We start from the raw sequence: 69515 nt of genomic DNA, 5'->3' as shown, positions 1-69515 counted from the left end.
ATAAATGATGAGGCAATTCAATTACTATCATTAAAAATTCATATGGGGTGACTCGCTTTCTGTTAGTGTTTCGAAAAAACATAACCATGCAGATTATTATCAAACATGATTTTTTTGTTTAAATAAAATAACGCTTAGTGGATTTGTGGTCGATGCCTACTTATAAGCTGAGAAACGAACACAAAATAGACCTCATATATTACCTTTAGTTCTTTCAACTTTGCGCTAAATCATTTCAAGTTAAACAAACGTAAGGCTACTTGGTTTAATTACCACAATTACTTACAGTGTAAGCGTTTATTCATCACTTTTAATATGATTCAAGCCTTCGATTCTCGCATTTCGAATCATTCCGCGAGATCTTGCGGGAGCCAGTTTGCCCCTTTGATCTTGGACAGGCACCGGTGATTGGAACCAGCTAAAGCAACCAACAGGTACCCGATTTCCACGCTACGCGAAATAAACATCAACAGAGTAGTAGAGGTCTGGGTACTCGACGGCTTGATACCGTGACGCGATATTCAAAATGGCCACCAGCCATGCTTTATTTTGTCAACACCGTGAATATACTTACGATGATTCGATGTGATTTAATGTCTCTATGGGTAAGCTTTATCGTGTAGTTTATTCAAGTTCATAATGTAGAATAGGATGAAGGCCTCGTGGAAGGCGTGTAACCACCTAGTTTGTCATAAAACGGGCAATTCTTGTCGCAATTTATTCCACCTTCATGCTCAACATAAACAACGGCAATCCGGAAGTAGCTGTAACGTTAGAGCATAGGTCATTGCAGTGTCATTGCCAATTTGCCGTCAATCAGATACTGGATGAAGAATTCCTCCATGATCTGATGAAACAATCGACTTTTCTGTGTAGTTCTTATAGATTATCTACTTCAATTCGTGTCGGCCACTCCTACGTGTTTCTATGTCAGTTTTTGTTTACATGTTATTGTTATGTAACACTGAGCTGTCGTAAACTGTTTACCAACCAAAATGACCGGTGCTCTGACATTCGGAGTCGTAGGCCTACCATCCAAAAGAATTGATACATCATGTTAAGCCTTTGAAGATTGCCTTTCTCATATCAAGTTGTAAATCTAAAACTGGTTTGCCACCTATACTGCCGAATGATAATGTAAATTTTTAAAGTCTGAACATGGTCTGAATAAAACTGGCGGGTTTGTTATTTTTATTTTTTTAATCGTCTGAAATTTCATCCAGATGTGTAATGAAGGACGAGGTGCACAGAAAAACCTTGGTCTGAGTCGTAGGCAACTTTTTGAGATATTGTCTAGTTTTCGATGCCCCCAAATCAAGATTAAAATTAATATTAATTTGAGGCCCTTCCAATTGTTCCAGCAATCTGTAATCCGTAGAGCGTCTTTTGCACATAAAGAACTTTCTTTGGTTAAATTTTGAGGCAAATCTGAGAGAAATTTGTTTTGAGGGTGAAAAAACGTCAAGTTATACCCCATGCCGTTTTCTCAAAAATCTGCCGAAAAAAATTGTGTTTTTCAAAATCGCCTGAAAACTTGGGTTTAGTCGTCTACCTTAGTAACTTTTTGATGTAATTGTTTTTATTGCCTGATTTTCGATATAACAATGTGTCAAATAATTATTGTATCAAACTCAATAAAACCAATTGTACCATCACGGCGAGTACCCACCAAGAACACTGGTGGAAATTCAAAGAAGTTATATTCCCGCCGTCATGTTGATCCCAGCTAGCCTACTAAAGACTCAGCCACCCAACCCCAGTGTACCCCGCTACCCTTTCCACAGCGACCGACAATCCCCAATTCCCATCGAAATGCCAGACCAACTTCCCCTGTGAACTAATTTTCTATACCTACATCGTGTGCCTTCGACTCAAATAATTATTTTGTAAGTCCCCTATTATGCCTTTGTTTCCTTGTAAACCAATGCGCCATACTTACAGCGTGTGCCTTCCATCCACTCACCAATTTTTTAAATCACAACCAAAGAGTCCCCTGTCTACCCGTCAGTAAAGCGTATGCCTTCCACTCTCAAATTATTTACCTGGTCCAAAGCAAGGATTTACCTATGCCATTGTACCATGCGTACCATTTCCCCATTAATTAAACTAATTGTCTATCTTTATGCCTACAGCGTGTGCCTTCAACTCGTCGAATACTTTTCAAGTCCGAACACAATAGTCCCCTATCTACTACCAATACCCGTCAGTAAAAGCGTATTATGCCTTCCACTCGCAAATTATTTACTAAGTCCAAAGCAAGGATTTCCCTATGCCATAGTACCATGCGTACCCCTTTTCCCATTTTAAACTATACAGTGTGTAGATTTTAACTCAAATATGTTTTAAGTCCGAACCAATGAGTTTCCCATGCCTATGTAAACCAGCCCACAACTTGTGCATTTCACTCGAAATTACTAAGTATAAAGCACTGATTTTACTATGCCATAGCATCATGTGGAAAGTGTTCCCCTCGCAAATTATATACCAAGTATAAAGTATAAAGTATAATACACTAAGTATAAAGCATTGACATTCCCATACCATAGTGTCCTATGAAAAGTATTCAACTCGCAAATTATACACTAAGTATAAAGCATTGATATTCCCATACCATAGTATCCTATGATGAGTATTCAATTATATACTAAGTATAAAGCACTGAAATCCCATGCCATAGCTCTCTGTGTAAAGTATGAACCGAAGGTTTATCAGGTCTAAAATGCGAATTATCCTGGGGGGGACCCAAGTGGGTGTCGTGGGTAGGTGTCGGCCTCCCAAGCAAAGGGTCCCCGGTTCGAACCCCGGTGGTGGCAGCGCGGTTGCCGTCCGAGAAGTCTCGACTCACCAGACAGTGGCACTCACCGCTAGCACTCGCTTAGAAAAGAAACTTAAAACTTAAAACTTAAAACGAACCTATGCTCTTTTTTATATAAGTTTAAAAAAATTTTAAAATAAAACATTTTTAAAACGTCTCCAACTTTTCTGAAGCTGGATTCGATCCCGGGACCCTCCGGTCCAGAGACCAGAGCCCTTCCACTGGGCCACTGCTCCTTCTTACTAATATGCGTTCGAGTTTTATTTTAAACCTTCGTATGACAAACTTTTAATTAAAACGTAGTAAAAGAACACCCGGGAATCGAACTCCGCACCATTGGGTGTAGAGTCCGGAGCCCTTCCATTGAGCCACGTCTCCTCTTACTTTTATGGCGTTCGAGTTTAATTTTAAACCTTGGTATGAACAACTTTAAATCAAAACGTAGTAAAAGAACACCCGGGAATCGAACTCCGTACCATTGGGTGTAGAGCCCGGAGCCCTTCCATTGGGCCACTACTACTCTTACTTCATTTGCGTTCGAGTTTAATGTTATACCCTAGAATGAACAACTTTAAATCAAAACGTAGTAAAAGAACACACGGGAATCGAACCCCGTACCATTGGGTGTAGAGCCCGGAGCCCTTCCATTGGGCCACTACTCATCTTACTACATTTGCGTTCGAGTTTAATGTTATACCTTAGAATGAACAACTTTAAATCAAAACGTATTGTAGCTTATGCCTTCCACTCGCAAACTATTTACAAGTGTAAAGCAAGGATTTCCCTATGCCATAGGATACCGCGCAAACCAATGTTCTCAAGCATACTAAAAGAACACAGATCGGGAATCGAACCCCGTACCATTGGGTGTAGAGCCCGGAGCCCTTCCATTGGGCCACTACTACTCTTTCTTCATTTGCGTTCGAGTTTAATGTTATACCCTAGAATGAACAATTTTAAATCAAAACGTATTATAGCTTATGCCTTCCACTCGCAAATTATTTATTAAGTGTAAAGCAAGGATTTCCCTATGCCGTAGGGAACCGCGCAAACCAATGTTCTCAAGCGTAGAAAAAGAACACAGATCGGGAATCGAACCCCGTACCATTGGGTGTAGAGCCCGGAGCCCTTCCATTGGGCCACTACTACTCTTTCTTCATTTGCGTTCGAGTTTAATGTTATACCCTAGAATGAACAATTTTAAATCAAAACGTATTATAGCTTATGCCTTCCACTCACAAATTATTTATTAAGTGTAAAGCAAGGATTTCCCTATGCCATAGGGTACCGCGCAAACCAATGTTCTCAAGCATACTAAAAGAACACAGATCGGGAATCGAACCCCGTACCATTGGGTGTAGAGCCCGGAGCCCTTCCATTGGGCCACTACTACTCTTTCTTCATTTGCGTTCGAGTTTAATGTTATACCCTAGAATGAACAATTTTAAATCAAAACGTATTATAGCTTATGCCTTCCACTCGCAAATTATTTATTAAGTGTAAAGCAAGGATTTCCCTATGCCGTAGGGAACCGCGCAAACCAATGTTCTCAAGCGTAGAAAAAGAACACAGATCGGGACTCGAACCCCGTACCATTGGGTGTAGAGCCCGGAGCCCTTCCATTGGGCCACTACTACTCTTTCTTCATTTGCGTTCGAGTTTAATGTTATACCCTAGAATGAACCATTTTAAATCAAAACGTATTATAGCTTATGCCTTCCACTCGCAAATTATGTATTAAGTGTAAAGCAAGGATTTCCCTATGCCATAGGGTACCGCGCAAACCAATGTTCTCAAGCATACTAAAAGAACACAGATCGGGAATCGAACCCCGTACTATTGGGTGTAGAGCCCGGAGCCCTTCCATTGGGCCACTACTACTCTTACTTCATTTGCGTTCGAGTTTAATGTTATACCCTAGAGTAAACAACTTTATATAAAAACATATTTAACTTATGCCTTCCACTCGCATTAATTATTGATTAGGGGTTAAGCAAGGTTTTCCCTATGCCGTAGGGTACCGCGTAAACCAATGTTCTTCAACTTAGAAAAAGAACACACACCGGGGTTCGAACCCAGCACCTTTGGCTTCAGAGTCCAGAGCCCTACCACTGTGCCACTGTCCTTCTTCATAACAAAAGGTTCGAGTTTAAATATAAACCTTAGAATGAATTCAACTTTAAATCAAAACGTAATAGCGGGTGCCTTCCACTCGCATGTTATTTATATAGGTATAAAGGAAGGAATTCCCTATGCCTTAGGGTTCCGCTTAAACCAATGTTCTTACGCATAGAAAAAGACACACGCCGTGGCTCGAACTCAGTACCTTTGCGCTCAGAATCCGGAGCTCTACCACTGGGCCACCGCTCTTCTTATAAACAATGGGTTCGAGTTTAATTATAAACCTTAGAGTGGACAACTTTAAATCAAAACGTATATAGCGAGTGCCTTCCACTCGCGTGTTTTACAAGGATTTCCCGATGCCATAGTACCCCAGGTAATGTAAAGATTGGGACTGGGTACAACAGAGTTGATGCATGCACAAATTCGACGGTGTTTGAGATAAATAAAATGCACGGGACTAAAACGGGTCTATCTAACTGAGAAAATATCAGCGATTGAAAAAGTCTCTAGAAGCCGGGCAAATCGGGCGAATGGGGGGGGGAGGCATATTCAAACAGGGGGCGTAACAATGTGACCAACAAAACCATTTATTATTATATGTAATAAATATTTGATAGTCTAAGGAAATTGAACTCTAAATAAGACACGGGACGGAGTATTCTTTATGTTTTAGTTCAATATTTGTTTAATGTTTGAGTTTCTACATTTCACATTATGACTGCTCTTTAAATCAATATAAACAGAATTCAGACAATAATTGACATACACATTCAAATTTATTTTAAGCAGCAATTTTTTATTTATTTTTATTTATTTAAATAATTAAAATCATTAAACTTAAAATTTAAACGTCAAGTGTTTGTGCATCGTAACAGAATTTTGTTTTTCTCCAAAGGCGATCAGAGAATACTGACCGAAACGTCAATTGAAACCAACGGTTATTTTCAGAACCACCCCATATTTAGAGATGATAGTCATTGCATGGTGTTACCGCAAACCTGTCCATATCGTATTTCCACCATGCAAAGTTTTAAATCCAGGGTACAACATCAAAGCATTGCCATAGATAGGCTGTACAATTGTATGCAGTGAATAATTAGATTGGAAAAATTTTACGACCTCACCATCAATTTCTGGCCGTTTTGTTTTAATCTCCGAATAATCAACGGGAAAACAGCAACCTACAGGCCTACTAACTATAACAGAGAATTATATTGAGCAATAACACACCATACCCATATCAGCTAACGTAGTGTAGACCTATAGCTAATAGAAACAAACAAATCCCAAACATTGCTTTTACCATGGGTTTGAACGACTTTATATTGAATCAGAATAAACGAGTACACATTAGTCTTGCCTGAACAGTTCCCTGAAGATTAAAACTACATCAAAAAGGCTCTAATTATCGTCCACGGAGACAGCCAGAGTCAACTGCATGGTTGGAGATCATTTTGAATACATGTGTACGCGGTAAATTACTGGGTACGAAGCATGGGTTATAAGACCAACTATAGGGTACCCGACTATTCGTGTTCTTGTCGCAATGTCGCTTACTTGTTGATATAGCAGTGCCTCCAAAAAGAGAGGTTAAAATGAATATTTGAGACCCATCCTATTGTTCCAGCAACCTGTAACTTGGAGACTGTCTTTTACACATGACGAACTTCCTTTGGTTAAATTTTGAGGCAATTCGGAGAGAAAATGTTTCTGAGGCTGAAAAAACGTCAAGCTTACCTACCCCCTTGTCGTTTTTTCAAAAATCGGCCGAAACTTTTGTCTTCCAAATCGTCTGAAATTTCATACCTAGGTGTAATTGGGGGCGAGGAGCAAGAAAATCTTGGTTTTAGTCGTCTACGATGGCTACTTTTTGAGATAATGCCTCATTTCGGATAGTACGACGGTTTAAAATCAAGGTTAAAATGAATATTTGAGACCCAATGTATTGTTCCAGCAACCTGTAACTTGGACACTGTCTTTTACACATGACGAACTTCCTTTGGTTAAATTTTGAGGCAATTCGGAGAGCAAATGTTTGCGAGGCTGAAAAAACGTCAAGCTTACCCCCTTGTCGTTTTTTCAAAAATCGGCCGAAACTTTTGTCTTCCAAATCGCCTGAAATTTCACACCTAGGTGTAATTGGGGGCGAGGAGCAAGAAAATCTTGGTTTAAGTCGTCGTCTACGATGGCTACTTTTTGAGATAATGCCTCATTTCGGATAGTACGACGGTTTAAAATCAAGGTTAAAATGAATATTTGAGACCCATCCTATTGTTCCAGCAACCTGTAACTTGGAGACTGTCTTTTACACATGACGAACTTCCTTTGGTTAAATTTTGAGGCAATTCGGAGAGAAAATGTTTCCGAGGCTGAAATACCCCCTTGTCGTTTTTTCAAAAATCGGCCGAAACTTTTGTCTTCCAAATCGCCTGAAATTTCATACCTAGGTGTAATTGGGGGCGAGGAGCAAGAAAATCTTGGTTTTAGTCGTCTACGATGGCTACTTTTTGAGATAATGCCTCATTTCGGATTATACGACTGTTTAAAATCCAGATTAAAATGAATATTTGAGACCCATCCTATTGTTCCAGCAACCTGTAACTTGGAGACTGTCTTTTACACATGACGAACTTCCTTTGGTTAAATTTTGAGGCAATTCGGAGAGAAAATATTTCCGAGGCTGAAAAAACGTCAAGCTTACCCCCTTGTCGTTTTTTCAAAAATCGGCCGAAACTTTTTGTCTTCCAAATCGGCCTGAAATTTCATACCTCGGTGTAATTGGGGGCGAGGAGCAAGAAAATCTTGGTTTTAGTCGTCGTCTACGATGGCTACTTTTTGAGATAATGCCTCATTTCGGATAGTACGACGGTTTAAAATCAAGGTTAAAATGAATATTTGAGACCCATCCTATTGTTCCAGCAACCTGTAACCTGGAGACTGTCTTTTACACATGACGAACTTCCTTTGGTTAAATTTCGAGGCAATTCCGAGAGAAAATGTTTCCGAGGCTGAAAAAACGTCAAGCTTACCCCCTTGTCGTTTTTTCAAAAATCGGCCGAAACTTTTTGTCTTCCAAATCGGCCTGAAATTTCATACCTCGGTGTAATTGGGGGCGAGGAGCAAGAAAATCTTGGTTTTAGTCGTCTACGATGGCTACTTTTTGAGATAATGCCTCATTTCGGATAGTACGACGGTTTAAAATCAAGGTTAAAATGAATATTTGAGACCCATCCTATTGTTCCAGCAACCTGTAACTTGGAGACTGTCTTTTACACATGACGAAAATCTTGGTTTTAACCGCCTGATAATATACACGTGGAGGAGTGCGCCCTTTATTTATTCTGAATTAATTATTTCGACCAGCGGAATAAGATCCATACCCCATCGCCATTAAAAAAAGATATAATGGGCACATGTTTGTTTCCCATTTTTAAATATTCTGTTACCGTTAAATAATCTTTATCAATGAACAAATACCTGTAAGACAGAATAAAAAACAATTGAACAGAGGGATCTTTTACATTATAACTGTTGACGATTTTATTTACACATTATTTTAAATTACATGAATCTTTTTAAATAACTTTAGTTATCACTATTAAAGGAATTTTTTTTTACTGTAGTGATAAGTTTTTACCAGAAAATCATTGACATGCGAGCTGTTTGTATATATCAAATTAATCGTCTGTTTTGAATGATAGACACTTTTATACCATGGGATTGTGTATGAATAATTGTAAATAAATGTAAAAATCATGTTTTAAACATGATCATTTCACTGGTCTTTGACAATGACCAAACGTCTCCAGTGCCTGAAAGTTAACCCTTTGCTGCACAGATAAAATTCTAAAAAAGCAAAGAAATATTACTTTCAACTGTGTTTTTGGAAATTGTTACCCCCGTTTTTTCAGCCTCGGAAACATTTTCTCTCCGAATTGCCTCAAAATTTAACCAAAGGAAGTTCGTCATGTGTAAAAGACAGTCTCCAAGTTACAGGTTGCTGGAACAATAGGATGGGTCTCAAATATTCATTTTAATCTGGATTTTAAACCGTCGTACTATCCGAAATGAGGCATTATCTCAAAAAGTAGCCATCGTAGACGACTAAAACCAAGATTTTCTTGCTCCTCGCCCCCAATTACACCGTGGTATGAAATTTCAGGCCGATTTGGAAGACAAAAAGTTTCGGCCGATTTTTGAAAAAACGACAAGGGGGTAAGCTTGACGTTTTTTCAGCCTCGGAAACATTTTCTCTCCGAATTGCCTCAAAATTTAACCAAAGGAAGTTCGTCATGTGTAAAAGACAGTCTCCAAGTTACAGGTTGCTGGAACAATAGGATGGGTCTCAAATATTCATTTTAACCTTGATTTTAAACCGTCGTACTATCCGAAATGAGGCATTATCTCAAAAAGTAGCCATCGTAGACGACTAAAACCAAGATTTTCTTGCTCCTCGCCCCCAATTACACCTAGGTATGAAATTTCAGGCGATTTGGAAGACAAAAGTTTCGGCCGATTTTTGAAAAAACGACAAGGGGGTAAGCTTGACGTTTTTTCAGCCTCGGAAACATTTTCTCTCCGAATTGCCTCGAAATTTAACCAAAGGAAGTTCGTCATGTGTAAAAGACAGTCTCCAAGTTACAGGTTGCTGGAACAATAGGATGGGTCTCAAATATTCATTTTAATCTGGATTTTAAACCGTCGTATTATCCGAAATGAGGCATTATCTCAAAAAGTAGCCATCGTAGACGACTAAAACCAAGATTTTCTTGCTCCTCGCCCCCAATTACACCTAGGTATGAAATTTCAGGCGATTTGGAAGACAAATGTTTCGGCCGATTTTTGAAAAAACGACAAGGGGGTAGTAAGCTTGACGTTTTTTCAGCCTCGGAAATATTTTCTCTCCGAATTGCCTCAAAATTTAACCAAAGGAAGTTCGTCATGTGTAAAAGACAGTCTCCAAGTTACAGGTTGCTGGAACAATAGGATGGGTCTCAAATATTCATTTTAATCTGGATTTTAAACCGTCGTACTATCCGAAATGAGGCATTATCTCAAAAAGTAGCCATCGTAGACGACTAAAACCAAGATTTTCTTGCTCCTCGCCCCCAATTACACCTAGGTATGAAATTTCAGACGATTTGGAAGACAAAAGTTTCGGCCGATTTTTGAAAAAACGACAAGGGGGTAGGTAAGCTTGACGTTTTTTCAGCCTCAGAAACATTTTCTCTCCGAATTGCCTCAAAATTTAACCAAAGGAAGTTCGTCATGTGTAAAAGACAGTCTCCAAGTTACAGGTTGCTGGAACAATAGGATGGGTCTCAAATATTCATTTTAACCTCCCTTTTTGGAGGCACTGCTATATCAACAAGTAAGCGACATTGCGACAAGAACACGAATAGTCGGGTACCCTATAGTTGGTCTTATAACCCATGCTTCGTACCCAGTAATTTACCGCGTACACATGTATTCAAAATGATCTCCAACCATGCAGTTGACTCTGGCTGTCTCCGTGGACGATAATTAGAGCCTTTTTGATGTAGTTTTAATCTTCAGGGAACTGTTCAGGCAAGACTAATGTGTACTCGTTTATTCTGATTCAATATAAAGTCGTTCAAACCCATGGTAAAAGCAATGTTTGTGATTTGTTTGTTTCTATTAGCTATAGGTCTACACTACGTTAGCTGATATGGGTATGGTGTGTTATTGCTCAATATAATTCTCTGTTATAGTTAGTAGGCCTGTAGGTTGCTGTTTTCCCGTTGATTATTCGGAGATTAAAACAAAACGGCCAGAAATTGATGGTGAGGTCGTAAAATTGTTCCAATCTAATTATTCACTGCATACAATTGTACAGCCTATCTATGGCAATGCTTTGATGTTGTACCCTGGATTTAAAACTTTGCATGGTGGAAATACGATATGGACAGGTTTGCGGTAACACCATGCAATGACTATCATCTCTAAATATGGGGTGGTTCTGAAAATAACCGTTGGTTTCAATTGACGTTTCGGTCAGTATTCTCTGATCGCCTTTGGAGAAAAACAAAATTCTGTTACGATGCACAAACACTTGACGTTTAAATTTTAAGTTTAATGATTTTAATTATTTAAATAAATAAAAATAAATAAAAAATTGCTGCTTAAAATAAATTTGAATGTGTATGTCAATTATTGTCTGAATTCTGTTTATATTGATTTAAAGAGCAGTCATAATGTGAAATGTAGAAACTCAAACATTAAACAAATATTGAATTAAAACATAAAGAATACTCCGTCCCGTGTCTTATTTAGAGTTCAATTTCCTTAGACTATCAAATATTTATTACATATAATAATAAATGGTTTTGTTGGTCACATTGTTACGCCCCCTGTTTGAATATGCCTCCCCCCTCCCCATTCGCCCGATTTGCCCGGCTTCTAGAGACTTTTTCAATCGCTGATATTTTCTCAGTTAGATAGACCCGTTTTAGTCCCGTGCATTTTATTTATCTCAAACACCGTCGAATTTGTGCATGCATCAACTCTGTTGTACCCAGTCCCAATCTTTACATTACCTGGGGTACTATGGCATCGGGAAATCCTTGTAAAACACACGAGTGGAAGGCACTCGCTATATACGTTTTGATTTAAAGTTGTCCACTCTAAGGTTTATAATTAAACTCGAACCCATTGTTCATAAGAAGAGCGGTGGCCCAGTGGTAGAGCTCCGGATTCTGAGCGCAAAGGTACTGAGTTCGAGCCACGGCGTGTGTCTTTTTCTACGCGTAAGAACATTGGTTTAAGCGGAACCCTAAGGCATAGGGAATTCCTTCCTTTATACCTATATAAATAACATGCGAGTGGAAGGCACCCGCTATTACGTTTTGATTTAAAGTTGGATTCATTCTAAGGTTTATATTTAAACTCGAACCTTTTGTTATGAAGAAGGACAGTGGCACAGTGGTAGGGCTCTGGACTCTGAAGCCAAAGGTGCTGGGTTCGAACCCCGGTGTGTGTTCTTTTTCTAAGTTGAAGAACATTGGTTTACGCGGTACCCTACGGCATACGGAAAACCTTGCTTAACCCCTAATCAATAATTAATGCGAGTGGAAGGCATAAGTTACAATATGTTTTGATATAAAGTTGTTCACTCTAGGGTATAACATTAAACTCGAACGCAAATGTAGTAAGAGTAGTAGTGGCCCAATGGAAGGGCTCCGGGCTCTACACCCAATGGTACGGGGTTCGATTCCCGATCTGTGTTCTTTTAGTATGCTTGAGAACATTGGTTTGCGCGGTACCCTATGGCATAGGGAAATCCTTGCTTTACACTTAATAAATAATTTGCGAGTGGAAGGCATAAGCTATAATACGTTTTGATTTAAAATTGTTCATTCTAGGGTATAACATTAAACTCGAACGCAAATGAAGAAAGAGTAGTAGTGGCCCAATAGAAGGGCTCCGGGCTCTACACCCAATGGTACGGGGTTCGATTCCCGATCTGTGTTCTTTTTCTACGCTTGAGAACATTGGTTTGCGCGGTTCCCTATGGCATAGGGAAATCCTTGCTTTACACTTAATAAATAATTTGCGAGTGGAAGGCATAAGCTATAATACGTTTTGATTTAAAATTGTTCATTCTAGGGTATAACATTAAACTCGAACGCAAATGAAGAAAGAGTAGTAGTGGCCCAATGGAAGGGCTCCGGGCTCTACACCCAATGGTACGGGGTTCGATTCCCGTGTGTTCTTTTACTACGTTTTGATTTAAAGTTGTTCATTCTAGGGTATAACATTAAACTCGAACGCAAATGAAGTAAGAGTAGTAGTGGCCCAATGGAAGGGCTCCGGGCTCTACACCCAATGGTACGGAGTTCGATTCCCGGGTGTTCTTTTACTACGTTTTGATTTAAAGTTGTTCATACCAAGGTTTAAAATTAAACTCGAACGCCATAAAAGTAAGAGGAGACGTGGCTCAATGGAAGGGCTCCGGACTCTACACCCAATGGTGCGGAGTTCGATTCCCGGGTGTTCTTTTACTACGTTTTAATTAAAAGTTTGTCATACGAAGGTTTAAAATAAAACTCGAACGCATATTAGTAAGAAGGAGCAGTGGCCCAGTGGAAGGGCTCTGGTCTCTGGACCGGAGGGTCCCGGGATCGAATCCAGCTTCAGAAAAGTTGGAGACGTTTTAAAAATGTTTTATTTAAAAAAAAAATTTAAACTTATATAAAAAAGAGCATAGGTTCGTTTTAAGTTTTAAGTTTTAAGTTTCTTTTCTAAGCGAGTGCTAGCGGTGAGTGCCACTGTCTGGTGAGTCGAGACTTCTCGGACGGCAACCGCGCTGCCACCACCGGGGTTCGAACCGGGGACCCTTTGCTTGGGAGGCCGACACCTACCCACGACACCCACTTGGGTCCCCCCCAGGATAATTCGCATTTTAGACCTGATAAACCTTCGGTTCATACTTTACACAGAGAGCTATGGCATGGGATTTCAGTGCTTTATACTTAGTATATAATTGAATACTCATCATAGGATACTATGGTATGGGAATATCAATGCTTTATACTTGGTGTATAATTTGCGAGTTGAATACTTTTCATAGGATACTATGGTATGGGAATGTCAATGCTTTATACTTAGTATATTATACTTTATACTTTATACTTGGTATATAATTTGCGAGGGGAACACCTTCCACATGATGCTATGGCATAGTAAAATCAGTGCTTTATACTTAGTAATTTCGAGTGAAATGCACAAGTTGTGGGCTGGTTACATAGGCATGGGAAACTCATTGGTTCGGACTTAAAACATATTTGAGTTAAAATCTACACACTGTATAGTTTAAAATGGGAAAATGGGTACGCATGGTACTATGGCATAGGGAAATCCTTGCTTTGGACTTAGTAAATAATTTGCGAGTGGAAGGCATAATACGCTTTTACTGACGGGTATTGGTAGTAGATAGGGAACTCTTGTGTTCGGACTTAAAAAGTATTCGACGAGTTGAAGGCACACGCTGTAGGCATAAAGATAGACAATTAGTTTAATTAATGGGGAAATGGTACGCATGGTACAATGGCATAGGGAAATCCTTGCTTTGGACCAGGTAAATAATTTGAGAGTGGAAGGCATACGCTTTACTGACGGGTAGACAGGGGACTCTTTGGTTGTGATTTAAAAAATTGGTGAGTGGATGGAAGGCACACGCTGTAAGTATGGCGCATTGGTTTACAAGGAAACAAAGGCATAATAGGGGACTTACATAATAATTATTTGAGTCGAAGGCACACGATGTAGGTATAGAAAATTAGTTCACAGGGGAAGTTGGTCTGACATTTCGATGGGAATTGGGGATTGTCGGTCGCTGTGGAAAGGGTAGCGGGGTACACTGGGGTTGGGTGGCTGAGTCTTTAGTAGGCTAGCTGGGATCAACATGACGGCGGGAATACAACTTCTATGAATTTCCACCAGTGTTCTTGGTGGGTACTCGCCGTGATGGTACAATTGGTTTTATTGAGTTTGATACAATAATTATTTGACACATTGTTATATCGAAAATCAGGCAATAAAAACAATTACATCAAAAAGTTACTAAGGTAGACGACTAAACCCAAGTTTTTAGGCGATTTTGAAAAACACAATTTTTTTCGGCAGATTTTTGAGAAAACGGCATGGGGTATAACTTGACGTTTTTTCACCCTCAAAAAAAATTTATCTCAGATTTGCCTCAAAATTTAACCAAAGAAAGTTCTTTATGTGCAAAAGACGCTCTACGGATTACAGATTGCTGGAACAATTGGAAGGACCTCAAATTAATATTAATTTTAATCTTGATTTGGGGGCATCGAAAACTAGACAATATCTCAAAAAGTTGCCTACGACTCAGACCAAGGTTTTTCTGTGCACCTCGTCCTTCATTACACATCTGGATGAAATTTCAGACGATTAAAAAAATAAAAATAAAAAACCCGCCAGTTTTATTCAGACCATGTTCAGACTTTAAAAATTTACATTATCATTTGGCAGTATGTGGCAAACCAGTTTTAGATTTACAACTTGATATGAGAAAGGCAATCTGCAAAGGCTTAAACATGATGTATCAATTCTTTTGGATGGTAGGCCTACGACTCCGAATGTCAGAGCACCGGTCATTTTGGTTGGTAAACAGTTTACGACAGCTCAGTGTTACATAACAATAACATGTAAACAAAAACTGACATAGAAACACGTAGGAGTGGCCGACACGAATTGAAGTAGATAATCTATAAGAACTACACAGATAAGTCGATTGTTTCATCAGATCATGGAGGAATTCTTCATCCAGTATCTGATTGACGGCAAATTGGCAATGACAATGCAATGACCTATGCTCTAACGTTACAGCTACTTCCGGATTGCCGTTGTTTATGTTGAGCATGAAGGTGGAATAAAATTGCGACAAGAATTGCCCGTTTTATGACAAACTAGGTGGTTACACGCCTTCCACGAGGCCTTCATCCTATTCTACATTATGAACTTGAATAAACTACACGATAAAGCTTACCCATAGAGACATTAAATCACATCGAATCATCGTAAGTATATTCACGGTGTTGACAAAATAAAGCATGGCTGGTGGCCATTTTGAATATCGCGTCACGGTATCAAGCCGTCGAGTACCCAGACCTCTACTACTCTGTTGATGTTTATTTCGCGTAGCGTGGAAATCGGGTACCTGTCGGTTGCTTTAGCTGGTTCCAATCACCGGTACCTGTCCAAGATCAAAGGGGCAAACTGGCTCCCGCAAGATCTCGCGGAATGATTCGAAATGCGAGAATTAATGTAGGTAGATTATTAAAAAGTGACCTTATTTCGTTGTTGAAAATATCTCACTCAAATTTGCGCCACCAAATAATCTAACTTTTAGAGCCTTCGGTACACTTCAACCACCCCCCCCCCCAAAAAAAAAATATATATTAATAACAAAATATGGCTATCTTATGCATGTTGTTGTGTTAGAAAATTGCAAGGATTTTACTAAAACGCAAGGCTTACCATTTGAATTTTTGTAACAAAAAATGCAAGGCTTTGAACATGCATTTTTTGTAGGGTAAACCGTTTTTGTTTACTGAAAAAGTTTAAAGAGATGAGCCTTGTGCCTCAAAATAAATACATCAATAAAAAAAAATTAAACAAATTCAAACAAAACAAGGGGTAGATGTCCTACAGTTTATCAAATTTTGGGCCATAAATTTAAGAAAACACAAAGAGTTGTTTTTATTCTCTAAAATAATGCGATAGGTACCTCTGACTCTGATGTGTTTTTAACTTGAGGAATAACTTTTATAAATAATATTTTCAACTTGAGGAATGGTTTTAGATATAGATTGGTCAACATCAAATCTCAATCTTAGAAAAAAATGAAAGGTACATGCCATCACTGAAGAAACCAGCTTCATTTTAATGCATACAAATCGAACTTCAAAAATGTGGTCAAATAATACAAATAAATAAAATCACAAGGCATAAGTCAAGCATTTTTTATCAATGTTTTGTAATTTTGTTTATTGGAATAGTACAATATAACACATTTGGCTTGATCAGAAATGTATAAGGTTAAATCACAATAGTTAAAGGCAGTGGACACTATTGGTAATTACTCAAAATAATTATTAGCATAAAACCTTTCTTGCTTCTTTCTCGAAAACTTTGCACTTCAGAGGGAGCAGTTACTCATGTTTTATACTATCAACCTCTCCCCATTACTCGTTACCAAGTGAGGTTTTATGCTAATAATTATTTTGAGTAATTACCAATAGTGTCCACTGCTTTTAAAGTCTGCATTTCTTCAAATCAAATTTTATGTGTATGGTGAAAACAAAATACTGTGAATATTGTTTACCGTCAAAATAAGTGGTGTCCGTTCTGTCATCTGGGGCTGGGATGAAAGGGGCTTCTGTCTCCCTGATTCGCTTCCAGTCGGTTGCGTGGAATAGTGGATGGGACTTCAGGTCTGAAGAAAGCAAGATAATATATTTGAGAAAATTATGGGAAAGCGTCATTAAAGAAAATGGCTAATGTGAACATCCCTCAATGGCAGTTTCCTGAATATATTATGAAAATATTTGTTTAAAAAACTCTTGATGGTAAATTTATACTTCCACTTTTAAGATGACTCACAAAGTGAAACACTTCTCTTATCGATAGGGGCGACCCTCATGCCTAAGATTTTTGCAAATCCACTTTGGTCTTCTTTCCACTAAAGACTAAAACTGAACAGTAATTGTCTTAAATTAATCAACAACTGGACACAAGGAGCATTCTGTGCATTTTCTTTGCAGATATAATAACATTTAATTGCGCTTCTCTTACATGTTTCAATTTTAGTATTATTTCCCTTAGTTCATTAATTTGTATACAAAAATAATTCAGGTCATTTTAAATGATCAAATACAAAAACGTAGTCTGAGTGACTGGGTTACACTCTATGGTTACACAAAGTAAATAAGTTTAATCAAATTAGATAAAGTACATGATTAAGTACAAAACAAAATTAATTGTTAAAATTTCCCAATTTATTCACAAGAATGGCAGGGCTGAAACATCTCTGCCTATGTATCTGTAGTATAATAGGTCATTTAAAACCATTAATTACCCTGCATTAAAATAGAACATCATTGTCAAAGTCATAAATTTCATAATAGACCATTCTCATAAAATACCTACATTGAACATTGCCAAATAAATGCCCTGGTGCCCTGTGCTTTGTAATGGTGCCCTGTGCAAGGTCCTGTACAGTTTTCAATTTGCTCATAGAAGTGCCCCTTACCAGAGGAAAATTGCCACATTCAAGACCTGGCAAGTGCACACCAACACTAGTGGTGGGCACCAGGCATGTAGGTCACACTGAACGAACAATGTGGGCTTTTGCAATGGACTGATAGTGGTGTGAGGCACATGCACATTTTGTCATTCTGTCTAGTTTACAACTATATAGCATTTGCCAACCAATAACGTCTGTATGGATGCGTGAATGTAATAATAATAATACTTCGTAGCATGTCATATTCATATTTTGTAGCACAGGAATGTTACGCCACTTCACATGGTTTTCTTATCGAAATTATATCAACAATACTTCTTACACATAGGACTTGAACTCTTAAAATGCTGAGTGAGGTAGTTACTTGCGCTTTAAGGCAATTTTTTTGCACGCTGCCATTTTAGAGGGCGTGCACAGCGAAAAACAGACAACAGGGAAATTCCACTCAGCATTCTCAGTGTTCGAATTCTATGACATTACACAAAGTGCAATTACATTGAAACAGTTTGTGTTCATAACAACATCATTACCACCACACATGTCATGTTTTACATAACATACAAAAATTTAAGCTCTTAGTGTTTTTTTTTGTGTTTTTTTAAGGTACCATGTTTTCAAACTTTCCCTTTACACTTGGTGCATCTATGACCTTTGACCTGTTCTCTAAAATACTATTATAGTAATACAAAATATTAGGTTTTAGCTCACATTTCCTAGTAGTTGGATTAAGGGGCTTCAAAACATCCCTGTTCATCTGTCAGACTTTTAAACCATTCCTCAAACTCTCAACTTCCTGGGGAGCATTCACCCCCAAGCTGCTTGACTTAGCGCTGAGGGGGTAATCCACTACTGCTTCTCATTATACTCCTGGGTGCAGAGAAGCAATTATGGGTAAGTATCTTACTGAAGGACATAGTGTCATGATAACCCAGTGATCGCTATCAAACTAGACTGGTTCATCTTTCCTTTCGAATATTATCTTGACATTTTGTCTGTTGCAGCAGGGAGTATGAGAGAACTTCTCCGATGAACAAGTTCTCAGATATTACAGACAATGTTTGGCCAGCAGACCGTTCCTCTTGGATAAAATTGGGTTAGAATGTGATGCACCAACGATCACGGAAAAAGCTTGAGTTTAAAGCCACCTTCACTTGAATAAATACAAAAAAATCAGTACACCATCAGCTCAAGACAATAAGGTCATTAGTTCAATTTGAACGGGTTTCATGAAATGGATTTTTTATATTTTGGAGCTCCTGGTGAATAGAACTCATTGATCGAGAGTGCTCTCTAAAGGTTTTGTTTGCAAACATAAAACTGTAGGGAAAATATTCAATCTTCATTTTGTGATAAATTTTTGATTCAAATTTATCTGCATTTGTCACTTTACACCCTTCTGTTTTTGACAGAAGTTAAATTGCAAATGTTGACGACATTATATAGCACTGAGCCGATGGATGGCAATATACTGGTACAGATTACAAATTACAAAAGTTGATTATATTTGCGGCAAAATTACATGCACTAAGCTGCTGTTAATAATGCTAAGAAAGAATGAAACATTTGTTTAATCTATAAGACGATTTTAATAATTTACATTCTGAGGTTGTATTTTATATTTTGTGCATTTACATTTAGTGCAGGTGCACCTTCAAAGAAACCATGAGCCCAAAAGTTTTCTTTTCTTATTTAGCGTTGACATCTTGAGAATTGACAAGAAATTGAAATCTCACAATGGGTAGACAAACCACTTCAAAGCCAAAGATCGGTCATGAATCTTGTTCCAACGTTCTTCCTCATCTTCACAGCGGACGATACATTTCGGTGATCTGATCTTTAAAATAGTCAGCGATAGTCGCTCTCTTGTTCTTGAATGTAGGAGTCAGGAGACCGTTCTCAGCACTGAACAGTTCATCGTGGATGTGGATGTCTTTTGTCTGGTCAACAAGAAAGAACACAAAATCAATTAATTCCACCAAATAAACTGATTTCCTTTTGACAACTGACATGCAGGGCCCGATTTCGTAGAGCTGCTTAAGCAATTAAAGTTGCTAGGCACAACAAAATTTTGCCTACACGAATAAGGTTACCAGCCAAACCATATGGACCGAGTAGAATTTGAGACTGGTATCCTGATAGTTTCCGCTTAGAAAGAATTTGCATCATCATAAGAAGAATGCTTTGAAGGTGAATACCATTTTATCTTCTGGGTGCACAGAGAATTCTAGGCTTTGAGAGGGCAAGGCCATTTTCATTTTGGAAATCTTAGAGTCTACTGGGAACTATTAAAGGGGCACCAAGGCCAAGACCAAGGCAACTTAGGCCTGGCAGCTTGCCAATCATTTAAAACCACAGCAGATGATATTAAAGAGACCATTAGTAGGAAGGTACATTACTACTCACCAATTCAAAGCCTTTCAGTCCTGCTTCCTTCCCGTGGGTCACAATTTGATTCAAAATGGCCGCCTTTACTTCCTGTAAAACCAAAGAAAGAAGAAGACCATTATTTCTCCATCATCAACAGACTCCTTATACACTTTGCTTCCTAAAGAAATCCTTTTCATGTTACCCGTGCAGGATTATTTTCAGTCAGAAACTTTTTCCTACCGCCTGCCCACCAACACACAGGAACTCAAATGGGATACCAGTTTTATAAACCCACCGCTTTGTGTTACATAAGAGTTCTGCTAGTCTATGTATCCTCCGAAACTAACTAAGACAGACATACAGTATCTATAATTTAGAAATCAACCACCCTAAAAGGAGGCTTGGTGGAAGAAACAGTCTGGCACCATTCTACATGGTTAAAATAATCACTGATAGGGAGACAGGGTGACAGACCCAAGTGGATTGTTACCTTGAGCTGGCAGAGTTCTTTGAAGGATCCACTCAGATTATTTTTGCCGGCGTATTTCTTGAGTTCCTCCTCATCTGGAACGATGATAGCCACAAGACAAGACTAAAAAACAAAACAGAAAAACAAACATCATCCACAGGGTACTGAATTCCATGTTCAAAATCTCCCTTTTTCCTGCAGTTATTGTGAAATCTCAATTCCAGACCTTTGTCCTTTTGTTGTACAAATGAGACCGAGATTCGATCCTACATTGGGAGGACTCAGCCAGCCCAACTTAAATTCAGTGCGCTAGGCCGGTCGACCCTGACACCCTGCACCATACCTTTAAGCTATCTCCGAAGATGAATGCCTGTGCCACTAGAGGGAGCTGTGTATAAACGCTCTCCAGTCTCTCAGGTGCAACGTACTCTCCTTGGGACAACTTGAAGATGTGTTTCTTACGGTCGATAATTTTCAGCGTTCCATTCTACGGAAAAAAATGGAATAATGCAACACATTTTATTCCACATTTATAGAATGAAAGGGGATTGGATTCGGTCAGTGGTTTCTTTCCCTACTCTTCACCTCTGTGGACCCAGGTTCGAATCCCACCTCAGACCGGAGACTTGCATGTAGATTGGATTGTCAGCCCCTACCTGAATGCGTGGGGATTTTCATCCCCTCTGAACATTTTTCCTTGTTTCCTTTCCATCCTGTTACGGCAGTAATTAGACCGTTTGATGTGTTATAAAATAAAATTAAAATAAATTAAACACACAAAGAATTTGAACCTTTGAAGTTACAAATCTTTCTAAAGGCATCCTAATAACATTAGCAATCCACACTGTAGTCTTATATCACCATGGTCAAGTAGTTAGACTGTTGGTCTTAAGGTTCAGGGTTCAAATCTGGCCAATCGAATTCCTCCAGTATCAATTTCTCAAGAGTCATCAGGTTTCTTACCGGTAGCCACTCTCCAACATCCCCAGAGTGCAGCCATCCATCTTCATCAATCGCTTCCTTGGTCTTCTCTGGTTGTTTCAGATAACCCTTAAATAAGATTGGACCTTTGAAGCAAACCTGAGAAACAAAAATAAATCAAATTAGAAAAGCTCTAGGGACCTTACCTCCCAGATACAATACTGCTACTGTCTTGTCATGTTTATTGTATCCCTTAACAGTAATGAATGCCAACAGTCATTGCACCCCAAAGGAAACAGACTGTCTCTTGATGGATGATATGGATTGCCAACATACGGATCCTTCAAGCACTACTTAAGCAGCATCACCACTGGCATTCAAGCTTTCCTCTGAAGACGAGCAGAGTATTCTGTTCAAAACAACAAGATCAAATTGGCTCTTTTCAGAGCCAACACTCCCTAAAAAATAGATAAATTACATGTCTGTACGCGCAAGTTTACTAGATTATTTATAATTTATTCTTAGACTTAGGCCGAATCCGAATTGGCTGCTACGGCTAGGGCTGTTGCTACGGCTGTTGCTAAGTGTGTTGCTAAGGACGTCCTATACGTCAACGCATGATGAAGCTGAAATCTAGCTGTAGCCGTAGCTTTAGCCGCCAACTCGGATACGGCCTGTCTCTCATTGCAGCCTCCATGATCTACATGTTACGACTCACCTCTCCCTTATTGTTTTCTGCAAAGTAGTTCATGTCAGGTACGTCAGCCAGTTTGATCATGCAGGATGGGATGGGCGCACCAACGTGCCCGGCCGATGGGTCTCCCGGTGCAGTGAGAGTCGCACAAGCCGTACATTCTGTCTGTCCGTAACCCTCAGATACCTTCAAAAAATTAATCAAACAATAACGGACAATGTCTTCAATGGATGTTTAAAACTGGCAGGGTCTTGTCATTAACTAAAGGAACAAGCTTTAAAAAGCTTGTACTTTGTAAGGCAATGAACCAACAAGAACAACACCATTTGTTTAATTCTTTGAGATATTCTAGTCCGATAACTTGGCCAACTTACAAAGCATCCGAAAGCAACTCGAAGGAACATAATGACGTCCGTTGACAGTGGGGCACTTCCTGTAATGATCCATCTCACGTTGCCACCGAGCAAAGCCTGGGAGAAAAACCAGTTCACCAAATAATGTCATGAATGTCAATCTCTCTCAAACATCTAAATCTCAAACACATGATGCCCAAAGACGTCTACAAAAAAGAGCCTGGTTCTTACTTCCTGTGAATGCGATATGAATTTTGACGTCACAAATTTGCAACAAAAAGTTTGTAACAGTTGAACTGTAATCAACTCCTGCGAAATACAACAGCCTTGTGATGTCAAAATGCGCTTCACATTCGCAGAAAGTATGAACAGGGCTTTTTTCCACAGAATTTATGGGATTTAGCTGGGCTTTTATATCACAGGTTATTCTAGTTGGTAAGCGAGTAGTTTACAACAACCATTTAATTTACCTGGATTTTGTTGAATATCAGCTTATCCCACATCGAGTCATTTCTGATGATACCACTAAAAAGAAGAAAACAAATCCATACTTAAATACATGAACGAGTCGAGGTACCAAACTCAATTCTCCTATAGCCATGATAGAGCGAAGGACGCAGCTACATGTTCAAGCCGATTAAATAATTATAACAAGAAAATCTTAAAATCTACTTCAATGATTAAACTATGAATACCTTTTAACCTCCGCTTTCTTTTTGTTGAATGCAAAATTGAAAAGAGCTCTCTTTATCCAGCTGCCACTGTTGACGGACGTCAAAACCTAAGACAAAGAAAGAAAAAGCACAGAATTATTTGTAATTTTTTTCTCCAGGTCTCTCAGTAACATTCTGCCACAAGTAACTTTGAAATGTAATCCTTATGTAATTCAGAAGGCTTTTTCAAACGTAATATCAACCTCTACCCTCGCATACCCCTGGTTGAAGAGAAGCAATTATTGCGAAGCATCTTGCTCAACCACGCAAGAGTCACGACAGGATTCGGACCCACACTCAATTCCATGCTCTTAACCACTCGGTCATGACACACAACCAGTATTAACTATGCGATTTTGCAATTTTTGTAGCACCTTCACTCAAAACGTTTTTTTTAGGGCCAGTGTATCTGACCTCGATGTCCAACTTAAGACTAAACACTGGAGTATTAACTGACCTTGTCGTATATTCTATTGAGAAGGCGGGGTACCGATGGGAAGACGGTGGGCTTCAAGGCCTGAACGTCATCCAAGAGTTTCTTAATATCTCCTTGGAAGAATCCAATGCGAGCTCCTTGCTGCATCAGACAGTACTGTCAAAGAATAAAACAAAACAAAAAACAAGGGATTAGGGATTTTACTCTATGAAGTATCGCCCCTTCTCACATGGCTGGAAAGCCACTTCAAAGTCAGGGCTACACATAACTGATTCGGGGTGTAGACCCAAATCAACTGTCATCAGGGACACGTTGCCACCTACTCCGGGGCTGAAACAGGGTTACCCCAATCACAGTCCAAAAGGATGTAGGCATGGGTATCATCCACAAGGAGCCTGCTATTTAGAACTGAACGCACTACCTTCCCAACATGTTGTGTTAAGTGTCTTGTTCAAGTGCCCTAGTGTCCTGACTGGGGTTTGAACCCACACTCTGCTGCTGATAGCACCAGAGCTTAGGTTTGGTGAACAAGACCGCTCGGACACGCACGCCAGAAAATGTATATGGTATATATAATTCAAACTTCTAGGTGGCAATCATTTGTGAATTTCACATACCACCACCTTCAGTCAGGCTAGATAAACTTCAGACAGTTGAATTGTAAATCGAAATTTTCATTAATCGTTTTTTTGAAATGGTGGGAACTCCTCACAGTCATTGGGAAGCCAAAAATGACACTTGCAGTTAGATGTCAAACGAGGGTGGGCTATACGAACTCACCAAAACAAGTCGCTCATACTGATGCGCTAGGGGAAGATACGACAGATGAGTGTCTTGTTCACGCATCCAACAATTCCCCTGAAACACAAAAATAAATGGGTTACGAACAGTTTGTGCATCGATAAATTCATCACAATTTCAACAAAGCAGTTTATGGGGTAAAAATCACAGTGTGCTTGCCTATATTCCACAAAGAGCGCCCTCACATGACCCTGCTGAGAATAAATACTGACCTCTGAGAACATCTCGAGTCCCTTAATGTCCGTCATGAAGTTGTTGTGTGTCATGATCGCTCCCTTCGGAATACCTGGAGAAAAAACATCAACATGTCAAGTGCCTTCATCTTGCTACGAGAATATTTCAGTTCATTTGACTTCATTTCATTTATTACGGATGTTAATACAGGGACTCTCAGAAAAGCAAACTTAAACACTGTACAAGGCAAGAACCCAATGGAGAGAAGACGAGGAATGAAGTTCCAGTTTTAGATGTGGGAGGAAAACCCCAGAGAATTATTCAATGGAAAACCTACCCACTCATAGTGCCCCCGGTGAGATTTGAACAAGGGTCCCGGAGTTGGTAGGCGAGAAGAAATACCACAACTATGAATCTTTACTCAAATCTACTAAAAACTGAGCTTTTTAAAGTATCAAATTTTGTGGGTGGATTGGCAAAAAATCAGACTGAGCAGCTTGAAACGCTAAAGGACAAATTTTACCTGTGGTGCCACTTGTGAAACAGATAGAGCAGGTGTCATCTTTAGAAGGTGGCTGAAGAAAATAAAGAATTCAAATGACTCAAATAAATGAAGTAATAATTAATGATTGATGAACACTTATCACTCACGGACAGACACACAAACAAACAGACACACAAACAAACAGACACACTAACAAAAGGACAGACAAACATTAGACATAACAGCTATACTGACACAAGATACATAATATAGACTACTGATGACTACTACATGTATCGAGCAAGTTCGAGTGTGCACATTAAGTTGAACACTGACCAGCAAAGTACATGCGTCATAACGCACACAATCAAAAGACTTGTTGGAAGCCTAGTCAACCATCGGTACCCCGCTCAATAGCCTTCCGTGTTTTTGCTATAGTGTCACTGGTTCCCCTCTGCGCTTTACACATGTAAGTATGGGACAGGCTATCGGCTACCCTGGATGAAACCGTGGGCTCGAGGCTGGTTCCGAATGGTCGACCACAGTCAACCAATGGTAGACCAGTCTTGGTTCAAGTCAAAATAGTCAACCTTTAGTTAACCATGGTGCACACTCGCGCTTTTTATACGAGTGTACTGTCATCCCAGTGATGCTACAAAACACTGGCAAAACACAAAATTACCTCAAACGAATTAGTCTATACCTTAGGCTCATGTGGATTATTGTTCCCAATCTCCATCAGATCTTGATAAAGGATTATCTCAATCTCTTGCTTCTCAAAGTCCATCTTCATCTCGTCAGGGATGGGTCCGTCCATGAGGACAATCAGTTTCACCGTCGAGGATTCATTGAGGATTCCTAGAAGGGTCTTCAACTTTGCAGCCTTGTCGATGAAGATGATCGACATTTGAGCTGAGATGGAAAACAAAATACACAGGACATGAAAAATAATGTGACTGTAGTTTCTGTTGGAGCTCATTGCCAGCTTTCTCCTTAAGACGAGCAGAGTATACTATTGAAAACATCGAGACCAAACCAACTCTTTTCAGAGACAAAACTCCTCGTTAGTTTTATTACATGGTTGGACCAGCAAGTTTACCATTTTTTATAGTATTTTCTTCTCACTGCCAGAGTTTCATAAAGCCTGGAATATCTAATTTGAGAGGGCGGGCCATTTCAATTTTAAGAAACATTTTTTTCGGGAAAATGTGGAACAATTTTGAAGGAGAGCCAAGGCTAAGAGAACTGCATGCCTTTGAGCCAGTAAATACAGCTTGACAAAAATCCAAATTAATTTAACATCAGAGACTAGATGTACTGGTTTAATTTTAACAAGACCCCATGACTCTTTGGTGTTGAACTTTCAAAATCACAAGGTGGTTTATTCATGGTTTTTTTTTGTGCTATCGTTGCACTGCTATTATTACGTATCTATTTCTGATTTGTGTTTTATGTATTTTTTTATCAATAAATGATTGTAAAATCTGCAAAAAAAATTCTGAATATGGCCTCTGGCTTTGATGATATTTTATCAATATACCATTTCAATTAAATTCAAATTATTACTTATGGTTCCACTAAACATGTCTCAATATGTCATTCATTTCCTTCTACTCCCCACAACCCACCTGCTATAAATAGAACTATTTCCAGGTAAATCCCGATCCCTAACACACAATTTGAAAATGAAAGTGAAATTGGGAAATCAAATCTTGTTTCCTACTCACTGATGCCAATGATATGTTCACAAGCTTCGTTGCCTAGGGTATCGTATAAAGCCACAGCGACCATAGAGAACGCAATGCAGGCTCGGTCCATTATCACCCACTGTCAGGAAAAAAATCGTTATCAAAACCCCAGTTATCAAAACCCCAGTCATAAAGAATGAGGAAGTCTAGGGTTTAGTGTCACTCCATGTCATTACCAGACACTTCTTCGTAACATTAAAAACTAGGTTTTATTTGCTCTTTAAAATTAATAAGCCTTTTTGAGATATGGCGAACACAATACTACAACACTATTGGGTTGGGGTAAATTTGTCTGTATACACCCAAACCAAACAGTGCAATACTACAGTGTCCACTATACATCACAAAAAGACTAATGGTAATAAGAGCCTTAAAATAATACTAAAGTGCGTAAGTATTTTTAACGTGCTCAAAGTTTAAGACATGTGATCCCTATATGGAAAAAATATGAAGGAAAACAAGCATTATGCGCCACAAATGTTGGAATTTTGTTTTACAGGAGGAGGGGGGGGGGTTGGGAGTGTTCTTTTTCTTAAGAAAGAACAAGGTTTAGTCAATAAAAATATATTATTTGCATCAAGAGTTTTGTTTGGGGTGCCACACCTTGTAACTATACGTACCTCTGGTCTGTTCTGCGAGAAGATACCAATATTTGTGGAGTTGCTAGGAGTGCATCCCCTCTCGATCAGAGCTGACCCAAGGGACAGTGAGTGGGCTTGAACCTGTCAACCAAAGACGATGAGTTTAAGAGTTTGGGTACACAAACATACACAGATGATGATGATAATGATGATAGAAAGCTTCCCTTAAAATATTACTTGCTAAGGTGCTGTAGTTTTTGTGAAAAATTGGTTCTTTTAATGTGCATTTCACAACACACAGCACCAACAACTTTTAAGTTACTTCCCGTCCGAAGGACACAGCAATAATGAGCTAGGTCTGAGAGGGCACATCTTTTTTTGATGACAGTTGTTTTACTTCCCTGGACGGCCTGTAATTGTTTTGTCCGAAGAATTAAAATATAAATATAAATATAATATGGCTATTGTCTTGCTTATAGAACAAGTTTCACGACCGGGGCTGGGACCCACACTCTGCTGATCAATTACACCAGATCTTGAGTCCCGAGTCCACTCGGCCAACACACAAAATATATTGAAATCTTTTACCCGAGCGAGGGCAGTATTTAAATTCTTGTACCTGACTGTATGACATCCATTGAAAGGGAGCCTCAGAGGAAGTTCTCCAACCCAAACACGGACCATCCCCTAAAAACAAAAGAAATCAACAAATCAAGCCGATGATAAGAAAGTTTATACCATTCCATTTTCATTTCATTTATTCTGGTTGTGAAGCCAACGACTCCCAGAAGCGAACTCAATCACTGCACTAGCCAAGAACCCCGTGGAGAGAAGACAAAGAAGAGTTTCAACTGCCTCTAGCTATCTGGCAAGCTCACTGGTCTTAGTCTAGTCGTATGAAAATATGAAGAAAAACAAATATGGCAAATGTCTTAGATACAAACCCTACACAAGTAATATACCAGGGCTCAAATTGTACACTGGACTGATTGGAGGCCTATAGGCCTAGTGGAATTCTTTTCACAGGACTCAAAATGCTCCCAAAGAGATCTGAGACCACAAAGAGATCTGAGACCACAAAGAGATCTGAGACCACAAAGAGATCTGAGACCACAAAGAGATCTGAGACCAAAAAGACTAAAACTTAAAAGAAGCGTTCAGAGTGATCTTACCTGATACTTTCATTCCGTGGAGGAGTGTCTCGTAGCAAGTCGGTACTTCAGCATAACACGGTTCATCAACGACATGTTGTCCATTCTTATAATCGCATAGGGGGCTAACATGTATATGCTCTGGTCCCTTACAAGTAGGCAAAAAAAAACAATGTTCTTCAGAATTGGCAGTTTTTAAAGAAATTCTTATCGATGAATAACACCTTAAAACCATTGGACCCTTTCGGTAAACAGTGTTGTCCAAGGCCCACACTTCGTGTATCACAACTTCTATATCAAAAACAAACCTGTGAAAATTTAGGCTCAATCGGTCATCGGAGTCGGGAGAAAACAACGGAAAATCCCACTCTTGTTTCCGCGCGTTTCGCCGTGTCATGACATGTGTTTAAAATAAATCCGTAATTCTCGTTAACGAGAATTTATATTGTTTTGCTGTTTTCTCAAAAAGTAAAGCATTTCATGGAATATTTCAAGAGAAGTCTTTCACCATTGCCTTCTGTAAACCCTGTAAGTTATTTGTAAATCTGTGAACTTTTTTTTTTTTTTCTGAACCGAAAGGGTCCAATGGCTTTAACCACTTTCAGACCTTGAACTTCGCTCTTAAAGGGGCACAGCTATTTCCCTCTAGTAAGGGGCATCTCTATAGATCTATATGCACATGATGTCATAGCAGAAGGGCACCCTCACCTGGAGGTCAAATAAGCGTTTGTATATTGGCCAAGCCTGTGCACCACCCATACAAATTCAAGCCATGTGGTCTTGTGGATCCCCCCCCCCCCAAATTCAAGTCCTGACATACATTTTACATGTACGTTGTACAAAAGAATGGTGAAGTCATTCTGAATGTTGATTGATGACTATAAACATTGTAGACCATGTGACAAAGTAGATTTGCAGAGGGTGTTACCGCAAACCGAATATGTACATTGATTGATGCCTCACCAAGCAACGATTCAAAACCTACTATGTATACAGTGACATTACAAGGCAACCTTGTGCATAATAAGAACTGAGAATTTCACAGCAGGAATTGTACTTGATTTTTCTCTTCATTAAAACCAAGATGTAAAATCAAGGATCGTAAAAATAACAGCTTAACAAATTTCAAGTTGTGCTCCGTCAAAAGTGGATACAAATTTTGCGCAATTTTATTTCTGTAGCCTCAATTTTTTGATACAATGTTTTCTTCCATTGAGCTGTGTGCAAATCATGCCTACATGAAAACAAGGCTCTGTAGCTCTGTAGTCAACATAAATTATGATCAATGGCAAAAATCATCTCTTTACAATGCATAATGCATACATGCAGTTACAATAAATGTATGCAGTACATGCTTTAGGAAAACAATAGTATGGTCATAATGATATGCGCGTACATGTACTAGAGGTAGTTCTTGAATGGTTTCAGTTTGCAGCTCGTGTAGAAAGCGCTGGTAAATTGCTATTTTACTCAACTGGCAAGTTGCCAACCTAGCAGATATTATAATAAATCCCAGCCCAATACATTATTTTCCATCTTGTTATTCTTATGGCCAGACAATATTTCCTGCATGAGCAATTGCAATGTACTGTGATATTTTAAGGGGCAATGAGGCAATCCCCAAATAATAAACATTTCACTTCTGTATACTAAATGTTCAAGACTAAATCACATCTAAAAGCTGCTTCTGTTTTGGGTTTTTGTTTTTTTTAGTAATGAATACAACATTTTCTAAAATTCTACTGGACTAGGCTATAGGGCTTGAATTTTTGGGAAAAGCTCAGAGCTCAAGTAGTTCAATAAGAGAAAAAAAAGACGATCTTTAATAATCTGTTTGAATTTGAAAAGGTACTAAGAGAAGATATCTCATTTGTATTTAAATGATACATGTAAGTATGATTTATACAACAATCAACACAATTATAATGATCAAACTGAAAGTTAACATTTGAACACAAACAACACAAGACCATCGGGCTTGTCCGGTCACGAGTCTGCTGGCCCAATGTTAAAATTACTGGCCCTGGACTGGTTTCATATGAATTTGACTTACGGGTAATTCCACGGATTGCTGGCTCAAGGAGAAGGGTGGCTTGACGGGTTGTTGACCCCCAAACATCATGGCCGTTGTTCCTAACGCTGCCGCAGTCGCTGCTACTGCTACCACTGGATGTTCAGCGAGATATTCAATAACTTGAGCCATGATGATCCTTTAGAAACACAAATAAAATCAAACGGAAGGAAAACATTTAAAGACAGTTGACAATCAAATCCAGATTTGGGTCAAGAGCAAGGCCTTAAAGGGAAGGTAGACGTTTGGTTAAAACTCTAAAAGTTAATGTCAATCAAAACTCACTTAGTAAGAAGTATAGCAGCTTTCGATAATATCAAGCATTTTGAGAAACATTTCACATCAAAGTAACATAGTTATGTAAAGTGTATCAGTTTTTATCCCCAAAAACTGATACAGAGAAGCACTACTGTCGGCCATGTTTCTCAGAGTGTGTCCTTGAGGACTTTGTGTTTGTCGTTAGGGATTTTGTTTTGAAAATTTGTCTCTTTAAGCACCATGGAACATTTCTCATTTCTTTTTGATGGATTTGGCGCTATACCAATTTTAACTATTGTTATAAATATTATTACTATTATTCCAATTATGAAATATACTAGAGAAATCACAGAGACTTTATTATGATGGTTGCTGCATCTTTAATTTGTTTGTGGCCAACAATTCAACGAAGGAGAAAGGCCAAGGTCAAACCCTGGGTGTCATTTCCTACAGTAGATACAGAAATCCGAATCCGGTACAATTAAAAATGACCCTTTGTGAAAGTTCGGCCATCGTTGCAAAAGACGTCATTCTTCATCAACTGGTCTTTGACATTGATCGTCATGCTTCATCAACCGGTCTTTGACATTGATCGTCATGCTTTATCAACCGGTCTTACATGTCTTAGCAAGATATAAGGCTTACAAAAACTTTAAATGTCTCCAGTACAAAAAAGTTCTGCACTTTTCTGGTAATGAAACCAATGATGCCTCATAAGTTAAATTTAAAGTCTCTGTACATGTAGCTCGCGAGCCTGAGGAAACCTGTAAACAAGGGTGCTGGTTACATGGGAGCACGACGGACAGATGAGACCATGACACCAGGACTCAAACCCACCCTCTGCTGATCAGAAACTCCTGGTCCAGTCCAGTTCAGGTTTCAGGTTTTCAGTTAATAAATACCAGGGGTACAAATTTTCACAGAACAAGGTTTTTTTTCTTTGGAATTGCGCTATATAATGTAGGAGCTAAGGCCATCTACCCTATTTAATGTATAGTAAGATAATTAACCATCATCATAATATTATAATGATGGTTGTAATCTGCAATTTTACTTCCTCGTATTATAAAAGTATTTGAGTTCCTGCTACCACACTTTAGGCAATGAAGAAGATTGAATATGAAGAACAAGAAATAGTAGAAGAAAAGTGGTTGACACAATCATTAATCTTACCATTGTGATGATGAAAGATTGAGTGCATGGAGAAAAGCAGGAACAATACAACAAGTCTACGTATACGTGTACACATACAGCAACGTTACCTAAGCACTACAACCAACTGCTAACAATGTACAGCATGCCCAAAATAGAAGTCCTAGTTTCTGTTTTTTTATTTTTTTTTATTTTTACACACATGTATGCAGTGATGTGGTTTTGCAGCGTACAACACAATCCCAGCGATCAGTCACAACTCACAATGGAAATGCATGGTTGCACAATCCACAACAAATTTTCTGCTACCAACCAAATTACCATTGGTTGTGTATTGCTTGTTACTGGTAATCCTGTTTTTATCAAGGCAACAATTTCATGCTAAGCAAATTTTTGTGCTTAGCAGCTTCATGAAATTGGGCCCTGGACGCAAACAAACTGCACTACCTTGAGCAGGATTACTTGAATCAATACAATTGAGACATATTTGTCATTCAGCAGAGTCTGAAAGGGCCAAGAACACCAAGGCGTTTTCTCTATGAAAGTTTGAATGGGCACCAAGGTAACGGAGACAATAATTCTTACCTCTGTGAAGAATCCTGCTTTCCTAAACCAGTATCTTATTGTCTGACTTATATGTAAAGAAGTGTACCTTTGGTACAATTACCCCAAAAATAAACAACAATAAAAACTTAGTTGGTTTAAAGGGAAGGTACAAGTTTGGTAATTACTCAAAACAAATAGCTTAAAAACTGACTTGGTAACAAGCATTTGAAGTAGTTTTTGAGAAAGGGGTAATTTCTCACTAAAGGATTAAAAGACTTCTAGCCATAAGTATTTTATTCCTATCTGAAAGCACATCAATTCGTCCAACAAGGGTGTTTTTCTTTCATCATTTTCTCGCAGCTTTGATGACCAATTGAGCCCAAATTTTCACAGGCTTGTTATTTTATGCTTATGTTGAGATACACCAAGTGAGAACATTGGTCTTTGTTCAATGCCTTTAAGAAGCACTGCAGCTGTTGATAATGTATTTTAACATTTTGTGAAACAATTTCATCCGAATGAATTTCGTTTTAGAGAAAGGGATTCAAAACAATCGGATTGTCCTTTGCCTTTAAAGACACTAGAAGGGAAATTAAAATGTGAATTGGTTTTCGTAGAGACTGCATGGAACTGGTTGCCTGTAAATTATCCTGGTATGAAAATCATTTGAAATTTTCACAGCTAAGTTTTTATAATAGGATTAAAACAATCAAACGGTCCAAAAACCAAAGGATATTTTGCCTTTCAAAAAGATAATTAAATGGAAATAGAAAAGTGAATTGTTTATGGGGACTGCCTTGAAGCGGTTGGCTGGAAAATTATCCTGGTATACCATGGAGCAACAATTTTTTGATTTTTAACTATGGATTCTGTTTTGTGGGTGCTTTGTGACACTGAGCGATGCTTTAAAGTTGAATTCAATTCAGCCCCTGTGGTGGAAATTCAAACAATAACCAACTGTATAGTAAGTTTTTCGGTCCACAGGTGCCGAGGCGAGGTGAAGCGAAGGCCTTTGGTGTGTGGAATGTTGGTAGACTCCAGTCAAGCCTGTAGTGGAATTGTTTCTCCAATCTCTGCTGTAAACTCACTGCACAGTATTGTTCTTCTTATCACGAGGAATTAAACTTTTTTTTCTTGAACAATCAAACAAACAAGTCTTTTAGCAACATTTTTATTTTTACTTCCTTACTTTTCTTTATTATTTGGTCTAACAAACTGTTACAGATTTATTACAAATAATCAACAAAAAAGACTGTCAAACATACTCACTAAGCTTTCGCACTTTACTCCCCCAAAAAATCAAGCAATATAAGTTTATATGTATGATTGCCTCAATCCACCAGAATCAACCAACAAAAAGGAATCTGAGGGTATACTGTAGGGTCAAAACATTTATTGGAAATATTTGCAAAATAAAACAACTCTTGCAAGATTTCTTTAGGATGGCACATGTCGTTACTTTGCAGTCAGTTATGAAACATCAAACATTTATCTTTATCTTGTTTACTTTTAAATCGGACGATGTTTTTGGCAAAATAAAGTGACTGCTCTGGCATACATTGTCTGGTTATCTAATGAATCAGTTCAATGTTTTATCTACATGAAGTTTGTACTATGGTTTACCTTGTATATCTAGTGGAGATAAACCCTTGGTCCTTGGGCATAAATAAAAGACTTTGATAAAAATGTAAGCATTGGTTAGGGCTGTAAAGTGTACACTAAACAAACTAAAAGTGTGATTGTCTTTTTACTGTGTGTATGGAATGGTTGGTGTTACCAAAAAACCTGTTTTGCTTGAGCACATAGTGTAGAGTCTTACTAGACATACGGATTAAACCAATACTATAGACGAATTCAATCTTATGTGCATCAACATGTGTCTTTATTCCGTTCCTCGGTTTTCCACCCCTTTTCATGTACCCTTACACGAGGCCAACTCATTTGCATAAATGTATAACATTACATGTATTACAGTGTGATCACGTGAACACTACATTCTCTCCTTTCTTAAAATAACAAACCCTTAGTTAAACTGGAAAGTAAACGCACAGTATCAAACTTTAACTTTTAACAACATCATCAAGTTTAAACAATGTTAACCATTTTAACAAAACAATTGTGTTTCTTTTAAAATACAGTAGTCCATACTATGACTTATCATATTAGACTTAGACCGGGATATTGCAAATTTTATGTTGGTGAGATATTTAAAACTATCCCAGAAAACATTTGTTACTTATCTTGTATCTCCTCTGGTAAACAATATTTACCCTTACATCCTGTGCTTACTGCTTATAACACATACTTTAAGTTTTATCTAAACATCCATTACAAAATCATCAAAACGCTTAGGGAGACAGTTTCTCGTTGTACGAACTGCCCTTGGTGAACCTAGCATTGGACTTGAGATGGAGACTTGTGGGTCTACAATGTCTCCACTAATATCCTCATTCTGTATTGGATCTTCGATACTCTCCTGACTAGTGTCAGACTCTGTTTGCTGGTATTTCTTTACATGAGTGCTATTTCTTTTGTATTTCACTCCCTCTGGAGATTCAACAGTGCAACTGTTACCCTGTTTCTCCACTAATGTGTATGGCACTGCATGAAATGGTGTACTCATTTTGTTTTGTTGACTTTGCTTCACCAGTACAGCATCTCCCTTTTTCAGACCACTTTCTTCTGCTCTTCTTTTGTTATCTACATACAACTTATTTTTGTGTTTCATCAGAGCATCTCTGTCTTGAACTTCCTCATCATTTCTGTACTCTAACTCCTCTATTTGTGGCAATTTTGTTCTGAGTTTTCGCCCAAACATTAACTCAGCTGGGGACACACCTGTAGTGCTATGAGGAGTTGTTCTGTACGCAAACATGTATGACCGGATTTCCCTTTTCCAGTCCTGTGACTGAGCATGAGCTATTCTAATGCGCTTCATCAGCGATCTGTTTTGTCGTTCAACTTCACCATTTGCTGCAGGGTGCAGAGGTGTCACTAATCTATGGTTAATACCATTTTCATTTAAGTATTCCTTGAACACTTCTGACCTGAACTGTGGGCCGTTGTCCGAGGTAATTGACCTTGGTAGCCCATAACGAGAGAACATATTCTCCAGTGCATTCACAATCTTAGCTGTTGTAGTATCTTTCATAATTTCTACTTCATAAAATCTACTGTAATAGTCTACCACAACAAACACATAGTGTTTTGATGGGAGAGGTCCCAGTAGGTCAATGGCCAAGTCCTGCCAAGGACCCGTAGGCATTTGCGTTGGATGCAATGGTTCTGGGTTGGGCATCGCACTTACTAGTTGACATCCATGACATGATCGAACTAATCTCAAAACATCTTTATCCATGTTTGGCCACCACACTTTACTTCTCAACCTTTGTTTTGTGCCTACTATGCCCAAATGACCACGATGTGCTAATTCTACACATTTTGTACGTAACGTCTTAGGTATGACTAATCTTGTTCCTCTCAACACCAGGTAACCGATTGAACTCAACTCATTCCTGATTGGAAAATAATTAACACTGGATTTATCAAAATCACCTTTCGCTAGACACTTTCTAACTTTGATCAATTCTGCATCGTCCTTTGATGCTTCTTCCACTTCACGTGTAGTTAAAGCTTTGGGTGTTGCCTGTTCTGCAACAAACTTAACATACTCCTCAGCTTTATTTGCTAGTGTGTTTGGTTTATCAGCTACATTGCTTTTTACCAACCTTGACAACACATCTGCAATGTTTTGTGGCCCAGGTGCATATCGAATTGTATATGTGAATGGCATTAATCTTAACACCCATCTCTCAATTCTGGCATTTGGTTTTGACTTTGGCCCATACAACACTTCTAGTGGTTTATGATCTGTGATCAATTCGAAATTCAATCCATATAGATATATCTGAAATTTCTCACATGCCCACACAACGGCAAGTGCTTCTTTCTCAGTAGTAGAGTACCTTGTCTCCACATCACTTAATGTCCTACTGGCATAACTAATGACTCTAGTTTCCCCTTCATATTCTTGAAGTAACACAGCCCCTAAACCAACATTACTTGCATCCGTAACAAGTTGTGTACGTGTAGCATCAAGACGGTAATACCCTAATGTCTCAGTCTTAGTTAGGCAATCCTTCAACACATCAAAACTGTTTTGTTGTTCTTTGCCCCATGTGAACTTCTCATTTTTTCTAGTCAGCCTACGCAATGGTTCAGCCACAGTGGCCAAATTTGGAATGTATCGTGCTGAGAAATTCACAAGTCCCAGAAAACTCTTGATTTCGGCTGCATTGTTGGGGGGTCTTGCCTCTTTCATGGCTTTGATTCTCCCCTCTGTGGGCTCAACTCCGTTTTTGGATAACACATGACCCATGAACGTAATCTTTGTCAAACCAAACTGACACTTTTCCTTATTTAAGGTCAAGTTCTTTTCCTTCAGTCTCTGCATGACTTTCACTAGTCTTTCATCGTGCTCTGCTTGGTTTTTTCCATGAACAACAATATCATCTGATATGTTTTGAACTCCTTCACAATCATGTAGTACCTGAGCTATTACTTGCTGGTACTTCTCTGGTGCTGCACTTATGCCAAACATCAATCGTGTATACCTATACAGGCCTTTATGGGTTACAAACGTTGTGATTTCTCGTGAATCTTCTTCCAATTCTATCTGGTGATACCCATACTTCATATCTAACTTACTGAAAACTTCACTACCATTCATATTGTACAAAATCTCATCAACAGTAGGAATAGGATGCCTTTCTCTGATTATGGCCTTATTGGCTTGTCGCATATCAACACACAGTCGAATATCGCCATTTGGTTTGGGTACAACAATCACTGGGCTTACCCACGAAGTTGGGTGATTAACTTTCTCTATTATACTTAGTGACTCTAATTCATCTAGTTTGTCACTGACCTTCTCTCTTAAGGTGTATGGTACCCGGTACATGTGTTGTGCCACTGGTCTAACCTCTTTGTCAATGTGCAACTTCAGCTTATGGTCCTTCAACTTTCCTACCCCTTGAAAACATTCTGGATAACTATCTATCACTTCTCCAGCCACAAGGTTTACACCAATCTTAAGCACACCCAGTGCAACACTTGTATCTTTACCTAGAAGTGCAGGCCCTTTACTTTCTGTGACATAAAAATCTGCTTCTACTTCAGTGTCTTCATGACTCATACCATCAACTTTAATGTTGGTTACAAATTTACCAAGAACCTTTAATGGATTTGTTGATCCATATGCATACAACTTCTTATTACTTCTTTCAGATTTACACTGAATTCTTTTACCTTTCAATTCCTCCCACAGACTTTTGTCAATGATATTTACTGAAGCTCCACTGTCAATGATAACATCTACTGGTATGCCCTGCCCCAAACTTACTTTGATCTTTTCCTCTTTATTACTTCCCACCATGCCTACATGGAATGCAAATTCAGTGTCACTACCAGTTTCAGTGTCTTCTTGCACTGTGTGAACTTTTCCTCTTGGTTTATTTCCTCCGGTTCCATTCCATTTTTGTCCTTTGTTATTTCTCCATTTGGCATCCTTTTGCTCGTAATTGTCTTTTCTGTTTTTGCTCGTCTGGGTCTTGCAAGCAACTCCATAATGTCCGCGATTTCCGCATTTGTTGCACACCGCATTTCGGGCTGGACACTCCTGATCACGGGCATAATGTCCTCTGTGTCCACAACGGAAACACTGATCACCGTTGGCATGTTGTCTTGTCCCAGCGCCGCCTCTATAACCCTTGCTGGCGTCTCCATGTTCACCATTCTTTCTCCTTTGCTCGTAGTCAGAGGCCTTGTGTCGCCTTACAGCATTTACATGTGGACCATAGTCTGGTTTCTTTGCCTCCATATCCTTGGACTGTTTCTCAGTCAATTCTACATTTGTTGCGATCATCCTCAAACGGTCAAGTGTTAATGATTGCCCCTTTTCTAACAGTTTGGTACGAATTTTATGTGACTTACATTGTGCAATCACCTGGTCCCTGATCTCCTCGTCTGACTTGTCAAACTCGCATAATAATGCCTTCTGTCGGAGCCGCACTATGTACTGATCAACTGTTTCCCCGGCCGCCTGTTCCATGTTGCGAAAACCATAGCGTTCGTACGGCACGTTGATTTTCACTTCGAAATGTTTGTTCAAGGTTTTCACGGCTTTATCATACTCGTCTGTTCCCTCCTCCTCCGTCAGGGAAAAGAAAATATCCTGAACGTCAGGACCGGTACAATGCAGTAGAAGGGCTTTCTTCTGTCCTTGATTTGTGACTCCCTTTCCAACAGCAAAATACTCAAACCCACGCAACCATCGCCGCCACATTTGTCTCAACTGTGCGGGGTCACCATGAGGGTCAAATTTATCAACTCCATTCAGCTGGATATTCTGCGCCATTTTCGTCGGTGTTTCGCACTTTTCCTCTGTTTCAAAACAACTTAAACTTTTCCAAAAGTTGCTATGATGTTTATCCTCGTCGCCAATTGTAGAGTCTTACTAGACATACGGATTAAACCAATACTATAGACGAATTCAATCTTATGTGCATCAACATGTGTCTTTATTCCGTTCCTCGGTTTTCCACCCCTTTTCATGTACCCTTACACGAGGCCAACTCATTTGCATAAATGTATAACATTACATGTATTACAGTGTGATCACGTGAACACTACACATAGTACTCCATAGCCCCCTATAGCCTAGCCTTGTTTTGTTTCTGTATGGCGCCACCACTTTGACTTTTTCATTCGATATTAAATAATATAGTATCTAATTAACCTCAATGAAATATCCCTTTTTGTAAAAATGAGTGAAAAGGTGGTGGCGCCATACGGAAAGTTATCCCTTGTTTTTAACTGTCTACTGTATATTTCCTTGCATTGTCTAGACAGCAGACGTTAGCAGCCCATTCTACAATGAGTGAACATGATTTATGTTGAGTGTATTGTAACGCCATTGTATTGTCATTAAGCATAGGGTACATGTGACAGCACACACAAGTAACGTGAGTGATGGGGTAGCAAGCCAACGAGAGAGGGCTAGGGGGCGGCGAGAACAATTCCATAAAAACCACAAACTAAAATGACCACAGTGCCACATTGAATAATACATTCTTATCAAAAGTAGCTTTCCTTAAATCACTTCTCATCACTTCACCCTTTACTTACCTAAAATGCTCAAGTTATCTGCTGGATGGGATGAATTTTCTTACGTCTGCTGAGCCAAGAGTTCGGCCGCCTGCTCCCCTTTGTTGCTGCTAATACTGCATGCTCGCTGTCAGTGGTATTAGTCTTTGTTCAAGGCTCCTCTGTTAATAATATCTTACAAGGATCTATTGCCGAGTGTTTATGATAAGCGATGGAAATTAATGGTTTCTTTAAAAAACTGCAATAACAGCGGCTAAAAGCCGAAATGTACAGTTTACGAAAATATTATTTACAAATTATTCAAAGAATTGGCAGTTTTGATTTTAATCACACAGAATAACAAAAATTACCGCAGGAGCTGTAGGATAATAAACAACAGGAGCGTATTGAATAAAGACTAAAATCCTCTGCATCACCCTACGCGCGAAGAGACGGCACAAAACCCCCTTCGCTCGTCCCCAGCGCCTTGCTTTAAAAGAACCCCCCGGTACCAGACGATTTTCAGTCAACTGCCGATAGAGGGCCAAGTACCCAAATCGAGGCAGGGTGGTAAGTCGTGAAGTTCCTGTTGCTTTCCAACCAGTGACCAGGGAAGTAGCAGTGAAGGACTGTTGTGTCATTTTGATTTACATACAAGCGGGAAAGGATGGCATCAATTTGATATTATTCGGTGTGCTAGTTTTCAAACAGTGCCATGTGCGCCGACGTCTCTCACGACCACCTGACGACAGGGTGCTGGTGATATTTTGTGTTATATCCAAAAACTTTTCCGAAAAACCAATGCTTGTAAAAATCATACTAACAATACAATTATAATGTCTGGTTTACCCGGGGCAGATCAAATCAAGGTGAATCTACATAATTTATAGTCACAATCTCATCATTTTTTATACCAGAGTATGCACCAGTATGCCAAACGGAAGAGGCACAATAGTTTTGTGGGCCTGTCTAATTAGATGAACTGGCTTGAAGCACTATTATAAAGAGCATCCTGGACCTTTGCATATTGATGCAAACTCTGATGTAAAATCCCACCTTTTTAACCACTTCTGAGCCAACTGATCCAGATGGGTCAGAGGCCCCAGGGGGACCGGGTGCGGTCAATTCTGAACTGGGTTAGGGTTAATTAGAAACTGCTCCTTGCTAAAGCTGGATGGCACGTGTAACACAATAACTGCTCCTTGCTAAGCTGGCACGTGTAACACAATAACTGCTCCTTGCTAAGCTGGCACGTGTAACACAATAACAAACCTAGAAAATAACACTGTTGGTAAATCAGAAAACAAAGAACATTAATTATTCAACTTCTTTGACTGCTAAGAGAGCTTTAAAACTGAGTGTCACTCAGTGGGAACCGACACTGATTATTACCAAAGAAAACACAAAAAGTTGTATTAGCGCCCTCTGTTGGAATCCTGTTGATTTATTAGTCTTACTCCTAGACGTGTCAACACTTCGTGTATAAGGTCAAAAAACCGTCTGCTTTAATAACATACGGTAGCCCCAAAAGACACTAAAAGTTTTAGTAAAACATGCAAAATACATCCCATCTACTTTTATCATCAATATTTAAATCTTTCCGTGTGTTTATTCCTTTAGAGCTTCCACTTTCTTCAAGATGAAATGTGGTTTTGAGAGAGGAAATGTTTACTTTGGCTAATAGAAGGTAAATGTTTTTTTGTGAGGTTTGTATTTTGTGGGATTTGAGATGTATTTTCGGGGACACTACACCCCAGACAGGCTAGGCGCAACGTCTGAAAATAGCAGCAGGTTGTTTTTGCTGTCAGTTGACTTCGATTCACTGATCATAACAAACGCAGAAATAGTTACTGCTCAAATTTTATTGTTTTAAAGACTGAAAAGGTTTCTGCAATTAATTCAATTATGTCGAATCCTTGTGCTGGATGTAACAAGACAGTGTATCATGGTAAGTCATTTTTGTTAGGTTGCTAAAATAAGTAGTATTTCATTTTAATTGTTGACACAATTTTGTTGAATTGAAATTGTTGTTGTCAAACTCAAATGTCATTCTTTTTTTTCTTTGAGAGTTTGAATTGGGCGGCGGTGTAAAAAAAACACAAAATTGGCTAAGCTCATTATCATTTCTTAGCAGATGAATAGGAACAGCTAAAATAACATTTTTGCCGTTGTTGCACAAAAAAAGTCGCCAAGCATAGATCTGCTTAATTAAAAAATGAAAACAGCTTTTAATTATAAAAAAAAAAAAAAAAAGTAAGTCATACGAAATTAAATTGGGCCCTGGCTGGGCCCATCATATTCTTATTCATAAACATGATAAATCCGTTTAAAAAAACCCAGAAATTTCCTTGCCAAGCAATAAAGGACCGAGGTAACTGCTTAGCAATGGTAACGGTTGGTAACTGTATATATAATTTTAAAAGTACATGTATGATGTATGTAGTTTCTGTGTAGTCTGGCTGGTGACCTATTGTTTTATAAGAAGTTCATGTTCCCTGACTGCAATAGCAATAATGAATACTAATTCATGACGCTGTCGGACTATTTAGCTACCAAGCCTCACTTTGGTACAGTGATTTTTTTATTATTTTATGTTTTGTTCACCATCTACTCTTCTGGGCCCAACCCAAAGTAACAAACCATAATGAGTCACAAAAAGAATCATGTTTATTTTAATTTTATTGCAAGCAAAAATAAGAATGAGATGATTAAGGAAAGGGGAAACTATCTCCCGCCAATCTGCAATGGGTGTGGGCAGGCGTGGACAGAAATGCAGCAAGTTTCTCACCTATACGTTGTCATCAACAACAGCTGAGCCCAGAGAACGACTCATACAAAGTCTTGTTTCCTTAATTCCAGTGAAAAATTTCATGGAGCTGCTTTATGAAAACAAAAAAAATAAGCTAAGCAAAACAAAATTATGCTTACCAGAATTTGCGTCACCAGTCAAAATGGAAGGTCACATACTATTTGTGACTGTTTCCTGCTCATTATTTCTAAGTAGGGATTATTAAGTAGTATTTTCTGCTGTTCAAAGCAGCTCTATGAAGTTGAGCCTCATGGTATACCAATAGCAGTCTCTGTGTTTAATTTATGGATTTTTAATTTTATTATCCCTCATTGATTCCTATGTCTTGCTTCATTCACTGACTGAAACTTTCATTTCATTTCAAGCCCAAGCGCTTTAAAATTAAGGTCAGTCAGGCCACAAAAGGGCACCAAGGCAATGACTTCAGGCAAAGAGGCAATTGATAACTAGGGACATAGACTACATGTAGATGCAATGGCAAGGGGCAAGAGGCAATGACCAGGGGCATGAAGGCAAAGACTAAGGGCACCAAGGCAATGATTTCAGGCAAAGAGGCAATTGATAACTAGGGGCATATACTAGATGCATTGACCAGGGGCATGGAGGCAATGACCAGGGGCATGGAGGCAATGACCAGGGGCATGGAGGCAATGACCAGGGGCATGGAGGCAATGACCAGGGGCAAGGAGGCAATGACCATGGGCATGGAGGCAATGACCAGGGGCATGGAGGCAATGACCAGGGGCATGGAGGCAAAGACTAGGGGCATACATGTAGAGGCAATGACAGGCAATGACTTTGGGCACCAAGGTAATGACTAGGGGCAAATGGAAAATGACCAGGGGCAATGAAATGAATAAATGACCTCAGTGCAGTATTGGCTTTACGACCTGTCTCATTGACCCTACCGATTATCCAGTAGAAGTAGAAGTAATACACACATCAGAATCACCTGGAAAAAAAGGATTCCTGAAATTCAGATATTCAGGCTCCAGGGGCATCACGAAACAAGTTTCTGTTTTCCTTTGGCCTTAAAGAAATTCCTTTCCTTCCTCTGCAGTGTTTACACAGGGAATTTATTGTATAATATAAACTGAGATAGCATTGTTGTAAATTCATAATTCACTGACTAGCTTATTGTGTTGCATTGTTTGGTTATGAAAATAGAAATGTGGGTCACACCTTTAGAGCACTTTACCTTGACCCATTGGTGTCCAGACTGAAAGATGCGGTGCATTCTTTGGCAGTAGTGTTCTGTGTGTTACAGCTAGACAAGGCGGGCAAGAATCTAGATGCATAGGCCCTACCTGCCATTTTTAATTGGAATTGTCCAGATTTTGTAGATAAAAGGGCCGCAACCTGACAATAGACAGCAATGAACAATATGAAAAAGTTCTGGCAAGAAAAAAGAGTTTCTGTGGGAAATTGCAAGACCTTGTGAAAAGAATCCATAGATGAAGTAAAAATGCAATTTAAACAAAAACTATACCGGTAATATTAAAATAAAAAACAGTTTGTGACCTGATGTTTTTGTCCCTAGCAGAGTCTTTCTTGTTTGCATTTATACCATTGGTCCTACTTAGTGGTATTAAAGCAGTTTGCAACAGAATACAATTTTGCAAATACAAATTATTAGACACCGCAGTTTCGAACAGCCAGTTGGAGATTTTAGAATGCTGCATACTGGAATCTCAAGGAACTTTTACGTCCCCTACCCAATAAAAAACCAAGAGCTGAAATAAATTCCTCTGTCACTATTTGCCAATGGGTAAATGTTTGATGGCACGCCCTAACAACAATCAGTTGGCTGCTTCCAAGCACTACTTTTGACCTTTAAACTTTGCGTCAATTATGAGCCTCCACACCTTCACAACAAACACATCGGCTCAGTAACATATTTTCCTTTTTCTTCACAGTTGTTTTAAAAAAATTAGCTACAAACTGGTCAAAGATCAAATGTCTGCACAATAAGAAAGTTCTCTGGTTAGGGGGCACTATGAATGTCAGTGAAGAGTTTTGATGCACTCTGCAGGCTGTGATAAAGGGTTATACAAATATATTGTTATTTTTATGAAGAATACTGTGAAGTATTTATAAGGAAAATGTAAAAATGATATTTGGACTTTTGCAAAGTGCACCACGGCAATTGCTGTCTCTGCAATGGGTTATTAAAGGAGAGTAAGAAAATTTCTTGGTAAAGGGCACCATGTATGAAGAAATTGTAAATTTCTACTGGAGCATCTCAAGGGCACCAAGGCAATGACCAGGGGCATGGAGGCAATTGCCTTTGGTGCAAGCATCACTCCTGCGGGCAATCACTCACCTCAGAAACCGACAAGAAAATATTGAACACTGTGCCCCCCCCTGACTAAACAAGTCTCAAGTGTTGACATGGTTTTATGTTATCGTTTAATCTACCAGACAAACACAGGAAAGAAGGGCCTGACTCTAAATGCAAACATATCATGGCCCAAGCTCTGTACAATTTCTAGGATTTTCTGAAGTATACAGCTGACCTTGCTGCGGTTTAAACTCTAAAATTTGATCATGAAGTTTTAAAGAAACATCATTTATAACAATAATATCTGAAGAAAAAAAACAGTTGATAATTGTTTTTTGTTTTTTCCACAGCTGAGCAGTTGGTAGCCATGCACAAGTATTGGCACAAGCCATGCTTCAAATGTAACGGCTGCAAGAAGACACTAACGCCTGGCAAACAGAACGTGGTAAGACATCTTTCTTTAACTCTTTCCTCAATGGTTCAAAAGTCTCCTTCCAAAGAGAACTAGCTAGCTGGTCTTGCCTAGGTTGTAAATGGTTTGCAGTTCACTGCAGGCTGAGTTTTTTTCTTCTTCACTTTAGAATGCAACCCATGAACGAAAATTTACATTGACAAGAGCCTGGGGCCTTTCAAGACAATAGATTTTTGAGTACGTTGTCTCTACTGCAATATCTTCTCCACAAAAAAAAAACATGGCCTTGGTTTGTGTTTACTTTAACTAGACTTGCACAAATCCTTCCATTGTTGGATCAGTCTGTCGGCACCTGTAAGATAAATAGGTCTACTTGGTTTCATGACAACTGTCATTATTACTGAATTCTTTAGCTTTGTAAAAACAATGTTTAAAAAACAGCCCCAATTCTACGAGGGGTTTATCAAACTTTCTGAAGTAGAACTAGATGGCAAAGGACCGTGTCCCAATTTCATAAAGCTGCTTTAGAGATTTTTTTAGTTTTTGAGTTTAAGGGGCACCAAGGTCAAGACCAGGGGCAAGACGCCATATAGCCTCTTTGTAGCAGTCATGATATGTTAGATAATGTATTGTAATCAACAATTCTCTTTTCATTTTCAGCATGAAGATAAACCATACTGCCAAACGTGCTATGGCAGCCAATTTGGACCAAAAGGTAAGAAGTCTCACTGATTATAAAGTCCATGCTACCACCAATCCTCCAGAGAAATATCTGATAGTATCTGAACAGAACTGCTTTGTTCCAAACTGAAGGCTTCAGCAGTTTGGACACAGCCTATTGTAGCAAATATCCATCCAACACTAAAACACCACTTGTAATTTTTTAATTTTATTTTATTTATTTTTTTAATTCCAGGGTACAGTTCCGGCAATCCATCTGCTGTTAATAGCTACATGAAAAAGTAGAAACGCAATCAGTGAGTTATGAGTATACGCACCGGGGCCACACAAAGAATTCAACGAGTTATGAGTATACGCATCGGGGACACACAAAGAATTCAACGAGTTATGAGTATACGCATGGGGGACCCACAAAGAATTCAGCGAGTTATAAAGAGTACCCAGTATACGCACCAGGGACACACAAAGAATTCAACGAGTTATGAGTATACGCACCGGGGACACACAAAGAATTCAACGAGTTATAAAGAGTACCCAGTATCCGCACCAGGGACACACAATGAACTCAACATCAGACTGCAGTAACACTTTCTGAAACAACAAAGCCAGTTGCAACTAGACCAAAGAGCTTGTATATTAGTGCACAATTACGTCAAATCTCATCCCAGTACTGCCGCGAAGAAAACAAGTTACTAGACTTATAGCATTTCCTGTGAATGGTGTCCTGACTTCTTTTGATTGGATCAGCTGAAAAATATGCGTCTTTTAAAACTTTCCTGTCAGCTGAATAATTTATTCAAATTCTGCCTGGTCGGCCGTTGTTTCATTACGCAAATGGAAAATCCTTTGAAGCATTCTTGCTGTGCCGTCACTACCAATCAATCGCTGCTAATAGTAGATAGACCTTCCATATGGTTACAGATAGTGTACTAATTAGCCATGCCATGCCGTATTGTTCATTTCTAATCAATAATTTTTAAAAATCTATGTTATTTCATTAACAAGTCCAGCAGTGCCAAGCGATAGGAGGTAATTAAGAAATGGTCAGTTTTAGATGTGAGAGGAAAAAAAAATGGGGGAAAACCCATGCAATCAGATAGGGACTGAAAACCCAATCCATGCAAGGTGGGATTCGAACCAGAGTCCACTGAGGTAAAAGGCTGGAAAAGAAACCACTGAACCAACCCAACTCCAAAACAATATCATACCAAATTAGGCTATTACTGAAAAACAAAAATGCTTTTTAAACCTTTTAAGTCCAGCATAAATTGTCTGGATCTAATATTTTTTTCTCTTTCCTAAACACTTATTTATTATTTATTTATTTAATTATCCAGCTGAAATGAGCATTCAAAGGTGATAAACCAGTAGACAAATCTATAACAAAACAGTTGTTCAATAATGGGTTACACCTTTTCAGAGAGCATCTCAAAAGTCAGAAAAAAAACATTTTACAAATCCTACTTTCCGATTTCAGAAAAGTCGAACAACTCATTTTCTCTTGGGCCGCCAAGCCATACCATCCAAAGGCGGGTTTCAGATCCAAATATTAACCAGATTTTAAAATCACTGGGTCAATCTAATTATCAAATCATTTAAAACCATTCTAGTGAACGATTTCAGAAGCGGTCTGTCAAATCGGTTTTTGTATGAGGACTATTCAAAAGTAGGAGCGATAAGCTCAGTACAAAAGTTGATTTCGCTTCAATAGATCTGAGCTATTCCCAGGCCTCAAATTTGGGGGAAAATTCACAAGACTGCAGCAGGCCTTGACTGCAGCAGGCCTTGACTGCAGCAGGCCTCGACTGCAGCAGGCCTCGACTGCAGCAGGCCTCGACTGCAGCAGGCCTCGACTGCAGCAGGCCTCGACTGCAGCAGGCCTCGACTGCAGCAGGCCTCGACTGAAGCAGGCCTCGACTGCAGCAGGCCTCGACTGCAGCAGGCCTCGACTGCAGCAGGCCTCGACTGCAGCAGGCCTCGACTGCAGCAGGCCTCGACTGCAGCAGGCCTTGACTGCAGAGCTTGAAGCTTTAACATTTGCCTCCATTGCGCTTATGTGGTAAATGAAAGAAACATTGTAAACAATGAGAGTGTCTTGCCTGCCCAGAAATACTATGGAACGCACAAGGTCACTTTTATGGTAAAGCAAGGTGTGACAGTCTACAGTGTAAAATGAGCTGCAGTGTACAGGCTGGTAATGTTAATTTGTAGGCATACGTGTACATTACAACCATATGATACAGTATACAACCATGTGCAGACTTATTATAATAACCAAGTGTTGAAGGATCCCATAGGAGTACATGCATAGTGAATGATTACCAAGTCATAATGCTACATCTGATTGCACACTCAACTGCCTGTAGTTATTTATATTGGCTGGGGGATCTTAGCAGACGCCAGTTTCACAGACTACAAGGCTGATAGAAATAAATACAACTAGAGTCCAGTTTTATCCTTCTGCTTACCACAGATGTCTGCGCTTGCTGTGCCTGGTAGTGCAGGTGGTGGTTGTATAGCAGGGAAATCCATAGTAAGCAGCGTGGTTCCAATTTCATAAAGTTGCTAAGCAGAAAATCTGCTTGACATCAACAAATTTCTTAGCTACATGTAAGCAACAATTGTATAGGCCACCAGCCACAATAATGTAAACTTAATGTGATTTTGGCTTGTAACCTGTTCCTGCTAAGCAATACTATTCTGTGCTTAGCAAAGTGTAATTGTGCTTATGGCTTTATATGTGCTGCTGAATAACCTTACCATCCAAAAGTGTGTGCTATATATATCCTTTGCAAATACTTCGTCACACCCAAGTCAGAAATGCTGGTTTCGATAGAGGCTCAACTTTGACCTTTGTGTGTGGGAGGGCATGGTGTCAACCACATGCAGGGGATGTTTCTTGTTGCAACCAGTTTTGAGGGGTGAGCCACTGGGTATACATCATATCTGACACATCTGACATAATATGGAGGGCATGGCCTAAGGTAAAGCTCTGAGTTGCCCCAACCCCCCTCTGCTCTAAAATCTAAAAATAAGTAGCAGTAGCATCGGTTGTGCTCGATTGCGACATTCATAAAGTTGGTGCTAGTGTTAATTTCAGTGCCTCTCCAAGTCAACATTCTATAATAACAAAAATTAATTAATTCTGTGGTCCCTTTCTGAGAGCTTGAAGTCTTCATTCCATTTTGACATTTCTGATTATCAATCTATCTTTTTCAGCGTTTAGTATTTCAGTACTGGCTAGTTGTTTATTTATACCTAATTTGCTAGGTACTTTTATTCCACAAGAACCTTTAATCTTCCATCAGAATCCAACACATTTTTGGTAAAACCTGAAACACCAACTTGCTGTTGGATTGTGATTGGTTTAAGGTTCTTGTATACTTCATGTTTATACATGTAGAACTTCCAAGTTTATAGAACTACCAGTTGTATTCATATATTATCTGTGTATTATAATTGATATTTGTAATCTAATCGCAAATTGCGTCATAGCATAAATAAATACTTACTCTCTATTTGAATATTTAAATACTTCCACGAAAGATTATTAGTTTTAAACATTGGAAATATTGGTCCAAGTTTCCTATAACTTGGTTTGGTTACACCCCTGTTCCAACACCTCTACTGTATTACCCTTACCCTAACTAAGTAGCGCTTTTAACTTTAAACTTCAACATCACTTCACATTCCTTTATGTAAACATACAAGCTATTTTTAACACAAATATGATAAATGTATTCAATTCTATTTTAAACATAAACATGATAAATGTATTCAAATGTTTTAGCTGTATCATATGTATCTTAGTTTGTTGTCTTGTAAGTAAAAAATATTAAACCATTTAAGTGAGTGTAGTTTGCATGCACAATACTTATCTAACTATGTGACTGTCAATTTTGTCGCTTTGGTTTTGCCTTTGTGATTACTGCTAAGATTTTTGTGGAGGATCCACCAAATGAACCATTGGTTCTTTTTTAAGCTAACACATCTTTAAGAAAAATTTTCCCAAGTGCTACAGATAACCTGAAGCCATGCTCAAACTAAAAACAAATTGCACCTGTTTTAAACAAAATGGATATTGTAGCGTTGCGATTTGCTAATTTGATGCTCATCATGTTGTTCCAATATACAGTCACTGGGCCAAGTATGTCATTCCTTAAGCCATATTTCTACCTCCATGCTTAAACCATCTCGGCTCCCTGGGGAGTATTACAGCATGTGCTGCTAAATATGTAGCGCACCAAATTTAATCAATCACAAGAACCATCTCTGCCCTCACAGGTACCTACTAACCCCTGGGTGAAGAGATGTCATTAGCTACCAGAATTGAGTACAGTGTACCGACTACTCAGCTACGAGTCGAAATGCATCAAACAATTCCCTGAAATTGCCCTTTTTAAAGCACCTACTAATAATATTTCACGTTTTCCACTATTCTAAACTTTTCAAAGACGCATTTCCATTTTGTCAAAAAATACAAAACATTCCACCAGAAAAGTTTTCCAAATTATTCCTAATTAATTTGACTAATTGTTCAATATCTTTTGTGAAAGTATATTTTAAAGCTAAATTATATGCATGAATTAGATGAAAAACTATCATACTTAAAAGAATGATAATTCGTCTATTTAAAAAGTATAACTGAATGTGTAATGAGAGAAGTGGTATTTATTTTGTTGAACTACTATGTTCAATGCAGGTGACTTTTTCGCTGACTGGCAGTTTTCGCTTTGTTGTCTTGTAATGCATATAAACAAATTCTGCAAAAATTCAATATGGACATTTTTAAAGTTTCAAAGTCATGGGTTGGGGGGGGGGGGCTAAAGAACTATTTAAAAAAAAAGAACTAAAAACACCTCAGTACTTCTGGTATAATACACATATCTTTAATTACACAATCGAATATTTCTACACAAGAAAGTTTGTTGCAAAGGCAAGTGAAATGTCGCAAAATTGGTCGAACTTTAAGGCTCGGAAATTAAAGAAACAAAACAACAGTCAAAGCTCTGTTTACAATTCAAGAACTCGTTTCATTAGAAGCACATTAAAAATTTAACAATTGTTTTTTGTTATCAGCGACAGTTTCTATTAAAATTATAAGGTGATGCTGTTGACAATCATTTAGATACAAAGATCTACGTAAAATTAGAAGCTTGCCTCAATTTGCATGAAGTGAAAAAAACAAATACACCATCCCCCCCCCCCCAAAAAAAAACAAAAAAACAAAAAACAGTATACATTACTTTACATGGATTTTTTGCTGATGACTAAACGGGAAGTATATACCATTGGAAAAATTCATCTGTTTTTAATTTACAAATTAATATATAAAGAGCAACTCAATAAAGCATCACATTTCAAGAACTCCTTTGGCTAATTATCAAAGAAAACTATTGGATTTTGAATGTGTATTCTGACGTTAAATATAATAAATCAGTTCAAAAATTTAACTTTTCCAATATGATGTGGAGAAAACAATGTCTCAACGTTTCGGGACTGTGTGTGTAAGTGATGAAATATTTTTTAATGATAATTCATATAAAAATATTTGACTTGTACAGATTATGTTCTATTTCTTACAGGTTTCTTAACAGATTTTTCATTAATTATGAATTAATTGGGAAGTGAAACTTAAGCAGTTTTATCTTAAAAACTAAATTGTTAACCTATGTCAGTGTATGCATCGCCAAATTTTTGCCTGAACAAGAAAACTCAAAAATGTGAACTTTTAAAGTCGTCCAAGTTGAACCAAATAATAAAAACGGACAAATTAAATTAAAGTATACAACCTGAAAGTCAGTTTACCCTTTTCAATGTAATCAAGCCAAGTCACAAGAGAGGATATAAATGGGCAACTTATTCCTAGCAGTTTCCATTGAAGAGAAATGAAGAACATTCAGTTTTTCTCTGTGGTTGTAAGATGCAGGCCTTAACATAACCCACGCCACACACAACAATTGCCGTGGTGCTCTCTGCTTTTACTGTGGTGCCCTCTGCAAAGTTCCAACACAAATTTAGCCCCATGGCCTTATACTAGAGGAAAATCACAGTGCCCCTTCAAATACAAGGTCCAAGGCCTGAAGACACCATTAGAAATAATAACTTGTTCAAAAGTGTCTTCTTTTTGCAGGAAGAGCACTTGGTTGCCTCAGAGTTACCCACAAAATATTATGTCTTGTGTGACACGGCCGACATTATAGCGACCTGCCTTGAAATACATAAAGCATAGCGTTAGTATCCACTGCTATTTACAATATTATTCAGATTTAATATAAGGACAATAAAAATTCAAATATTAAGGTTACTTCTGTTAATCTCCTGTCAAATGTAGACACCCACCCCCCCCCCCCCCCCTCCCCTACCCAGCAACAGAAAATTCAACAAAGCGTTGAGCGCTCATAAAGTCGCCATGGAAGATTACCGGAGAAAGGACGCCAAGCAATGAATATTCAAAATTGTGTTAAGAAATCCGATCTAGAAAGTGGGTTTTCTGCCAATTTATTTTCTGATGGTTAAATAAATTCTGCATGGGAATGGGAAAGCATGCTTATTCTCAGACAGCAGAGAGTTTTATGTCAAGCAACATTTGTTCTACTAGGCGGCCAAGAAATTCAACCCAAATCACTTAAATTAAATTTCATCGTTTATGGATTCCACATTTTCAATGTACCCATTTAAAAATTTATCACACTAATTAACGAACCTTGCGAATTATTAATTAATCGGAGAACCAACTCATTTTGCATTTCAAATTTTGCTGTGTACACTTTTATCAAAAATAGTGCAAATGTTTGATTTGTCGGTTGATAATCTAAAAGGGTCCATTAGGGAAGATTTACAATGAAGCTACAGGGAAATCAGTCACTTTTATTGTTGACTTCATTCTTGTTAAACACAAATAACCCTGAGCTGGGACTTTACAAAGCACTGAGATTAATTTAGAGATGAGCTTATTGACCAATCACATGACTGGATATCAGCTAACAAGAAAGACCAGTTACAGGCTTGGTTCCGATTGGCTACCAAACTTTTGTGTTAATTTTGTTTGATGAGAGATTGCCTATCATGACAAGCCCAGATTGCCACTTGAAGGTGAGGGCTACACTTAATTACTGTCACCAGGGGCACGCTACTACCTATTCCTAAGGCTGAAACAGGGTTACCCCCTTCACAGTTGAAAACAAGTACATGTGTAGGCATGGGTGTAAGGATTTCATCAACCAAAAGCAATTATGACACAAACTATAATTCTGAGAAGACCTCAAGTCTACGAAGAACGTTTGTATAAAGCACGTTCAATTATCAGACTTTTCATAAATCCTCACAGAACAAGAAACTCTGTGAAACTCCTGTGGGCTTCTGGTAATCGGTGGAGCCAAGCTGTGTGAAATGGGTGTGGATAACAGTGGAATTATGTTTAACTTACAAACAGAATATATCTCAGCAGATGTGACTGAACGAGGGCGCCCTTCCATAAAGGTCAAGAAGGTTGCTCACTTACCCATACCATAAAACATGAGTCACCAAAGTTTTTACCTCCAAGATGGTGTTGGGACGATAGTCTTATTTACTTTGCAAAGTATGATGTTATTATACAAATCACTATGGCGATGCTAGTAACAGCTCATCTTCAAATAAAGCTAAGCACTTAATTCAGCGTATAACACAAACATGTTGAAACTAACAACAACCATTGTAAATCAAATTCACATTCAGCTCTCTTTACAAACAACGTCCATGCATCTGATAAAAGAAACTAAACAAAGACAAATTGACTGGAGCGAGACTTGAACCAACGACCTCCAGATTTATGACCAGTGCTCAACCAACTGATGAGCTATCCAGCCCTATGTTGACAGTCTCCCAATACCTTTGTTTAGAGTTGCCAAAAACTAACGGCAGAAAATATAATCAGAGTTTACTGTTGAATGACGCGACTGTTTTACCTGAAAAACTTCATCTATAACCCTAGCACAGGAATGAAATCAAAACAAGTATAATTTGATAATCCAATTGCGATCACTTGTTAATAAATTTTTGCTTCGGAAAAAAACGCCAGAAAATTACTGCCTACCCACGATGTCAATATGGGTATTGCGTAGACCAATTGACTTCACACTCTCAAATCAGTTGCAACGCTAAAACCTAAAAGCCGGTAGCCATTTTGGAATATACTTTAAGCGTACCAGACTGCAAGGTGTGAGTAGGGTGCCCTTTACAGTTGCGATTGGTCAATTTAATACAGGGGAGGGGGAGCTTTTGGATCGGATTTTTCAACTTCGCCACTCTATCCCGAGATTACCCTTTTTGGTAGAGGGGAGACTACGTGTCAAAGGTCAGAGGTTATTTAAGCCAGGAGGTTCCTTATCTCTTTGTGCATGTGACACAAGAAGTCAACATAAGATGGTGATGCGTTGGAGCCTTTGTCTTCTACTAGGAAGTGACGGAACCACGCCTCTAGTGTGTCACGTTGTCGGACGAATGTCAGCTGTTGAGGAATCAGAAAACAGACATTATTATTTAGTTTATCAATTACGAATTTAACGTCTATTAGAGCAGTCATTGTTGTTATAATAATAAGTAATTACATGTTTTGTGTACTTTTCTGGATAATCAACAACTCAGCAAGGATTCACTGCTGGTTCTTTAAAAACTGTGGGGCATTCCGGACCCTAATTTTTCAAGTTTGGCCTAAGTCGGCTAAATTGAAACATGGTCCTCAGAATGTCTTTTACCCGAGGTTGACGTTTGGTTGTAAAAGCTCTACTGTGTAATCAAAGCATTTCAAACAGTTCTATTTTCATGAGGTCTTTAATTTTGTGGAAAAAATTATAATTTTAATGAAATGTTTTTTTATACGTATCGACTTACATTCATGATCTACTTTATTGGGTTTTTTAATTTTGTGAATTTAAAAAACTATTTAAAAACTTTGTCTGTGCATATCGGCTGAAATTCAGGCTTACCTTCATGTACCGTGGTCGTCCTTTCCTCAACGTCTCTACAAGCTTCCTAACTCGGAGTGACGTCGGATTATCCACATTGAGTAGCTTACTAGAATCGATATCAATCTGTGCTGGAGAGTGAACCCCAAACACATCCTGTACCCAGTCATTACTGACATGCAGTCCGATCCATAGGAACATCATGTTACCATTCTCAAGGAGATAGACTCCGGTGTCTCGTAGACGATCAACGGAGCTTCGGATTGCTAGGGGGACATCTGTTGAGTTCGGATCAAGGTCATTCTGCAAAGGTAATAGATTCCAGAAGTTCAGGCTTCTGTTCATGGTGCTATATTGGGTTAGTTTAGACATCAATTCAAATATTGGCAACAACAAACAAATGTATCAAATGTAATTTAAGCATTACCTACAGACTACAACAATTGAAATATCATTACATGGGTAAGATACTCTGTTAATTATGATTTGACAAACCTATGTTCCAACACCCCTAGTGTCTTTTCCTAATCCTAACCCTTACCCTAACCCTAATTACCTTGATTTCTTTCCTTTTTAATATGTTTAGTTCAATGTGTACAATGTGCTGACTTGATTTTTGAACTTTCAACTTTTACAACCTGGGAACTCATTGCTTGTATTATTCAAAACTGATTTATCTGAATGCAGTCTCGGGTGCTCTGTAAATGCTCCTTTGGCTTGCTGCCCTGACGGGGTGTAAAAACACTCCAGTTTAACTTACCACTTGGAGTAGTCTTGGGTAGAAATAAACAGCAGTAGATGAGACGCCCATTGATATGACAGTGTCCATCAACCAGCTACGATCATCCGTCGTGATGTCCGTACTACCAGCCAAAGCATCGCTCTTTAAGATACAGTTGATGTATAATGGAAGTAACTTCATACACTCTGGTAGAATCAACTGTTAACGATAACAAGAAATAATGGTGGAAATATTACAAATATGAACGGGCATGAAACTTCACCAATGCAATGAAGGCGATTGCCTCCATGCCCCCTGGCATTGCCCTGGTGCCCTTGAGAATGCTACAGTAGAAGTTTACAATTCTCATAGGGTGCCCTTTACCAAGGAGAAAATGCCTTGGTGCAGGTGCCCTTAGACTATGTAACAAACCACAAGGGAAACCGAATGAGTAAATTTAAACAAAGTTTGGGGTTGGAAAAAGGAAATCAAATAGAATTAGATTTTAACTAAGACCTCCGGATTAACGTGCCGGTGTAGTCCATCAATGGAGACCGCCAACATGATTAACGTAAGATTTACGTGCTCTATCAACTGAGCTCTCTAGCCCACTAGCACTCTCCCTATATTTGTTTAAATTCTGAAATGTCTCTCCCCTATGGTACAAAGCAAAGCTAAAAGCCCACCACCGGAAAAAAGGTCTACAAAGCAAGATTTTAAAAAAGCAAAGAAAAGTAAGAACTGACATGGTCCTACCGAGATTAAATTGGGGTCTGGAACCATGGCATTCTGACAGCAAAACAAATTAGGACATCTGATTATAAATCAGGGAAGTATGACTGAACATTTGACTATAAATGAGGAAATTTTTGATTTTCAAAGCAGGAACACTAGGTATATACTTCATCACATGTGTTGACATGTCGTGGCCAAGCCGTCTATCAAAATAAAGCAATGGTGATTTGGGGGATTTTCAACACTATTTCCAGGAGTTTGGTAGTCTTACCAGCAATAAATCCCTGGAGGATTGGCACTGGTATGTCTTGGGGTTTTTTATCAGTGAGATTTCACATTTTAACTAACCCATTTCTTTCTCTCTTCTTTTGACAAATCCCAATTCTGAAATCTGCTAATATTGTTCTAAAATCCCTTTACGCGAAAATAGATAAGGGTGTGCCGCAAAAGTCTGATGAGTAGGGAGTGTTCTAATTGGGTTCGCAAATTCGTCCACAGGTGTAAATGGGCAGGTCTGGTAGACTAAAAAAAACAATAGGTAATAATACTCTCATGATGGAATATTCCTTTAGTTTGGCGCAAAATTGCGGTGCACAAGATTGTGAACGTATGCCTACGGGAGCGTTCCTTAGCGCCAGTAATCTGTCAGACATCTGCGACACTCCCTTAAGAGGCTTGGGTCATAACTTACTTGGCCTTGAGAGGAAGGGCTGGCGCAGTTACGTCGGTAGCAAGCTAACATATTGGCACAACGATTAGTCAAGTTATCACGGATGGCTTTTGGGTTGGAGTTGAAAACGGCCTTCACAGCTGATAGAGAGCAAAAGAACGAAAAACAACGCAATTTATAGACTTGAAGGTATATATGCGTATGTCTCAGACTAATTTAGCAAATAATGATACAATTGGTGTTGTTTAGGCTTGTGTGGCCAGATTGTCTAGCTCCTTTGGGGACTGCTCGCCAGGGCAACTGTGATAACTGCAGTCACTCTTCATGTGGGCAGCTGTTTGGAAGGCAGCTCAGCACTCACAGGCTGGACTAGCAATCAAGCCCATCCGGTGTGGCGGTTTCAACTTTCCGCTGTGTTCAGTTTTCCGAATGACCAAATACGGTAGCATTACGTCATGCGATGCCTGCGCACAGCAAGCGAAAGTAGTCCATTTTTAGTGCCGTATTGAGTTATCCATTACCCTCCGGTAGCTGTCATGGCGGCGTCCACGAGTCGAGTACAACTAGCGGCAAACGCGTGGATCGTACGAATTGTTTTTTATGCAAGCAGAGTGTGACCTGCCTAAAGTTGTACCAATGAATACATGTAAAGATGGGGCAAGATTATGTGACTACACAGAAAAGAATCGTAATATAAACAATTTGGGGGTCACTGCTGAGAGAACTACAGTACTCGCCAGGGTACTCGCGGCGGTATCTGACAGGTCACCCGGAAAACTGAACACGCCGGAAAGCTAAAACCGTTCGAACAGCGTTTTGATATGTCCGACTACGTCACCCGGAAAACTGAACACGGCGGAAGACTGAAACCGCCACACCGGAACATGTTTGCCCTGATGACCAGTACAGCATCTATTTAATCGGCACCAAGCTGCTCTATCAATTAGAATATGGCCTCTATTTATTCTTCTGGTATACTCACCTTGTTTGGCTAGGAAGTTGATAATAGTATCCATCTCACAGTTCCGATACATATCAGCCATCTGGGTGCAACAGTTGAAGGATTGGTTGATGATTCGAAGTCTCCTCTGACCTGACACACTGGTGTACAAAACTGCAACCTATCAACAAATACATAGTAAATAGTATATCAACACATTGTAGTAGAGGATTTGGTTGGTTATACAACCAGACAGTCACAATAACCTAGGCCTATCAACAAGACAAAATAAATACAACAAAACATTGCAGTAGTTGATTTAGTTGATTATAAAACCAGACATAATATATATAGGCCTATCAATAAAGATGGACAAAATAAATGATATCAACACATTGCATTAGTTGATTTGGTTGATTATGCAACTAGATACAATTACATACTAGGCCTATCAACAAGATGGACAAAATATATCAACACATTGCAGTAGTGGAATTGGCTGATTAAAAAACAAACAAACATCACTAAAAAACTTATTATATCATTGTTTCAAAAGTACACAAGAATACAGTAGTTTAAGTGGTCAATAATAAACAAATTATCACACATTAAATACATTGAATAAAGATGTTCAACCTGTAAACAAGATTAAATAAATATATCAACACTTGCTGAATTGGTTGATATTAGAGCAATCAACACATTTCAGTAGTTGATTTGGTTGATTATATGCAACCAAATACAATTATCATGTACAAAACAGTACAATCAACAAAATGGAATAAGTTCATCTTAGTGGATGAATTCACAACCATTTGAGTGTTCAAAAGTGCATCCTATCACGAGACAGAGAAAATACATCAACACATTTTAAAAGTTGAATTGATTGATCATACAACCAGAAACACTAGTGCATAAAATAACAATGTAATATCAACAAATGGACACAATACATCAACACATTGCAGAAGTGGAATTGGTCGATGACACAACTAGACACACTGAGTGTGGAATACTCAAACATATCAACAACAACAATTCATAAATCAGCACATTGAAGTAGTTGAATGAAGCTGAAAATATGCAACAAAAATGCAATCTATTAATAATAAAATGTTAAAAATATACAAACAAGTTTCAGTAGTTGAATGGGTCAATAATGCAAAATGTTGTGGGTATACAAAACAGCAAAATATCAACAACACAAAATACACAATAATATGTGACTTTAGTGTGCTTTTAACCAGATATACACTGGCATTCATGATTTTTTTTTTTTTCCTACCTGGATAAAGGCCCCAGCATCCTCCGTTAGTTTATCATCATGTTTAATCTCCACGGTGATTGCTTTATCGCTATCAATGGACGCTAATTCAACGTCCGTCGTGTTTGCCATGTAGAAGTTTCCAAAGAAGTCGGTTGGTCTGATACCTGTACTAGTCCGGACCCGGAGGACCGAGTCGAATCCAATGGGCCTTTGGACATTGTGGTTCAGATCATGGATGAAACGTTCGCCGTCATTGGCAGCCTAAAGGGAGTAGAACACACACTGATTACTATAACCCTCCTACTGGGGGACCATTTAATATCAGCAACTGTGGTTTAAGATAAATGCACTATGCACTATGCAATACGACACGTGGTGAATGCAGCTACCGGAACACAGTCAACCCTCCTAGCACTATGCAATACGACACGTGGTGAATGCAGCTACCGGAACACAGTCAACCCTCCTAGCACTATGCAATACGACACGTGGTGAATGCAGCTACCGGAACACAGTCAACCCTCCTAGCACTATGCAATACGACACGTGGTGAATGCAGCTACCGGAACACAGTCAACCCTCCTAGCACTATGCAATACGACACGTGGTGAATGCAGCTACCGGAACACAGTCAACCCTCCTAGCACTATGCAATACGACACGTGGTGAATGCAGCTACCGGAACACAGTCAACCCTCCTAGCACTATGCAATACGACACGTGGTGAATGCAGCTACCGGAACACAGTCAACCCTCCTAGCACTATGCAATACGACACGTGGTGAATGCAGCTACCGGAACACAGTCAACCCTCCTAGCACTATGCAATACGACACGTGGTGAATGCAGCTACCGGAACACAGTCAACCCTCCTAGCACTATGCAATACGACACGTGGTGAATGCAGCTACCGGAACACAGTCAACCCTCCTAGCACTATGCAATACGACACGTGGTGAATGCAGCTACAGGAACACAGTCAACCCTCCTAGCACTATGCAATACGACACGTGGTGAATGCAGCTACCGGAACACAGTCAACCCTCCTAGCACTATGCAATACGACACGTGGTGAATGCAGCTACCGGAACACAGTCAACCCTCCTAGCACTATGCAATACGACACGTGGTGAATGCAGCTACAGGAACACAGTCAACCCTCCTAGCACTATGCAATACGACACGTGGTGAATGCAGCTACCGGAACACAGTCAACCCTCCTAGCACTATGCAATACGACACGTGGTGAATGCAGCTACCGGAACACAGTCAACCCTCCTAGCACTATGCAATACGACACGTGGTGAATGCAGCTACAGGAACACAGTCAACCCTCCTAGCACTATGCAATACGACACGTGGTGAATGCAGCTACCGGAACACAGTCAACCCTCCTAGCACTATGCAATACGACACGTGGTGAATGCAGCTACAGGAACACAGTCAACCCTCCTAGCACTATGCAATACGACACGTGGTGAATGCAGCTACAGGAACACAGTCAACCCTCCTAGCACTATGCAATACGACACGTGGTGAATGCAGCTACCGGAACACAGTCAACCCTCCTAGCACTATGCAATACGACACGTGGTGAATGCAGCTACAGGAACACAGTCAACCCTCCTAGCACTATGCAATACGACACGTGGTGAATGCAGCTACAGGAACACAGTCAACCCTCCTAGCACTATGCAATACGACACGTGGTGAATGCAGCTACCGGAACACAGTCAACCCTCCTAGCACTATGCAATACGACACGTGGTGAATGCAGCTACAGGAACACAGTCAACCCTCCTAGCACTATGCAATACGACACGTGGTGAATGCAGCTACCGGAACACAGTCAACCCTCCTAGCACTATGCAATACGACACATGGTGAATGCAGCTACCGGAACACAGTCAACCCTCCTAGCGCTATGCAATACGACACGTGGTGAATGCAGCTACCGGAACACAGTCAACCCTCCTAGCACTATGCAATACGACACGTGGTAAATGCAGCTACCGGAACACAGTCAACCCTCCTAGCACTATGCAACACGACACGTGGTAAATGCAGCTACAGGAACACAGTCAACCCTCCTAGCACTATGCAATACGACACATGGTGAATGCAGCTACCGGAACACAGTCAACCCTCCTAGCACTGACCGTTCAATATCATCTTCTGTGGTTATAGATATTAATGCACTATGCCAGCCTGCAACGTGACATGAAGTAAATGCATCTAACCAGTCTGGTTTTGATTGATAGATAAACTATGTCGGCCTGCAATGGCAACACGTGGTGAATGCATCAACACAGAACACATAGGTTAGAGGGTGAAATAGACTGTAGCCATTATCCATAATGATATTTAATACACCATTGCCATTAGGTATATAGGTGACAAGACTATCCATACCTGGAAGTAGCTGTATTTATAGCATTGTCCACCAGTCAGTGTTGATATTTGACCGATGGTTGCTACGTCAACGTAGGAGTTGGGGAAGAGAAATAGGTCCACACTGCAGCCTGCCGTTACGCACTCCTGGCCTAGTTTGGTATAAAAGTTGATTTGTGGAGACAGCAACGTCTGGAAAAATAAAAATGAAATCAACAATGTAAGGAAATACACTGCTTGATTGCCTTCATCCATTAACCTTTAGTCTCTAGACATTCTGCTGGGAATTGCCTCAACAATTTAGTCATCTTTATTTCCACTTTGTCTCAAAGTTTCTGATAAACACGCCATCAAATTGTCATCCTGTTTAAAAAAAAAAAAATCCTGCAATAAAAAAAAGTTTATACCGTCGGGTGTGATAAATCGATCAAAACTAGTACTTTTTTGCTTAAATATAATGACCTTCCATGAACTTTGTCTCTAAGTATAAAATTATCTTCTTGATGTATTCAAAGTTACCTTTTCTTTCTCAGTTCCAAGGAGTTTTCTGTCGTCTCTGTTCTTAATTTTTCCGGGAGCATCAGCGATGGGTAGAGAGGCGTGGAAGAGAAACAGCTTCCCTGCTCGATCAGAAGACTAAAGGGAAAAAAATACCGGCAATAATTACAAACATTTTTTCAAGCATTTTGTTCCCTGGCAAGAGTCATTCTCAAAGACTAGGAAAATAAGATGAGATTTGAAGCATTGCGTGGTGTGGTTTGCGCTTATTTTTAAAACCATGTGTATATCTATTTGATGGGTAGATTATGCTCTTTTGAGAACTCGTCTTGCTTTATATTCTACTGGCAGAGTAGATTTTTCTGAATTTGGAAGGCTTCTACTACTATAATGTTCAGAATAATTAGTAGTTTTTAAATTTACCTTAATTGCTTCAAGACCTGCTTGAACCACTGGTCCGAGCATTGTCTCTGTTTCTCTCGTTTCAGCAAACATCTGTGGAATCTGCTCCAGTAAACTGTCAACAAAAACAACAAAAGACTTGATAATGTCTATATCCTTAAGGACTGTGAAGGGAGTAACCCCGTTTTAGCCTCAGTAGTAGGTGCAAAGTGCCCCTGCTGACAGTTGATTTGGGTCGATAGCCCAAATCGTTTAAGTGATGCCCTCATTTTAAAGTGAACAAAATTTAAAATGGGTCTCAAAACTTAAAACATCTCTGTCTTAACGCTTTAAAACTTTGGTGTCTTGTGTTTCAAAATTATCCCCCTACCTCTCGATAACAGCTCTAGATTCAGACAAGTTGACCAAGAACCCATCCAGCAGTGGGAGGAACACATCATGGACGTCCGACACCACCAGCATCTGTGGCTGAGCGAGGGCGCTGTTTAGATTGTAAAAGTGCAGCGATGAGTCGTACGTGACAAAGCCTACGCGTATCATGGATTCCTTCATACCATGCTCACTGGTGGAGACAAGAAAAGACAAAAGTTGCAATGAAATCAGAATAGAAAGCAAGAATGCAATCTCATATTTTGTTCAGTGTTTTACAGACATATTTCATTTGTTCACTCTCAGAAACGCAAACATAATAACTGTACTAGCCAAGAACCCAATGGAGAGAAGACAAGGAAGGAAGTTTCAGTTTTGGATGCAGGAGAAAAAAAACCTAGAATATTAAGGGAAACCCAAGCAGTCAGGTAAACACTGAGAACCCAATCCACATAGTGCCCCGGTTGGATTTGAACCAGGGTCCCAGAGGTGGAAGACGAGGAAAGATACCACTACGCCAACCTGACCACCAGAAACGCATTCAGTCTTACCTTGGTAATTTCTCTAACAGTGACCCAAGCTCTTTACAAAGAAGATGAACCATTCCTGTCTTTATACTCTGATACGTCACATCGATCATGAAGATAAAAGCCGGTGGTTTAGGGAGTTTGTTATTCTTGCAGTAGTCCGCCGTCGCAATATACTCAAATGTTCCTAGAGATAACTCCGGTCTCTCGTAGGCGTCTACTCTGCGACTCATGTGATCAAGGGGCTGGAAGTACTCCGGGGGAACTAAAGCGAGCGACAAGAAATAATTCAAGAATGAGTTGATGGTGTCAGGATTTCATAACTCAGTAAGCACAAAAATCAACAAAGTTAGCAAAAGTGCACAGCCACAATCATGAGTACACTTTTTGTTACAGAGACACCAATGACAAACTGTTGGCGTCGTATTGTCTGACCATTCACTATATTGCACTGTATGTGGTTTTGAATTATAAATAGACAATGCCAGCATGCAATATGTGATAAATGCATCTTTGCATAGCCACATGAACAACAGAAAAATACAGAGTAACTCTTTGCAGATCTAGTATTAACAAACTCAAGCACTTTTTTTGTGATCATTGATACAGCGATTGATTAGTTGATGATATAAATGCTCAGATTATTGTTATATTATTATTATAAATAACATCGAGATAACTGCTACATCAGTGGTTTCAAATTGCTGTTTATAAAATGGACATGAAAAAAATGCATCTCTGAAGGGTTTAAAACTTAAACAAATTGGGCCCAACAAATGTTGCTGTAATAGATTTAATCATAAATCAGCAGGGGCCCAAAGCGCGACTACAACAAAAACTTGACTCACCATCTGTGACACACGTGCAAAAAGCACACGAGAAACGCCGCCCTCCGTCGACAAACTGCATGAAGGGACACATGTATGCTTTGCATCTGTTGCATCGGACTGGGCCGTTGGGGCCATGATCTGCAATGGGTGGAGGTGCCTGTGTCAAGAGCAAAATAATGAGACTTTATCAACAAAGAAAATATAACAAGAGCAGTAGTGTTTGGTAAACAAAAATGCCCTATAAGCTGGTCAGTTTTTACAACATTTGACCTTGGGGTCCAAAAACTAAAACTTGAATTTGGTGCTTTAAATGCCCCGCAAGTGCCTTGAACAATAACATATCAATGCCCTTTACATTAGTGCCTTAGTCTTAGTTCTTGTAATCTTTCTCAGCTCCCTGGAGAGTATACAACCCTGGACTGCCGTGGCGCTCAGAAGGCTTTTTCAAACACAATATCAACCCATTTTATACCCAAGGCTGAAGAGAAGCCAACTTTAAGAAAAGCATCGTGCTCAAGGACATGACTGGGATTCAAAACCACACTCCGTTGACTTGACTATCAGAGCTTGAATTTGATGTTCTAAACCAGTCGGCAATGACACCCTACATCGGAATGGTTGGCAGATTTAACACTGACCTCATTCTCAGGTAGTTCAGCAAACGGAGACACTACAACGCCTATCGGGACCTGCGACTGTTTGATCATATCTTGGGTGCAAGGAATGCTGTACATGGTGGAACGCATAAAACGTGGACTGCTGTTTCCTGTAACAATTTAACAAAATCACAAACCTCACAGTGTCAGTTTCTTCTATTTCTAAGTGAAGGATTTAGAAGGGTTTCGGCTGCCAGGCCCAAATAACCATTGCTTAGCACAGAGTTGGGCATCTCATGAGCTTCCTCTGCATTCACCCACCCCTTACAGTCCAAGTTCTTTCTATATCCAATTGCCATATTGAAGGATTTGCAAGGACCAAGCTCTAGAATGGCAAAGGTCGTGGGTTCAAATCCCACCAGGGTAATATGCGTGTAGAATCAGTAAAGCCATTGGACACTTTCGGAACAGGAAAAATTGTAAAAGTTCACAGATTTACAAATAACTTACAGGGTTTACAGAAGGTAAATATTATTCCATGAAATGCTTTACTTTTTGAGAAAACTTTAAAACAATATCAATTCTCGATATCGAGAATCACGGATTTATTTTAAACACATGTCATCACACGGCGAAACGTGCTGAAACAAGGGTGGGTTTTCCCGTTATTTTTACCCGACTCCGATGACCGATTGAGCCTAAATTTTCACAAGTTTGTTATTTCATATATAAGTTGTGATACACGAAGTGTTGGCCTTGGACAGTACTGTTAACCAAGTGTCCAATGGCTTTAATGCACATCTGTGTATGGGTACAAACAAACAATACAAGAGATACTAAAACTTGTAATGAATGCATTTGTTGAAGGAAAAAACCGAAGCTTGGTGGAAGAAAACAAGAGATTTTACTAAAAAAGTTTCAGGTCTACTCAAACTTTGGGTTAACTCATCAGGCAGGCAAATGAAAACAAAAGAGGGGAAAACCCCTGCATACCTTGATCAATGACCTGGAAGTCCGTTGTCACTAGAGGGGGACATTGTCCTCGGATATTTGTGATAAACTGTTGGTTTCCCTTGTTCTTTCTGTCGTCCTGTATAACTTGAATCTAAAAAGGAATAAAGGAGAATTTCAATTTTATGTCTGGACTCTTGTGTTCAGTGATCATAGAGGGGAAATGCTACATGTTGTAAAAACTGAAGCAGGACTGAAACGGGTACCAGACTGTTATCAAAGAAGTTCAGTAATTTGGACATGCAAACTTGCAACAGAACACAGCAGACCAGTGTTGCCTTTATACTTTGAAAGGGTTCTGGACATTGAACAGGTTCTGGACATCGAATGAGTTCTGGACTGTGAATGGGTTCTTTCCGTAAATGTTTTCTGAACTCTAAATGGATTCTGGACATTGAATGGGTACTGAACTATGAGTGGGGTTTGATCCACACTTACCACACTCGGCATCTGATCAGGGTCAAGCTTCTTCTGTGGTTGCTGAGGCTGCTGTTGAATACCAGGTTGGCCCATTCCAGGATGGGACATTCCTGGTTGGCCCATTCCTGGATTGGCCATTCCTGGTTGGCCCATTCCTGGCTGGGCCATTCCTGGTTGCCGTACACCTGGCTGCCCCATCCCTGGCTGTCCCATTCCTGGCTGTCCCATTCCACTATACTGCTGAGGACCCCCTGGTCTAGGCATCCCACTAGCTGGTGACATCGGGGGTGTCGGACCTGACCCCGATGGTTGATATCCCATACTGCTCGGCTGGGGAGCTCCACCTATCGAGTACGGTGCAGGGGCTCCACCACCAGCGGGCTGAGTTGCATTGTATCCACCACCTTGTTGTGGGTACATCGACGGCGGGGCCATGTTGGTCTGACCTGGTTGCGGGGGGGCATACATACTGGTTGGAGGCTGACCTGGCCTGCTGGCAGGAGGTGGACCTGACATACTTGATGTTGGGGGTGGACCACTCATCATTGGAGGTTGGCTTCGACCCATGTTTGTTGGTGGTGCACCCTGAGGTGGTTAAGATAATAATTGGAAAGTTAGTTTCGTTATCATTGGTATCATCTTACCATAATTAGCCATAAAATTATAATCTGCTCATGAATATTTTACAAAAATTTATCAATCTTTTTGACACCCATACCATCTGAAAACACCATAGCAAAGTATGGCCTCAGTGTAATTCCCGGCCTGACTCACTGACAGGTTGGATCGGGTCTGGGGTTCATGCTGCCTGACTCACTGACAGGTTGGATCGGGTCTGGGGTTCATGCTCAAATCTGGGGATCAGGTTGGCTCAGTGGTTTCTTTCCCTGCATTTCACTTCTGTGAACCATGGTTCGAATTCCACCCCAGACTTGCATGTGGATTGGGTTTTCAGTCCCAAATCTAAAACTGAAGATTTCTTCTCGTTTCCTATGCATCCTTTTGTTGGCGCTAATTGTGCTGATGGATGTGTAATCAAATAAATAAATAAAATTAAATTAAAATAACCACCATTCAATTGTCTACTTACCATTCCTTGGGGGGGTCCTGCAGGGGGTCCTGAAGGGGGTCCTTGGGGTGACCCTTGAGCAGGCCCTTGAGGTGGTCCACTAAGACTCATATTATTCATTTGGTTGGACAGCTGGCCTTGCGTAGCACCATACTGTGGCTGCTGTGGCGACTGTGGCTGCTGTGGCGGCTGTGGCTGCTGAGGCGGCTGTGGCTGCTGTGGTGGCTGTGGCTGATAGAATCCTGGCTGGCTAGATGGAGGTTGGTTAGGAGGTCCAGGCTGAGCTGGAACTCTACCAGATGATAACAAAACATTGAAGTTTTAACAACATTTTGAATTGTTGAGAAGGAAAACATCCAATATTTTCAAAATCACCCCATAATTGGTCTCTATCTGTAGAGTTTGATCTGAAAAATGTATTTCTTCACCAGTGGCGGCAATCAACTTCAGCCCCTTTTTACAGTGGAATTTGAATCTCAATGCCACCCCAGCACGTTGTATCATTTTTTTTTTTCTGCTCAAAATTAACACTAATGACCTTAGTTTACATGTTGTGATTGAATTTAATGTGTCATGTGGGCTGAGCAGTCTAGTGCACTTCAGTTCTGGTTGCTAGGCTATTATTGCAAAGGGGGTTCAAATCCCAGCCATGACACTTGGTTTTGATTGGTCAATGTATGAAGAGGCGAAACCTAATCCCTTGAATAAATTGTACACTTCTCACCTGTTTGGTTGACCACCACTGTACCCCATCGGAGCGCCTTGCGTTGTCGGCGGCATACTACTGTAACCATTTTGTCCTGGTTGGCCGTACGGTTGGTGTTGATTTGACGTAGGGGGTGGGGTACCATGGCTGGATGGACCGTTCATAGCTGGTGCCCCGTAACCCTGTTGCTGAGGAGGATTCCCTCGCCCTTCTCCAAAGGCACCGATTGGTTGTTTGCCCTGGGGTGGTGGGCCCATTGGTGGTGGGCCACCACTACTGGGCGGCGGGGGCTGGGCATTTACCCCTCCTCCGTAATAATTGTTTGGGGCGGGTCCGCCATATTGACTACGATTTCTCCCCGCCTGCGAAGACGGGACACCATAGTTCTGTTGTTGATTATAACCGGCCGGTCCTTGATTATAACTCATGGTTGTGCTACGAAGATGCTCAAATTCTTATTGACGTATCGTCAGAAAAAAAGTACACACAACAGAAACCGCTGTCCAGGAATAACTTTTGATTGATTTTGTAAAAAAAATGAGTCAAAAAGTCGTCAGGAGAGGACCAACAAAACATTCCAGTTTACAACTCACTATGTGAGTTCATCAAGAAATGGTACCAAGTCATTGATATCTTCTTAGATTGTGTCTTTTCCGGTTCAAATGGTAATATTACGTCACCTCTAAACACGTAGCTATAAACACGTAGCTATAAACACGAATTGCTTACCGTACGATTACATTACATGCAGTTAACACACATGTCAAAATGGCCGCCGTCCGGCGTTTTTGGTAGGAAACACTCGGTATTTTACCCTTGAAATTCCTCAAAACAACAACAAAACTGCAGAATGTTACTCACACAATGTGTAACTATGTTCGTGAGAACCCAGAACAAGAACTTTGGATCTTTTCTAGGTTCAAAAGTTGGAAATAATCATCGACTTACGGACTTTCTTAATGCCACGTATGGTTTAGCAGTGACACCGACATCAGGATGTGCACATGCGCAGTCAAGCCACGTAGGCAAGTTTGCTTAGTTGGTTCGCAGACACCAGGGACATTGTCTTTGTGTGTACAGCTGGAAAACGGGGTACCAGTGTCCGTTTTTGTCCTCTTTTGACCCTGAAACTGTCGATTTTTAACAAAAATGAAAAAAAAAACTCTACCATTAAAAAGATTTGTGATGCATTATTGGGTCGCCATATGGGGCTTCCATACGCGTATTTCAAGTGCGACGCCGTGGATCAAAATAAATTAACAATTTAGTGGGCGTTGGGCTCTGATAAAAGTTCAAAACATTTTCAGGTCACTTCATACCTCCATCCATGGCATGCTTCAAATTAGAATGTATTCAATGCAGACGCCTCAAGATTTTTGTCTTTCCTCTAATAATAATAACACTAACAATTATGTAAATCATAAACTTTGACGAAGAT

The 69515-nt window shown here is 39.5% G+C and overlaps 4 protein-coding genes across 6 annotated transcripts; 1 reads left to right on the top strand and 3 right to left on the bottom strand.

The window, feature by feature from the left end:
• Positions 1-17229: 17229 nt before the first annotated feature.
• LOC117303649 (long-chain-fatty-acid--CoA ligase 1-like) lies at positions 17230-40075 on the bottom strand. Of its 2 annotated transcripts, none has more exons than XM_033787883.1 (20): positions 39837-40075; positions 30678-30834; positions 28646-28772; positions 28093-28160; positions 27513-27614; positions 26872-26971; positions 25848-26056; positions 25184-25235; positions 24699-24772; positions 24466-24543; positions 23707-23841; positions 23232-23317; positions 23007-23061; positions 22558-22653; positions 22208-22369; positions 21532-21648; positions 20912-21055; positions 20590-20691; positions 20136-20207; positions 17230-19669 (listed from the first exon to the last, which is right to left on the bottom strand). In XM_033787883.1, the coding sequence occupies exons 2-20, from the start codon at positions 30825-30827 to the stop codon at positions 19535-19537; spliced, it is 2064 nt and encodes a 687-aa protein (XP_033643774.1). In that variant the 5' UTR covers positions 30828-30834; positions 39837-40075; the 3' UTR covers positions 17230-19534. The 2 variants fall into 2 exon arrangements, with proteins under 2 accessions (XP_033643774.1, XP_033643775.1); XM_033787884.1 differs by lacking the exon at positions 39837-40075 and adding an exon at positions 32127-32319.
• On the bottom strand, positions 34969-39066 carry LOC117303934 (uncharacterized protein K02A2.6-like). The gene has a single exon (XM_033788400.1). It carries the CDS (start codon positions 39064-39066, stop codon positions 34969-34971), a length of 4098 nt encoding a protein of 1365 aa, XP_033644291.1.
• A 1486-nt stretch (positions 40076-41561) lies between the features above and the next one.
• Positions 41562-47460, top strand: LOC117303650 (cysteine-rich protein 2-like). 2 transcript variants are annotated; one of them, XM_033787886.1, is made up of 5 exons: positions 41562-41742; positions 45235-45329; positions 45957-46011; positions 46213-46297; positions 46434-47460. In XM_033787886.1, the coding sequence occupies exons 1-4, from the start codon at positions 41700-41702 to the stop codon at positions 46260-46262; spliced, it is 243 nt and encodes an 80-aa protein (XP_033643777.1). In that variant the 5' UTR covers positions 41562-41699; the 3' UTR covers positions 46263-46297; positions 46434-47460. The 2 variants fall into 2 exon arrangements, with proteins under 2 accessions (XP_033643777.1, XP_033643776.1); XM_033787885.1 differs by having other exon boundaries at positions 41565-41742; positions 46213-47460.
• Positions 47461-50613: 3153 nt separating this feature from the next.
• LOC117303648 (protein transport protein Sec24C-like) lies at positions 50614-69056 on the bottom strand. The gene is made up of 17 exons (XM_033787882.1): positions 68096-69056; positions 67393-67663; positions 66321-66887; positions 65865-65976; positions 64914-65041; positions 64294-64432; positions 63470-63710; positions 62920-63111; positions 62571-62664; positions 62169-62285; positions 61671-61841; positions 59277-59519; positions 58034-58172; positions 57073-57191; positions 55686-55865; positions 54947-55228; positions 50614-54468 (listed from the first exon to the last, which is right to left on the bottom strand). The coding sequence occupies exons 1-17, from the start codon at positions 68503-68505 to the stop codon at positions 54328-54330; spliced, it is 3546 nt and encodes a 1181-aa protein (XP_033643773.1). The 5' UTR covers positions 68506-69056; the 3' UTR covers positions 50614-54327.
• Between the last annotated feature and the right edge of the window lie 459 nt (positions 69057-69515).

This window comes from Asterias rubens, chromosome 20, assembly GCF_902459465.1.
Source record: "Asterias rubens chromosome 20, eAstRub1.3, whole genome shotgun sequence".
Classification (NCBI taxonomy): Eukaryota; Metazoa; Echinodermata; class Asteroidea; order Forcipulatida; family Asteriidae; genus Asterias; species Asterias rubens.
Note: the sequence above shows the minus strand (reverse complement) of the source record. Positions and strands in the feature narration are given on the sequence as shown.

What these genes read in the sequence shown, in the direction of transcription:
- LOC117303649 (XM_033787883.1), bottom strand. Translation starts at nt 30,827, where the DNA reads ATGGCTCAAGTTATTGAATATCTCGCTGAACATCCAGTGGTAGCAGTA. An exon ending in GAGTTGCTTTCGGATGCTTT is followed by an intron (nt 22,370 to 22,557) that starts GTAAGTTGGCCA and finishes AATTTTTTGAAG; the next exon opens with GTATCTGAGGGTTACGGACA. An exon ending in AAGAACTCTGCCAGCTCAAG is followed by an intron (nt 20,208 to 20,589) that starts GTAACAATCCAC and finishes TTGGTTTTACAG; the next exon opens with GAAGTAAAGGCGGCCATTTT.
- LOC117303934 (XM_033788400.1), bottom strand. Translation starts at nt 39,066, where the DNA reads ATGGCGCAGAATATCCAGCTGAATGGAGTTGATAAATTTGACCCTCAT.
- LOC117303650 (XM_033787886.1), top strand. Translation starts at nt 41,700, where the DNA reads ATGTCGAATCCTTGTGCTGGATGTAACAAGACAGTGTATCATG. An exon ending in TAACAAGACAGTGTATCATG is followed by an intron (nt 41,743 to 45,234) that starts GTAAGTCATTTT and finishes TTTTTTCCACAG; the next exon opens with CTGAGCAGTTGGTAGCCATG. An exon ending in CAGCCAATTTGGACCAAAAG is followed by an intron (nt 46,012 to 46,212) that starts GTAAGAAGTCTC and finishes TTTTAATTCCAG; the next exon opens with GGTACAGTTCCGGCAATCCA.
- LOC117303648 (XM_033787882.1), bottom strand. Translation starts at nt 68,505, where the DNA reads ATGAGTTATAATCAAGGACCGGCCGGTTATAATCAACAACAGAACTAT. An exon ending in ATAAATACAGCTACTTCCAG is followed by an intron (nt 59,520 to 61,670) that starts GTATGGATAGTC and finishes TACTCCCTTTAG; the next exon opens with GCTGCCAATGACGGCGAACG. An exon ending in CAACTTCCTAGCCAAACAAG is followed by an intron (nt 57,192 to 58,033) that starts GTGAGTATACCA and finishes GCTCTCTATCAG; the next exon opens with CTGTGAAGGCCGTTTTCAAC.